The 72,089-nt window shown below is 36.2% G+C and overlaps 1 protein-coding gene and 1 long non-coding RNA gene across 2 annotated transcripts; both read left to right on the top strand.

Annotated features, from left to right (window-relative positions):
- Positions 1-12,342: 12,342 nt before the first annotated feature.
- LOC145798893 (uncharacterized) lies at positions 12,343-45,685 on the top strand. The gene is made up of 4 exons (XM_082888219.1): positions 12,343-12,579; positions 40,422-40,550; positions 40,606-40,708; positions 44,815-45,685. The coding sequence occupies exons 1-4, from the start codon at positions 12,343-12,345 to the stop codon at positions 44,943-44,945; spliced, it is 600 nt and encodes a 199-aa protein (XP_082744345.1). The 3' UTR covers positions 44,946-45,685.
- A 343-nt stretch (positions 45,686-46,028) lies between these two features.
- On the top strand, positions 46,029-46,711 carry LOC145795171 (uncharacterized). Its single transcript, XR_014335516.1, has 2 exons — positions 46,029-46,078; positions 46,160-46,711. It is a non-coding gene; the product is annotated as an uncharacterized LOC145795171 (long non-coding RNA).
- The last annotated feature ends 25,378 nt before the right edge of the window (positions 46,712-72,089 follow it).

Below are 72,089 nucleotides of genomic sequence, written 5' to 3'. Positions count from 1 at the left end.
TGCCAAACCAGAAACAAGCACCAGATACACAATGACATACACCCTTATGTTTTCTTCCACATTCAGCACAAACAGGTGCAGATCCACTATTTTGACTTGAACTGCTAGTAGATCTCGTATTCTACTTCTTGGTCATAAAAAATGAACGGCCCTTTGTGAAATTGAATCTAGATCTTTTGCCTTTCCATTCACTTGTTAGAGCTTTAGCTTGTTTCATTGCGGCCAAATTAGCTTTTGTTATCAGAGCTCAGTTGAGTACATCCACATATTTGGACAGTTTCAATGCACCAACCCGATCAACTACATCTAGGTTAAGGCCTGGAGCATTCTTTCCATTCGATTCATTCGGGTTTCAGAGGATTCAGTTGCATCATCACTTCTTGTATTTTACATTTGTTATAGGTAAACAAAGCACTAATAAACATAGGAATAATATTTTCACAGTTTCAGTACCTCAGATTCAGTTCATAATGGTTCAGATATGTTCACACACTCACACATGCAGATGTAATGCCCCTATTTCTTTTCTAGGACATCCTATAGCCCATATGGACTCATGTGTACGGTATAATACGTGCTTTGATATCACTCTGTCACAACCTAAACCCGTTCCTATAGGTTTAGCATCGTAATCGGCCAGTAATCCTGGGATTACCAAAGGCCTTTGAACAGATCAGTAAAATTAAGGGGCTAGCGGAAGCAATATCATAATATAATGTCCATAGAGCTGTGTAGACGTACATAGGACAAAAAATTTCAAACTTATATTTACATATATGATGTCAATTTATATATAGATAAACCAAAATGGGTCTTAGCACAATACATAGACAGAAAATAAAGGGTACGTTTGGTTTGGATTTGTAGAGTGATTTTGGGAAAAAAATTCTAAAAAATTTGTTTGGTTTGTAAATTTTCCAAAACAATTTCCAAAATCATTTTCTCTCTCTTACTTATCAATCAATCATTTTTCTCTCACACACATCTATTCAATTATAATAAAATATCAAATTATTCCAAACTCCAAAACTCCAAAACTACTTTCAAAATACATAACCAAACAAACCAAAAAAATTTCTAAACTCTCTCCCCAAAATAATTTTTAAAAACTACTCTTCTCCCAAAACCAAACCAAACATACCCAAAATTGTTCAGACAAAACAAAAGAAAACAAAAGTCTTAAACATGGATCACAAAACTTGATCACTTCTCAAAACGGGAACCTCCTCGGGAGGCACAGTGGTAGGCTGACACAAAATAGATCCAAGCAACAGCTCAGACCTAATCACGCGTCTGATCACCTACATACATAAATAATACAGTGAGCTGGAGCCCAGTGAATAATAAAGAGTAAGGGTTTTAATGAATGATGTCCATAACAGATTCAGAAATTAGAGTTCAGATCAGAAACAAATTCATAATCATATTCATATTCAGAGTTCATAGATAATCATACGTGGTACATCCATTAGCGTTAATAGAACAGTTGACTCATGTGCATAAGAGACGTTCATAAGGATCCATAGGCAGTTAACCCATGATCACATGGGACATACAATTGACTCATGATTACATGAGACGTATACATAGCAGATAACATATATCACATGATGCTAAAGATGTCATGAATACATTTAAGAAATCTAAACAATCATTCATCCATACAGAAAATACCATTTCAGAAAACAGATCATTTCATATCATTCAGAAAATAATTAAAGTTAAACATAGCTTTAAAAAGTTATTACTCACAGATAGCTCCAATAGCAGAATAGATGGATCAGACAGTCTATGGCGCGTGACCTATACAAACACATAGTGGATACACATTGAAACACACGCTCGGAAAACACTTAACTCATTTCTTTTATGTCTTGATGTGTTTCTAATTCTTATCCTCATTATTATGTCTTAATTAAGGCTTAGGAATGCCTAAGATGCAATGAGGATGTCAAAATGTACCTTGGAACACTCATTTAAAATTTTAAAAATAGGGCAGTTCGCTTGAGCGCAATTTCCTTTGCTCGAGCGGACCCTTTGGTCTGTAAAACTTCTGAGAGCTCTCATTTTATGCTCGAGCAAAGATCTTAGTCGCTTGAGCAGAGTCTGAAAACAAAAGGTGATCGCTCAAGCACAGATTCTGTCACTCGAGTCAAGGCTTATGTCTGTAAAAGTACTAAGAGCTTGAATTTTACGCTCAAGCCAATTTTTTGGTCACTCGAGCCAAGGTTTAAAACAAAGGATGGTTGCTCGAGCGCAACTTCTTCCACTCGAGCCAACGCCCAAACTCTGCAAAACTACTGCGAGCTTGCATTCTTCGCTCGGGCGTAACTTTTACTGCTCGAGCGAACAGTGCGAATTCTGGAATTTCCATATTGCTCTCTAAGCTTCAAAACTCAATTCCAATGCATAAAAACGCATTCTTTTGGGCCAAAACTTGAGAAAACACTTGTAAACTTATAAAACATCATGAATTAAAGATCATCTCGCAAACCCAAGGCCCAAAAACATGCTAATTGTTCAAAAGCAAACTTGAATTGTATGTATATATAACGTGCATGTAATCCTTTGAACTTAAAACCTTCCAAAGCATGATCAATTGAGGTAAAATGGTATGAAATGTGATGAATTCGTAAAACCAAACTAGAATTACCACATGTATGAAAGAATTCTTTTGAAAACAACTTCAAAACTTCATGAAATGCACATGCATACATGAATTACTTTCAAATTCATCTTTCTAAGCTCAATTCGCATGTTTTAACATTTACATTTCTTGATTTCATACATTGATGTCTTAAGTACAAGGTTTATGAGTTAAATTCTTACCTATACTTCTCAATTGGAAACTATGAAGCAATTTCTTTGAGTTCCTAAGCCAATTCCTTAATTTTCCCTTCAATCTCCTCTTTTCTCTTTGAATTACACTCATTTCCTCTCTTCTCCTCTCTTACACGTTTTTGAGCTCAAATGGCATGATAGATAAGTTCTAGAATTTGTATTGGTCTTATATAGGTCCAATTAGCTTATGCTAATAAAGTATGATTAAGTTAATTCAAGCTAACCTAATTTAATCTAATTTATTCTAATTATTTGACTCCGATTCAAATTTCAATTCAACCTACCATAAGTTCCTAAAAATTCCAAATTACACGTTGACCTAGTCAATTTTGCGTTCAGACGCCGATAAGGCCTTCAATTCGTACAATGAAACAGAAACTCAGGTAGATATTCTGACAGTGAACAGATATAAACACACATAACATATGGCACGTGCAATTAACTTAGAATTGCATCTTAATCACTCATTATGTATTCTTAATCAAAGATTATAGACTAATCATAGGTCAGGGTTGTTACAAAGTCCTTCCCTAAGTTTCATCACCTGAAAGTGTTTAACAACTATAAGCACTTGACAGAGTAAGAAATATTATACTAAGAGTATAAGGGTATAAAAATCAGCCCAGATAATTATTAGGCTAAATAGAAAATCATTTGTAGAAATTATTTTAAATAACAAACATATAATACAGAAATCATATAAGCAAAATAATCATAACCACGGTACAAAACAGAACAGAACAGAACAGAGGGTTAATGAGTATTTAAGTCCCCAAAACATGGACCTTTAGAGGGCCAGATATTTGAGTCCCTAGGCATGGGACCTTCAGAGGGTTACAAAAAGGACAACAGAACATAACAGAGGGTCAGTGGATCCATGACAAACATAAGGTCATTTAAAGTGACAACAGAATAGAACAAAAGATCACATAAAGTGACAATTCAAAGGGCCAATGGATATCAAAATCCCCCCAAGGCATGGGACTATCACAGGGTCAATGATTATGTACAAATAATTGTTCAAAAATAAATTCAAAAAATAAGTATATCCATGGGTTTCTTGTTTAAACAAATAGGGTTCATTTAACAAGTTACATACTTAAAAACTAATATAATTATAAAATAGATTTTACATAAAACAATTTATGGTAGCTCAGAATATAATAAAACCCACCTCAATATTAATTCCTAACTTTCATTTCTAATCCTGACTCACTCTCTCATATACCCCTCATTTGTTTGTTTGTTTATTTATTTGTTTTTGTTTTTTGTTTTTTGTTTTTTGTTTTTTTGTTTTTTTTTTTTCTGTGATTTCCTTACCATGCAACTCATCTATTTATGAGTGATAAAACCCTCACTATGCACCAATGTGACACCATATGGTTTCACCACATGGCACTCCATGCATCTCATATTATTTCTGAAGCAACAATTTGCATAAGTTCCCCATATTCTACTATGGCCCAAAAAAAAAGAAGTTATAATTCCATTTTTTTTCCCAAAGATTAAGTAAATATATTTTGGGGTGTCACATTCTTCCCTCCTAAATAGAAGTTTGTTCTCAAACTTGACGTACGTTGATTTTCAAAAAGATGTGGATATCAAGCTCGCATTTGACTTTTAGTTTTCCATGTAGCTCCTTCGATATGATGATTTTGCCATAAGACTTTTACAAGAGGTATAGTCTTATTCCGAAGAATCTGATCATGACGGTCAAGGATTTGTACCGATTACTTTTCATAAGAGAGATCTGGTTGAACTTGTAAGTCCTCCTGATCAATGACATGCTCTGAATCCAGCAAATATTATCGGAGCATTGAAACATGGAACACATTGTGGACATTGGACAACTCTGGTGGATGTGCAAGATGATATGCTGTAGGGCCAATCCTTTCCAGTATCTCATATGGTCCAATGTAACATGGATTCAATTTTTCTCATTTTTCCAAACCGAATGATTCCTCTTGTTGGTGTGACTTTCAAGAAAACATAATCTCCTATTTGAAATTCCAAATCTCGTCTTTGAGTATCTGCATAGCTTTTTTTACGATTCTGAGCAGTGCAGATTTGCTGTTGAATGAGTTGGATTTTGTCACTTGTCATCTACACAATTTTAGGACCCAATAACTTTCTGTCTCCAACCTCCATCTAGCATATAGGCATTTGAAATTTCCTTTCGTACAATGCTTCATACAGTGCCATCTCCATGCTTGCTTGGTAATTATTATTATAGGAGAATTCCACTAACGGTAGATGCTCGTCCCAATCACCTTTAAGGTCTAACACGTATATTCGCAACATGACTTCTAACGTCTGAATCATTCTTTCAGATTGACCATCAGTTTGCGGATGATAAGTGGTGCTAAACTTTAGTGTTTTCCAAAGGTTGCTTGTAACTTTTTCCAAAATTAAGATACGAAGCGAGGGTCTCAATCCAAAACGATTGACATCGGGGTGCCATGCAATCAAATTATCTCCTTGATATATAAAGTGGCAAATTTATTAAGCGAATACATGACTCTGATAGGCAGAAAATGTGCCGACTTCGTTAACCGATCTACTATAACCCATATCGTATCGTACTTTGAAGTTGATTGTGGTAATCCGATAACAAAATCCATGCTAATGTGTTTCCATTTCCATTTAGGAATAAGGAGTGGTTGTAGCAGCCCTGCAGGTCTCTGATGCTCTGCCTTAACTCGTTGACATTGAAAACATTTGGATACGCGGCTTGATATGTCCTTTTTCGTTCCTGACCACCAATAATGCTCTTTCAGATCATGGCACATCTTTATATTCCCAGGATGAACTGCAAATCTCGAGCTATGGGCTTCAACCAATATATTCTTTTTGATTTCTGGAATGTCAGGTACGCAAATTTGATTTCGAAACTTCAGTATCTCATTGCATATAGTGAAATTAGAATTAGGCTTACTTTCTTGCTCATCGTATCTTTTCTTCAAAAGTAGGTCCTCCTATTGACGTGTTTTAATGTCGTCAATTATCGTAGGTTCTACGATTATATTAGTAAGTAATCCATAAGTCTTGTGTGGAACCAATTCCAAATCCAGGTTTTTCAGTTCCCGTTTAAGTGGTTTCTTGTCGGTCAGAATGTAAGCCAAACTTCTAGTAGTCTTTCGACTCAACACATCTACTACCACGTTAGCCTTGCCTACGTGGTGTTGAATCTTCACATTGTAATCTTTCATAAATTCTAACCATCATCGTTGCCACATGTTTAGTTCCTTCTGTGTAAACTGATATTTAAGACTCTTATGGTCGGTGTAAATTTTGCACATTCCTCCGTAAAGGTAATGACGCAAAATTTTGAGAACAAATATTACTGCAGCTAATTCCAGAACATGAGTTGGGTAGTTCCTCTCCTGAGTCTTCAATTGATGTGAGGTGCATGCAATAACCTTCCTATCTTGCACAAGGACGCAACCCAGTCCATTATGAGAGGCATCGCTGTAGGGAGTGCAATAACCCTCCTATCTTACAAACCCATTCATTCTAGTAGGGAGTGCTAGTATAGGAATTGACACCAGCCTACTTTTTAACTCCTGCAAGCAACGTTCTCATTTGTCGGTCCACTTGAACAGAATGTTTTTTTTGGGTCAATTGAGTTAATGGTGACACAATCTTTGAGAAATCCCCGAACGAAACATTGGTAATATCTTGCCAATCCTAGGAAACTCCGAATCTCCAATACGTTAGTAGGTCGCAGCCAATCTACAATTGCTGCAATCTTTTACGGATCAACAGAGATGCCATATTTATCAATGACGTGGTCAAGGAAGTGTACACTAGCGAGCTAGAATTCACATTTCTTCAACTTAGCATAAAGTTTGTGATCACATAGCGTCTGCAGAGCTGATCTTAAGTGTTGTTCATGGTCTTCTAGTGTTTTAGAGTATATGAGGATGTCATCAGAAAACAATGATGAATTCATCGAGATGGGGTTTGAATACTCGATTCATGAGGTCCATAAAAGTCGCTGGAGAGTTCGTGATGCCAAATGGCATGACAAGGAATTCGTAGTGTCTGTAACATATTCTGAAGGCAGTCTTCTTAATGCTTCCCACTTCGACCTTCACTTGATGATAACTAGACTGCAAGTCGATCTTTGAAAATACTTCAGTGCTTTGAAGTTGATCAAATACGTCATCGATTCGCGGTAATGGGTACCGATTCTTGATAATGACTTTGTTCAATTCTCGATAATCGATATACAATCTCATTGTACCATCCTTTTTCTTCACAAACAATACCGAATCTTCCCATGGTGAGGTACTTGGTTGTATGAAACCCTTGTTAAGCAATTCTAGAAATTGTGTCTTCAACTCTTTCAATTCCACAATCGACATATGATAAGGAGTTTTCAATATTAGTTACGTATCGAGTTGAATTTCAATAGTGAATTCAATTTCTCGATCAACCAAGGTACCAAGTAAATCTTTAGGGAAAAAATCAAGAAATTCTAGGACTACAGGTATTGAATTGAGTGTTGGGTCCAATTGCTAAGAATCGATCACATAACAAATATACCCATAACAACCTTTTCTCAGAAGTCATTGGGCTAACATAGAGGATATTAAACATAGAGGGGTAGAAACTCCAGTTCCATTAAAAATAAGCTCACATTGGTTTGTGTGGAGAAGTGGTTTGGAAATACTCTCTGGATCCTGTAGGACACTCTAAGATCCTTAGCTAATCATCTGAAAAGGAATGAACACTCCGGTCGGGGGTGCCGGAATTAGCACTCCGACGGACAAGTCAGTATCTACTCTCTTGGTTACTTGTATCTTAAGTTAATATTATGTGTTCTCCCATACCTTTCTTTGGCTGATGTTCCTCTATTTATATCTTCTTTTGGGCCCCAGGGTCGGGCCCACTTTTAATCTATTGTACGTTTATTTATTCGGCTCTTGTTTGACTGATTAGTCTATTCGGCTATGTGACTGTCCAAGGTGAGGCCGAATACAAATTCTCTACTTGACTGTCCTCATACTGTTATTCGGCTTTATTGCCTCCACAATATTCAGCTCCCACAATTGCCCCCCAAACATCCTATTAATGCCAATTAGTTGGCATTTTGGTTTCGAACGGCGTGTTTGGTTTTGATTTTGAAAAGTCAGGGATAGAATGGCGGCCAACCCCATTCCAACGTATGTCAGAACACGCTTTTTAGGCATTATTACCCCTTCCCGCCTCTTCGTACACTTCCTTCATTTAATGTGATTTGAAACTATGTTGTCCCTTCGAATGAAAGGTATTTTTGAATACTCAAAGCTTCTGGTTTGCCTTTCAATATACCTCCATTTCGCGACGTCTGCAACTTCTTCTAGTTTCTCATTGTCTCTTTTGCTTCTTATAAGTTTTCTTCTCCTTCATTTCGAATCCCATTTCCTTATTTATTTCTAGTTTCGCATAATCCTTAGGCTAGCTAGGATGGCAAAACATTTGAAAGAACTCCTTTCTGCGGATAGAATTTTCGATTTCCGATGCCATTACTCCATCTCCGACGACGTCCATCTATCACTCGTGGCAGGCAGCACCACTGATATGGAGAGGACTGATGAAAGTACAATCCTCTTTTCTCTCCTGTCGATTGCTAAGGGCGGAGTCCGTTTTCCCCTTCACTCATTTTTGAGAGTCGTCCTTCGACACTGGGGTCTAATCCCTTCCCAACCCAACGTAAATTTTTTCAGAATTATAATGGGGATTATAGAGTTGAACCGACGTCTTAGGATTAACCTTGGTATACCCGCAATTCGGCATTGTTATGCCTTAGCCAAATCCGCTGGCCGGCTAGGACGCTATTTTCTCAGGGCCAAGGATATCGATCATCACTTAGTGACTATGCTTGCCAGCTCTGGCAAGCGTGTTGACGATGTAATAGTCGTTGTTCGAGACAACTGGGAATTCGACGAGGGTAAAGATCGTCTGGATCCCGTGCCAAGACGAAAAGGCAAACCAGGTGGCCGTACAGTTCATTTTTATTAATATATATTTATTCGGGTTTCTCTCTATGTACTTACCGTTTTGTTTATGCAGGCAACGATTTGAAGAAAGTTTTGGTTTCAGCCGACGACGCCGTGCTCGTGGAAATTAAAATCGCTCTGCAGTTCTTTGGCCGTCCAAGCCTTCAGAAACAAGGGATGGCGACCCACATTCTTTTGAGATACGCGCCGACTTACGCAACATTTTCAGTGGCAGACAACATTCCAATCCCGAGGGACGAGGAGCAGCTTACGGCCCTTATCTTCCCCAACTACAAAAACCTAAGGGAGGTTGGTTTGGAAGCCTCTGATTTCGAGCAAGTGGAAAAAGAAGCAGCCGAAGAGGTCGCCGAGGGGACACATCCTTTGAAGACATTTTTACAGACTTAGGAGACCTTCCTGGCGCTTATCTTGAGAATATGGCTGGTGAATCGCTTACGTAACTTGCCAGGAGGAAAAATGCCAAAAGAATGGCCGCCAGGAGGAGAACCGAGGCCCTCCAAACGGAAACTCTATCCACCGCCGTTGCTGATTCCTCTCTGCCTGTTATCGTAAAAGAATCGGCTCAGATCGAAATGGCCGAGACTCAGCAGGTAGAGCTGGGGGATCAGCAGGCTGAACAAAGAGGGAAAAAATGCCCCGCCGAGCAAGAAGCTGCCTCTGGTGAGGACCAAACCGATAAATGGCCGCATATTGAGTAATCGGACTTGGTTGTTCCGTTCACTATTCAACCAAGGATAAGGAATACATCGATTGCCTCTGATGCATCGGCTTTGAAGGACCCAGCGGTGGCTTTAAGCATGGCTGCCTTAATTTTTCTACCGGTTGACAGAGCCACATTTTGGGCAGAGCCAAATCTAATGTTAATTGCACTAGCAGGTCAATCAGCCTTAATGGTACATTACTTGCCTTTATCTGCCATCTTCCGCCTAGATATATATATATATATATATTTTTTTTTTCTTTCTCATTTTTTGTTCATTGTAACTCTATTTCCTTATTTTGTAGATGGTAGGCAGGATAGCCGAAATCGGCTGCCGTCAACATGATGCTATAGAACAGATCGGCTTCTTGAAAGTCGAAGTTGACAATGAAAAGAACAAGGCTGTGATAACCTCTCAAAGGGCCGATTCCAAGGCATCGCAAGCAGTAGAAGAACGTACGAGAGCCGACTCTGAGACCGAGCGAGTGATGAATGCCAACCAGTTAAGGCTTGCCACCGAAGAGAGGGCAAATGCGAGCGAAGATGCGCTCAACTTAGCTAAGGAGGTGATCGCCAAGCTGGAAGCCGACTTGGAAGAATCGAGGAAGGCAAAGGAAATAGCCGACTCCGAGATTTCCAAAGCGTTCCAAGCTGGGAAGGATGCCGCTTTGGAAAACTATGTGGAAAAAGTGCTTAAGTTCGAGAATTGGGGCTTCAAGCACGGCTGGCTCAAAGCCCTCACTGCTACGGATGTGACATTGGCACAGCCGATTCCATACGAGTAGGTGGACATTGAGCCGCTGGCGTCTGACCTTGAAAATTGATTAGGGGATATTTTGGTTTTTGCTAGGCATCTTAGATGCATAGTTTTCGTAGGTTTTTGTTAGTAGATTTTCATTTCTTTAAATGTAAGCTAATTTTCATGTGTAAAATGACTGCTATTTGTGCTCAATTTATAAATGAAAATTTTCTATGCTTTCCATTTTACTACATATACTATTTGTCTTTAATATATTAATGTCAATTCCTTATGCTTTTCTGTTTGCTACGTATGAGGAAATTAAACATCCAATGAAATAACCAAATCAATTAAGCATCCTCTGCCTCTTTGCAATTTAGCCGAATAAATAAGAGACATCGACAGTTAACAATTTGGAAAGGCATGAGTTCAATAAACTAACGAGTAAAATGGCACAAGGCTGATTAGATTAATAAATCTGCCCTTACCCCAGTTAGTGTAAGAACTAGGGCGCCAAATGAAACTAGCTCGTGGGGCGGCAGGTGCAGGAGTTGATCAGCACTAGGCTTGGACATTTGCCGATTATATTAATGAATCTGTTCATGGAGCGGCTGGGGCACTCAAGCTGATTATATTAATGAATCTGCCCTTGCCCCAGCTGGTGCACGAACTGGAATGCCGAATAAAATGAGCTCATGAATATTCGAGACTAATAAGTAGAATGGCTTAAAGTCCCGATGTTTGGAGCGGCTGGGCACTCAAGCTGATTAGATTAATGAATCTGTTCATGGAGCGATTAGGGCACTTAAGCCGATTAGATTAATGAATCTGCCCTTGCCCTAATTGGTACACGAACTGGAACGCCGAATAAAATGAGCTCATTGTGCGGCTGGAGCACATGAGATGATCAGTTCCATGCTTGGATACTTTGCCAATTAGATTAATAAATCTGTTCATGGAGCGGCTGGGGGACTTAAGCCGATTAAATTAAAGAATTTGCCCTTGCCCCAGCTGGTGCACGAACTGGAACGACGAATAAATTGAGTTCATTGTGCGGCTGGAGCACATGAGATGATCAGTACCATGCCTGGATACTTTGCCGATTAGATTAATAATTCTGCCCTTGACCAAGCTGGTGCATGAACTGGAATGCCGAATAAAATTAGCTCATGGAGCAGCTGGGGCACATGAGATGATCAGTACCATGCCTGGATACTTTGTCGATTAGATTAATAAATCTGTCTTTGACCCAGCTGGTGCATGAACTGGAATGCCAAATAAAATTAGCTCATGGAACGGCTGGGGCACATGAGATGATCGGCGTCAGGTTTTAAAATTTAGCATTGATGAGATCGCCTCGTGGGTGCTGCACCTGTAAGGTATAAATGGAGCGAATGGTGGGTGCGCGGAAAGGTCACTGTGGTGCTCAGAGTCAATAAATTGAGGGAGGGAAAGAGCAGTGTGGACAACTTGTGGATGGCAAGAAGGTTATTCTTTAACAGCAAAGGAGAAGGGAGGACACTTGCAGAGTTAGACGCAGAAATAAATCGAGGTGGCGAGCCAATGCGCACGGGGAGCAAGACGTCGAGGGAGCATGAAAAACTCCAGTCCCCATATCGTCGAAGTAGGTCACCCAGAAAGGAGAAATAGCAACGGGGTAGCTCCCCTCAACCACGCTCGAGAGGAGAAACAGTACAACGTCGCACCCATTGAGTTTTGTAATTTTTATGGGGAACAAACCAATGACGGAAGCGGATTCAATTGTGCACGACCCAAATGTGGCAGTCGAGTTTGCTCGACAAATTTTCCCACAAGAAGTCTAGTAGTCGGTGCTTGGTCGTCCTGACTTCGAAGTGTTTCGAGAGGGCATCCATGGAGCAGTGAAAGGGCTCTATACCGTCTATGAAATCGGCATGTGTCTTCGTACTGCGCGGCGGAAGATAGAGTAGAAGGATGAATACATTCGAAGCTTAGAAGCTCGCGCGGAGAAGGCTGAGCACGAGCTAAGAAAGGTCAAAATCGCCAAGACACAATCAGCCGGACAAGCTAACCCGATTATGGAGGAAATGGTGACCCAACGGCTTATAAGTCATGCAATTGCTGATCATGATACGGCGAGCATTTTTGCGATAGAGGCCGCAAAGGGTAGGTCTTATGAACAAGGCTTCTACGATGGCTGGAAAGTTGGGATACAGAGGACTAAGGAAAAGTTCGCCGAGGAGGTTTGCCGATGTGAAAACTGTGGGTTTAAGCACGGGTGGATCAAGGCTCTCGAGGCCGCAGAGGCTCTCTGGGTAACAGGCGTTGATTCGGCGTCACCATTATATTAGAGTTGTCATTTTCCCTTCGCGGCCTTCGAAGGCGAGAGGAGGGATGACAAGGGGGATGTCGAATAAAATTAAACATATTATATCGCTCTAACATAGATTAGGAGCGAATTAGGTATTATCGATTAATTCAATAAAACATATTATTTTACATGTTTGCATGTCATTTCAGTTTATGTTGCATGTTGTTTTAGTTTACGTTTAAACATATTATCAATCATTTTCCATCTTTCATCAACTACGTTTATGCTTGTTAATCATAACTCATGAAATGCGTGCCGAATCCGAATGCTCACTCGGCCCAAATATGCCCTGCATGGATGGGGCTCCAAATTCGGAGGCTTTTTAACGTGGCCAATCGTGCATTCTACGAAGGGCTCTCTGAATCCGGAGACTTACTCGGCCCAAACGTGTCTAGCACGGATGAGGCTCCGAATTCGGAGGCTTTTAACTTGGCCAATCATTTATCACAAAGGGCGCTCCGAATCCGGAGGCTTACTCGGCCCAAAAGTGTCATTCACTGATGGAGCTCTGTATTCGGAGGCTTTTTAACTTGGCCAATCGTGGATCACGAAGGGCGCTCCGAATCCAGAGGCTTACTCGGCCCAAAAGTGTCATTCACTGATGGGGCTTCGAATTCGGAGGCTTTTTAACTTGGCCAATCATGGATTCCACGAAAGGCGCTTCGAATCCGAAGACTTACTTGGCCCAAAAGTATCATTCACTAATGGGGCTCCGTATTCGGAGGCTTTTTAACTTGGCCAATCATTAATCACGAAGGGCGTTCCGAATCGGGAGGCTTTCTCGGCCCAAAAGTGTCATTCATTGATGGGGCTCCGTATTCGGAGGCTTTTTAATTTGACCAATTGTTAATCACGAAGGGTGCTCCAAATTCGGAGGCTTACTCGGCCCAAAAGTGTCATTCACTGATGGGGCTCCGTATTCGGAGGCTTTTTAACTTGGCCAATCATGGAGCACGAAGGGCACTCCGAATCCGGAGGCTTACTGGCCAAACAGTGTCATTCACTGATGGGGCTCCGAATTCAAAGGCTTTTTAACTTGGCCAATCGTGGATTCCACAAAGGGCGCTTTGAATCCGGAGGCTTACTCGGCCCAAAAGTGTCATTCACTGATGGGGCTCCGTATTCCGAGGCTTTTTAACTTAGCCAATCATTAATCACGAAGGGCACTCCAAATCCGGAGGCTTTCTCGGCCCAAAAGTGTCATTCACTGATGGGGCTCCGTATTCGGAGGCTTTTTAACTTGGCCAATCGTGGATTCCACGAAGGGCGCTCCAAATTCGGAGACTTACTTGGCCCAAAAGTATCATTCACTGATGGGGCTCCGTATTCGGAAGCTTTTTAACTTGGCCAATCGTTAATCACGAAGGGCGCTCCAAATTTGAAGGCTTACTTGGCCCAAAAGTGTCATTTACTGATGGGGCTCCGTATTCGGAGGCTTTTTAATTTGGCCAATCGTTAATCACGAAGGGTGCTCCGAATCCGGAGGCTTACTTGGCCCAAAAGTGTCATTCGCTGATGGGGCTCCGAATTCGGAGGCTTTTTAACTTGGCCAATCGTGGATTCCACGAAGGGCACTCTGAATCCGGAGGCTTTCATCTTCAAACTAAAATTGCACATAGTGAAATAAGTATTCTTGCATTGTAAAAGTGAAAGTTTGTGCACAACGAACATTCAAAAAAAGTTATCATGCCCCACAAGTCAGGTTAATGATAGAATTTACGCAAATGCGTGGAATTCCAAGGACGCGGTAGACTTCTCCCGGACATGTCTTTGAGCCGATATGTCCCTGTTCCCGTAATTGAATCGATCTGATAGAGGCCGTCCCAGTTAGGACCTAGTTTTTCGTCGGCCGGATTCCTGGCAACTGGGAGTACTTTCTTGAGGACCAATTCTCCCGGTGTATAACAACATAGATGAACATGTTGATTATATGACTTAGCAAGCTGTTACTGGTATCGCGCCATGGATGCAAGTGCACGATCTTGTCATTCTTCAATCAGAGTCAAATCCAGGGTAATATCATGTCATTTCGGCCCATATAAAAACTTTCGATTTCAGGGTTGGGAGGTCGATCTCTAGGGGGATGATTGCCTGGGTTCCGAAGCATAAAACAAACGGCGTTTGCCCAGTGGATTGCCTCGGAGTGGTGCAATGAGCCCATAATACACTCGACAATTCTTCAACCCATCTGCCTTTAGCTTTCTTCAGCCTCTTCTTGATGCCGTCCAAGATGGCTTTGTTGGAGGCTTCAGCTTGACCATTGTTCTGTGGATAAGCCGGGGTGGAGAAATAGGGCCGAATACCATACGTGCTGCATAGTTCTCGGTAGACTCCATAATCAAATTGGGTGTCGTTGTCTGAAATGAGTGCTCTTGGAATGCCAAATCGTGTTATGATATTCTTCCATACAAACCGCCTAACATCCGTATCTCGAATGTGTGTCAGTGCCTCCGCTTCGACCCATTTTGTGAAGTAATCTGTCGCAACTATCAAGAATCGCTTGTTCCCTAGGGCCCGAGGCAACGGCCCGATGATATCAAGCCCCCATTGAGCAAACAGCCAAGGGCTGGTGATTGAGCTCAACTCCTCAGCAGGCAAATGAGTTAAAGGGGAAAACTTCTGGCACTGTTCACATTTCATAACGTAACACTTGGCATCAGCTCTCATGGTCGGCCAGTAGTATCCCTGTGTTATAGCTCGATGAGCCAAAGAACACCCACCAGAATGGGCACCACAACTACCTTCGTGTATTTCAGTCAAGAGTTCTTCGACTTTATCCGGATGAACGCATTCTAGGTATGGACCAGAAAGGAATTTTTTGTAGAGCTTCCCCTGCGAATCTAGGTAATGTCACAGGGCTTTGTTGCAGTTTGTGCGCTTCTTTTTTATTCGTTGGGAGCTGTTCGGAAAATAGAAATGCAGTGATAGGGTCCATCCAACTTGGACCTGATTCTATGATATTGATCTAACTTGACTTTGGGAGGGCAATGCTCGGCGGGATGAATCCTACTTCAATTGTCCGTTTAATTTCTAAGTTGATGGTGGAGGCTAGGCAAGCTAGGGCGTCGGCGTGTGTGTTGTGATCTCGGGTTATTTGATTTAGTTCATGATGGTCGAATTTTTCTAGCAAAGAATTCACCATTTTCATGTAAGCTGCCATACGGTCATTTTTGGCTGCGTATTCCCCTTTCAATTAGTTGATGACTAGCTTTGAGTCGTAGAAGATAAGCAGATGCCGAGCACCAAGGAGAAGTGTATTCTATAAGCCGGTTAACAATGCTTCATATTCGGCCTCATTGTTCGATGCTTCGAAGCCCAATTTGATAACCTGCTCGATTACTGCCCCGTCGGGAGCCATGATCATTACGCCCGCCCCACTGCCACGTTGGTTGGACGATCCATCACAATACAACTGCCAATGTCCCCAACATAAATTCTTCAGTTCGGCTTAGGTTGAATTTGATCAGACTTAAAGTCAGCGAGGCCTCCAGCAAATTCGGCCACAAAGTCGGCGAGCACTTGCCCCTTGATTGAGGTCCTAGGCAGAAATTGAATATCATACTGATCGAATTCAAAAGCCCACTTTGAAATGCGCCCTGAGGCTTCTGTACTGCGAAGTACTGACCGGAGGGGGTAGTCTGTTAGTACCCCAATGGTATGCCCCTGAAAGTAATGCATCAATTTTCTTGCTGCCATGACGAGAGTAAAGACGAGTTTTTCCAACGAAAGGTAGAGTGTTTCGATGTCAACCATTGCTTTGCTTACATAATAAACTGGCCGCTGCTCCCCCAGTTCTTCCTTTAGCAATACGGCGCTGACGGCCTGGTTGGAAACTGCTAGATATAAAATGAGCAGATCACATGCCGCAGGTGTTGTCAAGAGTGGAACTGATTGGAGGTAAGCCTTCAAACCATTCAAAGTGGTTTCGCACTCAGGGGTCCATTCAAAAGCTTTACCGTGCCGAAGGGTATGAAAGAATTTTTGGTAGCGATCTGTGGAACGTCTGATAAACCTGTTGAGCACGGCGGCCATCCCCATCAGTTTTTGAATCTCTTTGACTGACTGAGGAGAGCCGAGTTCTAGAATTGTTGTGATTTGCCTCGGGTTGGCTTCGATTCCACGGTGGTTAACAATGTAGCCAAGGAATTTTCCAGATCCGATCCCAAATGCACATTTGGAAGCGTTCAGCTTCATTTTATACTTGCGCAGAATGCCGAATGTCTCTTCTAGATCGGTTAGATGAGTTCGCTCTTCTTTGGACTTGACCACCATATCGTCAATATAGACTTCCATAGTATGGCCGAGTTGCTCCTTGAACATGGCAGTGACTAGTCTTTGGTAAGTTGCATCCGCATTCTTCAGCCCGAAAGGCATAACCTTATAGCAATAGGTTCCTCTTGGGGTGAGGAATGCAGTTTTGTCTTGGTCCTCCAGATGCATGGCAATTTGGGGGCCTCTCTTTTTTGTAATGATCCCTGGAAAATGTTTTTAATTGGGGGTATTTTGTGACGTAATCGGTGGGACATCTTTCTTACACCAGTGTGAATGTTGTCATTACCGTCTAATCTCCCTCTACCTCGAAGGACCCTCAAGAACAGGCAAAACCGCCTGGGCCAGAAGCCTCGGACGACACAATTACTTCTCCGGCAGAATAAGCTTCAAGGACTACGACCAAGACGCCGTCTACAACGTCATAGACGACATCAAATACTCGACAATCCCTACCGAATTAATGAAGAATTTAGTAGGCTGCCAGAGAGATTTCCATGTATTTGTTAAGTTCCAACCAGATCTCACTATTAGAGGAGAAATTCCTTGTATTTTATTAACAAATGGGGACAGTAGTTGGTTAGATGCAATGCCCCCAAAAATGGAACTTTGAGGCAGGACCCAGATATATAGACAGCTGTAAATACGGAGATTCGGAATTTAAAATTTGAATTCCCGCCCATTACTGTTCATTCACGCGGAATTCTGTGCAACTTTGCTTTATCTCCAAGCAAAACCACCACGATCGTGACACGTGGGTGGACAAGATCCGGCCACGTCTACTCACACCACTTACACCAAATAGTGATTACTATTTGGTGTGAGTACGGATTTAATCTCCACCTTACACGTCATCATCCGTACGTCCATCGACGGATGAAATTGCCTATCGGGTACAATTTCAACAGGGGGGCACTAGTAATATTATATATAGTGCCCCCCCCCACCTGGTGTGACCTCCCTCTGTAGGCATCTAGGAAACTCATACGTTGATGATATGCCGTGGCATCTACGAGTTGGTCTATTCTGGGGAGGGGAAAACAGTCATTGGAACAAGCTTTGTTTAAGTCCGTGAAATCCACACAAACACGCCAAGTCCCATTTTTCTTCTTTATAACCACAGTATTTGACAGCCATGTAGGATAGGTCACTTCTCGGATTGCCCCAGCATCAAGCAACCAGTCAACTTCTTCAACAACTGCAGTAGTGTGTTCTGCGGCCGACCGCCGGCTTTTCTAAATGATCGGCTTACATTTAGAATCGATGTTTAAACGGTGCTGAGAAATAAATGGATCCACCCTCGGCATCTCATATGGTGACCACGCAAATACATCAAGGTTGCTAAGTAAGAAGGAAATTAGCTGCTGCCTGTCAGCTCTATTCAGGGAAGCGTCGACCATAAAGAACTTGTCAAGATTCTCGTCAATTTCAACTCGATCCAGGGCTTCAATTGCCTTTTCACTTGGGAGCCACTCAACATCGTCGAGGCTCTCTTGATCTGGCACCTTAATTGAATTCACTTCCAACTCTCTCGGTATCTTTACGGCAAGAAGATAGCATGCCTGTGCCGATTTCTGGGAACCACGAATTTGTTCAATGTCGTGTTCAGTCGGGAAGCGAAGTAGTTAATGATAGGTGCTTGGCACGGCCTGCATGGTATGCAGCCAAGTTCGTCCCATGATGAGATTATACGGCGAAGGAAGCTTGACAACCAAAAATTCCACATCCACTGATCGAGAGCCTGCTCGAACTGGCAGCGTGATTTTGCCCAACGGATATTTCGGATTAGCGTTGAAGCCGAATAGCGGATAATGAGCTGGAGACAGGTTCGACTCCATGAAGCCAAGTTTGATGAAGATCTTGTAGTACATAACTTCTGAAGTACTCCCTTAGTCAATGAGAACACGCTCAATAGTGAATCGATTTACGCGTAGTTCGATGACCAAGGGATCAATGTGGGGGAGCGTCACGCCGACCAAATCAGAGTCATCGAAAGTAATGCTCGCAACTTCATGGGGCCATTTCGCCGATGTGATTTGCTTTTGGGTGTTAGGATGTGACTGAATTGTATGTACTGCGGATGCCATCGGCAGGCTGTATATCATATGGATTACGTCGAGTGGAGGTGAATCCTGCCGTAAAGCAACTGTTTTGGCTGAGTTGTCCTTTCGGACGTGTTGCTTAAGCCGACCGTCTTGTACTAACTCCTCCAGATGATCCTTCAACGCATAATAACTATCAGTATCATGACCGTGATCCTTGTGATATTCGCATTGCCTATCCCGTCTCCTCGTGTCGGGAGGTCTGATCATTTTGGGTGGCCATTTGAAGAACAGAAGGTGTTGAACTTTAGACATAACCATGCTGATCGGCTCTAACAACTTCGTATATTTCTTATCGGCACGCCTTGTGCGCCTGCTATCCACTTGAAGTTGTTCATTAGCTCGGTGGGAACATTGGTCATTTGATCGACCCAAATCTCATCTTTTGTCTCGTTTAGCCCGATTCTGTGGTTCAAGGCTTCGCGATGGTATAGAATTTATCGGCTGAACGATTTCAGATGTGGTCGTCTTGTTGGTCTTGTGCCCGGCTTTGACCCACAGGGCGTCATCTTCCACTTTGCAGTATTCCTCGACTTTCTTCATAAACGACCAAACTGTGTTGGGGGGCCTTCTAGTCAAGGAACTACGAAGGGCACTATCAGGATGCAACCCCATTTTAAAGGCGGTGATGGCCATGGAGTCATTGCAGGCGTCATCTACGAGATTGAAGTATTCCCAATAGCGCACCGAATACGCACACAAGGTTTCCCCTGGTTGGATTTGCATTGCCCAGAGAGAATCGGCTTGTTTCGACTAGACCTCGTTGGTGATGAACCTTGCCCTGAAGGATTTTTGGAGTTAATGGAAGCTCTTGATCGATGCCGGTTCCAATTTATAATACCATCTGACGGCCAATGGTCCCAAACTGCTCAGAAATATTCTGCACATGAGGGCCTCGTCGTCTGCATGCAGCGTCATAGCTTGCTTATAATGATGGATGTGATCAGTGGGATCTAATTTTCCGTCGTTTAGGGTGAACGGTGGAGCTTTGAACTTTTTGGGTAGTACTGACCTTGCGATCCGTCACACAAAGGGGTTATGTTGATCCTCTTCGTCTGAATCATTTCTTCTTCTCTTATTCCGTGCATGCGGACTTCCTTCGGAAGAGCTAGAGACTTCTACTCGTCCCTTCTTTTTAGAGTCTGGAGACGATGAGTTTGAGTCATTGCCATTATCATGTCTCCTAATTTGAGGTCGTCAACCATCCCTTTTTAGAGGTCATCCCAGATCTTGGCGTGCGGCCTGTTGGGATTTTGCCACCTCCAAGGCCAAATCCTGTCGAAGGCGCTTATTCTCTGCTATCATGTTTTCCAACCTCTGTTCATTTTGCTTTGCCTGTTCCATAATCGCTTGCATTGTCTCTTGTGATGATGTCGAAGGTGAGTCAAAGTTTAAGGCTCTTCTTGCGGCAATATTCTCTGGCCCAAGCATGTTCCTTGGGGTGGTATCATTTCATGGCGTAAGGTCGTCAGCGACTACCGGAGGATCTTCTGTCATGCCCGCCACGGATGTGTTGGAGTATTCCCATAGACGACACCAATTGTGGAGAAGTGGTTTGGAAATACTCTCTAGATCCTGTAGGATGCTCTGAGATCCTCAGCTAATCACCTGAAAAGGAATGAACACTCTGGTCGGGGGTGCCGAAATTAGCACTCCGACGGACAAGTCAGTATCTACTCTCTTGGTTGCTTGTATCTTAAGTTAATATTACTTGTTCTCACCTTTTCTTTGGCTGATGTTTCTCTATTTATATTTTCTTTTGGGCCCCAAGGTCGGGCCCACTTTTAATCTATTGAACGTTTATTTATTTGGCTCTTGTTTGACTGATTAGTCTATTCAGCTTTGTGACTGTCCAAGGTGAGGCCGAATACAAATTCTCTCCTTGATTGTCCTCATACTGTTATTTGGCTTTATTGCCTCCACAATATTCGGCTCCCACAGTTTGGTAATTGAAGGAAGACCTTTTTGGTTGTACAATTAATAGAGTCGTGGTTGGTAGTTAGCCAATCCATTCCTAAGATTACATCAAAACTACTGATGTAGAGTGGAATCAAATCGGCATATAAAATTTCACCTTTTAGGGATATAGCATAGGACTTATAAACATTAGTACTAAGTGCAGAGCCACTAGATGGAAAAGACACAGATAAAGCATATCCTAGGGACTCAGGACTTAGTGTTAAATTGGGAGTGAAGTGTGGAGCAACAAAAGAATGAGTTGATCCAAAATCAATGAGACTATGAGATGAATGTACACATATTGAAAGTGTGACACCACGTTTTCGGTAACATCGAGGTTTCCAAGCACCAAAGCAAAATCTCTCCCTTAACGTCTCTGTTCTTTTTTCTCTATTCTGATTTTTTGGACTGATCCAGGGGTACTCGTCAAGTTTGGACAATCTCTCACCATATGACCAATCTAAGCACATTTGAAACATGTTCCCTTCACCCGGTGGCACTATTCTCGATGAGCATTTCCATAAGTTGGACAGTTAGGGATGGTGCTACCTCTGGTGATAGTAACGCCTTGGTTGGCTAAATTGGTTGGGCCACTAGATCCCGTATTCGTTCTTTTTGATGGTGCAAAATTGGACCCTCCAGCTGGTTCTCCTCAAAATTGCTTCTTTTGACCCATTCCACCATAACGTGAGATTTTGACTTCTTTCTCTGCGATGTATGCTCGATGTACCACCTCTGCATAGGTTAGTAATTTTAGAACCTCGATCTTGCTTTTGATTTCTTCATCTAATCATGCTTCGAATTTCCTCGCCTTTCGGGGCCTCTGTTGGAATAACATAAGTTGCAAATTGTGCCAGCCGTGTGAACTTGATTTCATACTCGGCTACTAACATTGTTCCTTGCTTTAAGTGTAAGAATTCCGACGCCTTTTGCTCTCGTAGCAAGTCTAGAAAATACTTTTCATAGAAGACTTCTAGAAACCTTGCCCAAGTCCTAATCTTTTCTCTTTCCAGGTTAAGAAGCCACTACTCTTGGGCATCTTCTTTAAGGGTGAAGGTGGAAAAAGTCACCTTCTGCGCTTTAGTACAGGGCAGTGTATGGCAAATTTTTCCATGTCCCTAACCTAAGCTTCTGCCAACAATGGGTTTGAATCCCTGGCGAATGTTGAAGGTTTTAGGTCTTGGAATTGCTTTATTGTACTGGGTCCTTCTCGGTTTTCTGATATGCCATTAATTACATTATTTTACAAGACTTGCAAGAAGCCAGTAACAGTTTTTTCTACTATTGTTTCTATTGATTCAGCTCCAACAGACATTGATCCGGTACTATTTTCATCATTAGCCATAACTACAGAATAAAAGTTTTAATGAACCCAATCCACAATTCCTATTCGTTCATACTAATTCTTAATCATTACACTTAATTCACACAAAACAAAATGCATACATTATTCATAGAAATATCCCCTCAACTTTTCTTTGCTTTTGGCAAAGTAGCGATTGAAGGGGGACAAAACATATCCTCTCAGCTTTTCTTTGCCTCCAATAGAGTAGTGATTGAAGAGGGACAAACATGATAATTTCTACATAAGGTGAATCCCTACAAAACACTCCCTACCCTACTTCTTAATTTTGCATGTGTCCTATGCTCCGATGTGTTTTTTTTTTTAATTTTTTTTATACCACTTTTGTCATGACCCAAACTCGGTACCTAAAGGCTAGGCATCGTGACAGGACAAAAACATAAGTCAATACCAAAATGTATCATATAAAAAACACGACAGAATAAAATAAAAAGGTACCCAAATATTTATATAATCAAAAATATATGTTGGAGCTTTTATTTATTTACATTATCGGAGCTAAAATTATGGTTACAAAGTGCTTGCGTCTACTGAAGCCCTGGTCCAACATAAGGATAAGGGAACAAGTCCCTCCCTAAGCTTCATCACCTGAAAGTGGTTAACAACTATAAGCACCTGACAGAGTGAGAAATATTATACTGAGAGTATAAGGGTATAAAAATCACCATAGATAATTATTGGGCTAAACAGAAAATCATTTGCAGAAATTATTATAAATAACAAACATATAATACATAAATCATATAAGCAAAATAATTATAATCACGGTACAGAACAGAACAGATGGTCAATGGATATTTAAGTCCCCCAGACATAGGACCTTCAAAGGGCCAGATATTTGAGTCCCCATGCATGAGACTTTTAGAGGGCCAGATATTTGAGTCCCCGGGCATAGGACCATTAGAGGGTTACAAAAGTGATAACAGAACAGAACAGAGGGTCAATGAATCCATGACAAATAGAGAGTCACTTAAGGTGACAACAGAATAGAACAGAGGGTCATATAAAGTGACAATTCAAAGGGCTAATGGATATTAAAGTCCCCCAAGGCATGGGACCGTCAGAAGGCTAATGGATATTAAAGTCCTCCCAAGGCACGGGACTATCATAGGGTCGATGATTATGTACAAATAATTGTTCAAAAACACATTTAGAAAATAATTATATCCATGGGTTTAATATTTAAACAAATCGGGTTCATTTAACAAATTACATACTTAAAAACTAATATAATTTATAAAATAGATTTTACATAAAACAGTATATGGTAGCTCAAAATATAATAAAACTCACCTCAATATTAATTCCTAACTTTCATTTTTGATCCCGACTCACCCTCTCATACACCCCTCGTTTTTTTTTTTTTTGTCCCCTATGATTTCCTTAGCATGTAACTCACTTATTTATAAGTGATAAAACTCTCACTATGCACCACTTTGTCACCATGTGGTGAAATTTGCACAAGTTCGTCATATTCTACTATGGCAAAAAAAAAAATGTTATAATTTCATTTTTTTAAAGATTAAATAAATATATTTTGGGGGGTCATACCATCACTATGACTTAATTTGATTAGTCAAAAACTTACTACATCATTTTAACACATGGCAATATTTAATTTGATCATCATGTAATCTTGATTTGAGACCAATTAGACACGTTTGAAGATTTAATTTGCTAATAATTATGGCATATTTTTGTAAGCCTTTGTAATACGTGGCAATTTGTAATTGACTGAAATTTTTCACGCATACTATACCCCTTGTAACGCCCTGATATTTTAAACCAATTTATAATTACCGTCCTTTATTAATCTCCAATTTTGAAGCATAAAGAAGAATTATAGAAAATTAATCAAAGTACAACTATTTCATAAGTCTAGCATTTATCTTTCTCATAGAAGTTACATTTTCACTTTACAACATTAGCGATAACAATAACAATACATTAAAGTTCAAGAAATAAAGGAGATACAACAAAATGCCCAAAGAGGGCTTACACCTTCCAAGGCTAGGGCTTTGATTGCATACATAAGTGGAATTTCTATCCCAAGCACATAAACTCAGTGGCTATAATCACACAACCCCAGTGGCTATAATCACACAAAACATGCAAAATAAACTTTTGTGCTCCATTAGGATCTCCACCAATTCCTAACTGAGTGGAGGTACATCGTTATAATCTGAAATATTTGTTATGATAGGAATGAACTAATGCCCAGTGGAGAATACATTTAACAGGGTATATAAACATTTGATAAAATCATGTGTAATCTCAAAATCTGTTGCTCCAAAATTTTTATTCAAACAAATCCATATGAGTATATATATATGTAGAAGAATATAAAATGTTTCCAAACCATTCCACATTCTCCGTCCTCACACGAATGGGCCAGTGGGCATCTCACACTTTTCAAATTTATCGTCCTCACACGATCGGGCATGTGGACACTTCAAACATTTCCCACATTTATCGTCCTCACATGATTGGGCACGTGGGCATCTAATTTCCCCGGACTATTTTTCATGACCCGAACGCACCCCTATGGATTAAGGTCATAACCAGCTAGTAATCAAGAGATTACCTATGGCCTCGAACCTGATTAGACATAACGCAACAGAGTAAAGGGGCCAAAATGGAAGCAACTTAAAATTTTTGTCCAATGAGCTATGCTTACATGGTATGTTCAAAACATTTCCTATATACTTGATAATAACTCACAGCACATATCAACAGTTAACATCTTGTACATCCAGGATCATTCAAACATATAGTCAGCTATACCCCAAAGAAAGCTTATACACAAACATGGTCTATTATGATCAACGGAAGTAGCGAAGGAAGAAACAAAAGATTATAAACAAAGCCTCTTGCGTGAGGCACCTGAGCTGACTTCACAAAACTTAGGTTCCTTTCTTAAACTCCACTAAGGCTGGGGTTAAACGTCCCTTTGCTCACCTACATACATATAAATAAAAGTGAGTTAATGCCTAGTGAATAATACCAAAATAAAGAGGTTAATGAATGAGATTCGTTCATAAATGAGTCATACTTATAATGTAAACATTTGAACCACTATTCTCATTCACATTAGATTTACAAATCTTAACAAAGCAAAACGACCTTGGGTCCAACACATCATATCCATATGCAAAACGACCTCAGGTCCGATTCTTATATAAAACAAAACAACCTTGCTACCATCTATACAAAACGACCTCAGGTCCAATACTCATTCATAGACTGACTTCAGGTTTATTGGATCCATGTACCAATAACCACCTGTCCTCCACATCGTATTACCAAATGACCTTGGGTCCACTATTCTTATATTCATGATTGTGCACATGTGATCGGAATCTCATCCGTACCCATATTCAAAACGACCTTTGGTCTAACCAATTCTTTATTCAAAACTACCTTTGATCCAATTCAAACATATCAAACGTATCAAACGGCCTCGGGCCCAATTTAAACATATCAAGCGTATCAAATGGCCTCAGGCCCATTCTCTTTATGTTCATATCTATGCGTATTTCATAGTCATGATCATGATCACTTTTCATTCAAACGGCCTTTGGCCCAATCAATTATGTCCGACGGCCTTTGGCCCAATCAATTATGTATAACGAATGTTTGTCCACAATTCAAATTAACAAACTTATGAACTCAAATAGGAGTAAGCAATTCGACGAATAGCATATTTCAAAATATCTTTACTAAGATATTACTCACAGTGTTCTGCTGATGGATTCGTCCTTGTGTTCGACCCTACATAAATCATAACACATATTGGGTCACAAACAATTCAATCAGTTCTTAATTTATTCATTCCTTTTAGGCCTCTTTCTTATCTTCCTGATCTATTTACAATGCTCAATGCATGCCTAAGAGTACTTAGAAGTGAAAGAGAACGGAAAACAAGCCATACAATACGCTTATAAAATTTCTGAAACAGGGCTTCCCACTCGAGCACGGTTTCTGCCGCTCGAGCGGACCCCTTTGGTCTGCAAAAGTACTGGTTGCCTTATTTTTGCGCTCGAGCCTGACTTCGGACGCTCGAGCTGAGAGTCAAAACATGCGATTGACGCTCGAGCGTGACTCTCCCTGCTCGAGCGGACATCAATGTCTGCAAAAGTTTTGGGAGCTAGCATTTCACGCTCGAGCGGCGCCTTCCCCGCTTGAGCGAACATGCCAAATTCTGGAATTTCCAGAATTGTTCTTGAAGTTCAAACTTGGCATTCAAAGGCCCAAAACTCATGTTTTTGGTTCAAAAACGTGGAAACACATTATATATCACAAGGATATAAGCAATATGAGGCCAATCGTTCAAAATCAAGTTCAAATCATTCAATTCCATGTTCATAATTTTGAGGCTCATGCATGTATGATCTTACATAGGTTCATCATCTTCAAAACATGTAGTTGAGTCCCATAACCTCATTTTTCATGGATGCATGTCTTAAATGACTTCCAATTCAACTCATTTAACATGTCTTATACACAAACATGAAGACTCATAACAAATTGTTACTTACATGTATTCATTGACTTCAAATTCATCAAAATCAACTCCATTCATGTTCTTGATTACCATTTAATTTTGAATTCACAAAATTACAAACTCAAACTCATGAATTTACTCACCTAGTAGCTCAAATCTTCCAAATTATAGTTAATTCTTGAGTTAATCTTTAAGATCACCAAGCTCCTTGGTCAATTCTCTATCTTGAGGTCCCTCTCTCTAGAGTGAAATCTCAGCCAAATTGAATTCAAGGGAAAGAATTGAGTGCATATAAGCCTATTTATAGGCTTGCCCAATCTAATTGATTAAGGTTAAGTAATTAAGCTTAATTTAATCGTTCTGAATCTAATTATTTTGACCCAAATCAATTTCTAATTAAATTTCGCCATAGGCTCTAAAAATTACACTGATCATAATGGTACATACAATTCCAGTTTCTAAAACCTCTACGGTTTTCAATTTTTAACTTATAGTAGTAAGTTGACAAATTTTCCTACAGTGAATAGATATAGTTTCAAAAACATGAATAATCACACAATTACTACTAAAAACCAAATTAAACATATAATCACAATCATAATCAAGATTAATTAGTATAACACAGGACAGGGTTATCACACTATTAGTCAAATCCCCACTCCCAAAAAGCCCAACAAACATGGTGAACATCTATTGAAGCCTATATAAAGGCCCATTCCCTCCCACTTTCTCTCTCTCTTTCTCTCTCTCTCTCTCTCTCTCTCTCTCTCTCTCTCTCGCTCTCTTTCCCTCCATCCAATCTCTCTGCAAAATTTCTATGTTAGCGAGTAGTCCTTCTTGAAAGCTCCCTTTCTCTCTCCACTGTTTCTTTCTCTTTCTTACTTTGATCTCTCTCCCTCTTTGTGCAATCTTGTGTCGGCCTTGTATTTTCTTAAATATCAAGAAGCCCAACCCATTCCTCAAACATGACAAACAGTCCTAATGCTTACTATAATATATGCGATATTCACTTTGCGAATGTCAAATCATTTATGGGTCATATAAGAAGACCAAAGCATCGTTCCTTTGTGCTATAGATTGGGGATACTTCAAAATCTGTGGAAGATTGGCTCTCTTGAGCTTTTCAAGAAGGTTTCATAGATGCACTGTCAAAATAACTATCATGGGTTTGTCGAAATCAAGTATTTCATCGATATGTTAGTCTATGTATTGAAAAGAAAGAGACGTCAATCAATCCTCTTCTTACCAAATGGATAGAAGGGACTACTACATGAAGCGAGAAATTCATAAACTTTCTTATTGAATCAAAGCTGATAAAACTTAGCGAGGACACAAAAACATTAAGTTGTTGCTATCAAAAATCTAATTACCTCATATCTTAAACTAGATTAATGATTCATCCACTGAATTTGCCCAAATGAGACTCTTCTAATGAATAGTCTCCAGCGAGTTTCCAAAAAGGGAAACTTTTATTGCGAAGAGTCTCATTTGGGCAAATTCAGGTTGAATGAATTCGTGAATTTGAATTTAGGTTGAATGAATTTTCATGTTTGTAAACTCAATTTATTTGGGTTGTACATCTTCAAAACTCTTCCAAAATATATGAAATGAAATTATTCCAAAATAAATGACATAGTCTATACTTTTATGCTTCACATAGTAATTTTTAGGATTTATTAAATAATCGGAATATGAACATATAAAGTAAATAAAATTCATATCATGGTTTAGTAAAGGCCGATCTTTTGATCGGGTGAGCGGGGGTGCTCAATTAATGACCTTGCCCTCTCATACCTAAGGTTCCGAACAGAGAGAACTTTGGTTATGACAAATAGTGGCCTTGGCACGAGTCATGGGCTTCCTAATTTTCCAAAATATTAGGTTGCGACTCTGAGATCTAATAACGCAGTCCATTTCTGGCAAAAAGTTTGCAATAAAATGGATTTTCTAAAAGTTGCCAAATCTGGACTCTCATCTATGTTTCACATTGCACTAGTGAGACTACATCAAAGAGATAAAGTGTCTGAACTGTTTAACACGCATGGGTATTCCCCGGGCATGCTACTGACATTCTACTCCCATATAACATTACCAACATGCGGAACACAACAAGGATATGATTATACAACATCATTTCCAACACGTGCCTCAGTACATTCTTTTAGTCCAACAACATGGACTCTTATTAGAATGAATAAAATTAAACTATTACAAGTTAATGCCTTAAAGGCTACACATTTCCAGGGCCTTGCCCTTACAATCAATGAGTCACCACTCAATACAAAGAAACCCGTGGCTTAAATTATAAACAAATAACCAAAGGAAACACTACATACGAGCCTCAAGCTCCAAGATCTCCCCAAGTCATCGCCTTGGTGAAGGCACACCAGTTCACCCAAAAGTGATTTCCCTCATAGGGTGAGCATAAAGCCCAGTAAAAATAAACTTAATAAGATGTATGAAGCTTAACAAGGTCATAAGATGAATGCACGTGAAATGATACGATAAAACATGTATTTTCTGTTTTTGAAATAATGAAATGTGAGATTTCCAAAACATCTTTCCAAATCAACAATATTCTTTCGAAATAATTAAGTAGTAAATATAATGAATAAATCTCCAGGGTTAGTGTTCATAATAGTAATTATACAAGTCACTATGCCATTTTTACTAGTATTACTTGGAAGGCTCGGCATCTACCGCGTGGGTTTTAGGTCTTACACTAAGGACACAGAGGTCCACTTAATTCTGTTTTAACACCTCCTCATAGCTGCACCACTGTATTTACCATTTCGATAAGTCAATATATGTATCTCAAAATAACATTACATTTTTTTCGAAATGTGAAATCTCTAGTTACAAATCCATGATATGCACAATGCGATGTATGATTTGTAAACATTTCCCTTTTCCTAATCCACATGAAGTTTCTACAGCAATCAATACAACCCTCCACCGCTTGCCAAAACAATTATCTCTAATTAAAATACAACAACAAGAATAATATTCCAAAATTGTAGCCAAACCAAAATCTCAAATGATTTATACAAAATCATGATAATTTCCAAACAACATTCACACTCCTCACGAGTCTTGTAAATCTCCACCGAAAATATACAATTTTCCCAAAACCGTTCATATCATTTCCAACGAAACCACTATTTCAAAAGTGTAAATAATACTTAGTATTTTTCCAATAATTCAAACATTTCTCAACCAAACCTCATTTCAATTAAAATCTTATAACCATTCCACTTTGTTCTTTTTCCATAAAAAAAACACCCAAAACCCTAGTTTTTTTATTAACCTTTAAAAACCCATCAAAAACCAAATGTTTTCTTCAAAAATACATAACACAACAACCACTAGGTTACTAATCCCAAATCATAACTGAAAAAAGTATTTTTCCCCAAATTTGCGCATTAATAAATATATATCCAAATCTTTTTTTTTTTTTTTTGAAAACCCATAACTAACAAAAATAACACATAACGAAGCTAAACAACATACATACCGTTAAAAAAATCCTTACCTCAACTCTGGAAGAGGAGAAAGCCCCAAAACTCAATGTTGAAGAAAACATGAATTTCTCAAATTAAAACGAAGCTCTCAATGTTACCTATCTTTTCTCCAAAGGACAAAGGTGTAGAGATCAAAGGGTGAGGGTGTATTTGAGGTTTAAAGGTGATTTTTAGAGAGAGAGAGAGAGAGAGAGAGAGATAGTAGATCTAGGGTTTTGAAATGTTTAGAGAGAGAGAGAGAAATGAAAAAATGATCCAAAAAGTAACTTTTACGGACTAATATACTCGAGCGACCAGACATAATAAGTGAGACAACTCGCTCGAGCGCACAGACACAATTGAAGACATCGCTCAAGCGCAAGAACAGTCGCTCGAGTGCACAATACATCCCAGTAGTTCAGACCTGTAGAGGTTTGCTCGAGTGCAAGAAGCGTCGCTCGAGCCCAGATATCAAACTCTCAGTAGTTTTGCAAACTGTAAAAGATTGCTTGAGCGCAAGAAGCTTCGCTCAAGTAAACGAGCAAAATTCTAGGCAAGGACTACTTTGAAAAACGAACTCCCAACCTGTTCCAAACGCAACAACGGCATCCAAATAACCAACTCAATCAAGAATAAGATGTATAAGGGTATGAACTATAAAACAAGGAATCCATATCCGAAATAATACACGGGTCAGGTCTAAGCTAGAATCGTTATAGGTGGGTTTTTTAGTTTTTCCATTTCTTCAATTGAAGGCTTGACAATAGGTGAGTAGGGTTTGGATATTTTCTTAATTATTTTCCAAGATTTATACAGGGTTTTTGGGTTTAGCCTAAATGAGCTGTTGAGTTGGGACACAACGGATTCAACAAAAGTGAATCTTTATTAAATACAAACATATACTCAAGTATAAAAAGGAAACTCTCAAGGATACCTTGCTTTGAATCACTCACACTTGAGTACTTGACTCCACTTTATAGCTTCCAAAAGGGTCACTTCCCTTTATATATAGCCATCAATCTCCTTAATGGATGGTTATTATCATTTTGATCCACATGCTATTATTAAGCCTCTAAAATATTCAAGTATACACTCATGCTTTTCACTATTTTTAGAATTTTCTAAACTATTCTAGTATATAGTAGAGTTTTCTATACTTCTCACTACAACATAAAAGCGTTTTAGAGATCAAATTTTTTGGTTCCTAAAATTGAAAATTTTGTTGCAAAAGACATTTAGGGATCAATTTCTATTGTCGTGAGGATAGTCGCTAAAAAGTTATCCCAAAAAATAAAAAATAAGACTTTTAGTGACAAAATTTTGAAAATGTTACTAATAAATATACTTTTAGGGACAAAATAATTTGGTCTCAAAAAGGTTAATTTTTTGAGATAAAAAATTTGGTCCCCGAAAAGATAATAATTCATCACTAATTTTCAATTTTCATTGCTAAAACTATAATGATAGTTTTCGCAACAAAAATATTTGGTCTCTAAAAAATAATTTTGCCACCAAATTTTGGTGTCTAAAATCTTAATTTTTTCTAGTGCCTCTAAAATACTCTAAAATCTTCTAGATTTCTCTAAATTTCTCCAAACTCCAATATTCTAGAACCTTATAAGATGTTTTAGAATCTTCTAAATTTCTCACTACAAGAAAAAGCATTTTCCGTGACTAAAAAATCCCCTTTGGTCGCTGAAAGTAGCATTTTCGGCGACTAAAAAAGCATTAGTAGCCAAAAGTGAAGACTTTTGGCGACTAAAACAATTTAGTAGCCAAATGTATAGGTATTGGCGACTAAAAATCTATTTGGTCGCCAATATATGGCTTTTACCGACTAAAAAAATTTTAGTAGCCAAAAGTAAGGACCTTTGGCTACTAAAAATAATTTAGTTGCCTAAAGTGAGGCATTTGGCGACTAAAAACATGTTTAGTAGCCAAAAGTGAGGCTTTTACCGACTACAAACATTTTAGTAGCCAAAAGTAAGGCCCTTTGGCGACTAAAAAAAATTTAGTAGCCTAAAGTGAGCTTTTCGGCGACTAAAAACATATTTAGTAGCCAAAAGTGAGCTTTTTGGCGACTTAAAAGAAGTTTAGTCGCCAAAACTGGTAATTTTAGCACGGAAAATTTATTTTTTAACGACTAAAAAATAATTAGTAGCCAAAAGTATAGAATTGGAGGCTAAAATTATGTTTAGTCGCCAAAAGTGGTCTCTTTTTTTTTTGTACTAAATAATTTATTTTTAAATAAATTATGTTTAATAAAAAATAATTATGTTTATATATATAATTTTATATTAATACGGGTTCATGTAGTATATAAATAATATATGTTGCATATATAATCATATGGTGTTATGGAGGCGTAGTGGAAAGAGTGTGTTATATAAGGTTTATGATGTGTGGAAGGTTCATGGTTCGAAAGTGCAAAGGGGTAATTTTTTCTTTTTTCACAAATAAGCTTTTGGCGACTAAAATGTTTGGTCGCCAAAAGCTTGAGTATTGGCGACTAAAAAAATAGTCGGTAAATGTATAATTTAAAAAACTATAATTGACTATTGGCGACTAAAACATTAGTCGGTAAATGTATAATTTAAAAAATATAATTGACTATTGGTCGCTAAAGACTTTCTTTTTGGCGACAAAAAGTTTTTTTAGTCGCCAATACCTTCCCCGACCGTTTTCTGGCGACCAAACCGGCGACTAAAAAATTTAGTCGGGGAAACTAAAAAACCGACTTTTGGCGACTAAAAATTTAGTCACCAAATGTGTTTTTTCTTGTAGTGTCCCTAGATCTTTCCAGAGTCTTCTAAATCTTTCTTAAGTCTTCTAGATTATTCAACATGTGTAGTTGATGGCTTTAGATAATTCTGAAAGAGCCAATGATGACTCTTAACATGAACTTCATTTCTTTTGGATAAATTGATGAATTTGGTCAGACGGGTTATTGTTCTTACAATTTTGAAATATTGCCTTTTCGGAGATAAATGATGTTGGGTTGGTCTTAACTAGATGAATATTATTTGTTTATCAAATTGAATTCACTTGCCATTATATGATTATAATTATCCTATATAGGCCCTTTTTACAATCTTTAATTGACTTCATTTATGAATAATAAAGTTTTTGTTTGGAGCATAGTACACACTAGATTTTGGATTGAAAGTAGAAGTTATGAGGATGACTAACCAATAATTTATTTTTTTGAGTATAATGATGTTCTCTTAATTCCATAAAATCCTCAAGGAAAATTCCTCACGCAAAAAGTGAAACCTTTTTTAATTCCATAAATTTCTCGTATAATTGAATATTTACTTGCAACACAACTCGAGGCCTCGTTTGGCAATTACATGTTTTAGTCAAAAAATCACTATAAGTTGTCACATCACTCTCTTTACTTTTCTGCACATCTTTTCATAAAAAGCTAAAAAGTTACTAAAATAGTTTGTTCCCATGTAGTGTATAATATTAAGAGGATGCATGAAATAATACATCTCTTCTATGTTCCTGTGAAGGAAAAATTATAAATTAGATAATTTTGAAATACCTTGTGACATTATCTATATGGCGACTCTATCAAATAAGAAATCACCATGTACATTAAATAAGTAAAGAAATGAAATAATACACTTATATAGTCTATAGTACTTTTCTATTTGTTTAATTTTATAAAAATGAGGACAAAGTAACTCCTTGCATTAAATTGCAATAAAGATCATTAAACAAATTTAGTGCTAATAAATGTTTTTAAAACTCCCAACCAAATAGATAAACATCAGTTTTCTCACCATCTAACTACATCACAATTTATTTACCCAAAAAAAAAAAAAAACCTACATCCCGACAATCCCCTAGTGACCAACATGAGAAATCACCTTCCTCATCAACCATAGCAAAACTCATTATAGTTGTTGTGATGCTCATTATGTACATTGTCATTGTTAGACAATCTTCACTGTATTTGAAAAATAAATTCTATTTGTGTACTTAACAACAAACGGAATACAAAAAAAATAAAGAAAATGAGAGAGATTGTTTGATTACAAAAATCAAACCAAAATATAAAATAAATAAATAAAAACAGATTTTTAGTTTGTTACTAAAACAAAATCAAAATCTGAAACATGAAAGTAATAAAACAGAAATAAATTAATTACTTACCAAATTATTTTCTTGGACAAATTTTTTGATCAAGTCCAGTGTTTAACATTATGTCCTTAAGACATATTCGTCCTCTCCACGGTGCTTTCAAAATGTGGACGTCTATCTCCCAGGATAAAATGATCAACAGTGAATAGTAGTGGCACTACACACTATTCACACAATGAACACACTAAGTGTTTATACTTTTTCTCACAAGGAAAATAATACTGCAAAATATAGAGAGTAATTGTAGAATTTTTTGAATGAAAATTAGAGTGAAAATCCAAATGAAGGACTGGCCTATTTATAGGTGTAATGGTGACTTTTCAATTTGAATTCAACAGGTATAGTACCTGTTTGGTTTGAATTTTAAACAGATATTAAACTGTTTTTGGGTTTGAATTTGAACAAATAAAAAAATTGTATCTGAATAGTTTCGAATCTGTTTTCCAACTGAAATTTAAATTCAAACGGTCGGAATTTATTTTCCAAAAAATAAAAAATAAATTCAAATGTTTTTTGCCCAAAAAGATAAGTATTGGACCGGACAAGCCCAACCTCACACCACGCACTTGCGCCCAGCCTAGCCCGCCCGTGTGTTTAGTTTTTGGTCTAATGGACCAATTTGCCCATAACCTCTCCCTTCTAGAAACTTGGGGTGCCACTTGGGGCCCTTCCCAAGTTACAATCTCAAGTTTTATAAACCCATAAAATTTTTCTCACCAAACCAATGTGGGACAAGCCTTTATTCGAACCTAAAGGAATTTCCACCAAAAACTCCATTTCCATGAAGCTCACTTTGGCTTCAATTTTCCATTCACCCGATAATGGTTTCGAGCAACCAAATATACCATGTGAATCAAAACGCGGCATATAACATGTTACCACTTAGACCCGTCAACTTTGGTGTATGGGTCCCACCTAAAAAATAGACCAAAGTTAAGGAAAAATTATATTTTCTAAAACCATTTCTAACAGCCATTAGATCCTCAATGGAAGAAAATATTGCACCACAATCGGCTAACGATGGCAAAGAAGCATTAGCACCTTCACCCATTGATGATTTCTTGGAAGATTTTGCCCTAGCACTAGCACCATCACCCATTGATGCGTACTTGGAAAAATGTGTTGAGAATTTTACCGATACTTGTGGTTCGCAGTGTTTGAGGGTGCTTTTGGAAATATGACGGTTACCGCTCCATGTTGCAAGAACCTTTTGCAGGTGGGAAAGCCATGCCATGATGGGCTGGTTAAGAGAATTCTTGACCTACCTTGGATTGGAAGACATGTGAGTGAGTCCCAAGTATTGTCACAGAGTGATGAGATTTGGAGCAAATGTGTTTCTGATGGGGTAGTTGTTTTCTCACCCTTCTCATCTCCAACCTCTTCCTAAGATGATTTGGGTTTGGTTGTGTTGATGTTCCATATTGAGAAAGATGGTTAAATAAGAAGTATGTAAGGTACTTTGCACTATTTGACTCTCTCTCGATGCATTGCATCTTTCTTTACCTATAATTTCATGTTTTCAATGAAATTTTTACTTTACTAGTAAAAAAAAAAGAAAAAAAAAGCATGTATACATTGAGAAATGAAATTTGTCATCCATTTATTCCACCATTTTATTTCGCCTCCAACAGATATGTATGTATTATGCAATAGATATAATATGTATACAAAGGATCTATCATATTTAAATAATATAGGAGGTAGTGAGCCATTACATATTAGAGTAGCACTATGCAGATAGAAAAATTATACATAAATTAGTACAGATTGTAATGCATGTTTTGATTTTTATTACTTTAAATTAAAAGATTCATCAAATTGATTTATATTTTTTAAAGTACCACATTGTTTTTGGTAAAAAAAATGTTGTACATAAATTATATAAGAATATCATTTTCTTTTGTATACAGTCTAAAATTTTCATAAAAATGGTGTTGTTTCTTGTAATTCTTTTATTTTCAATCAAAATACTAACTATATAATTTCATAATTTTAAAAATATCATTAATATGAAATTTTAAATATATTTTTTGTATACAAATTATTTTTCTACTTTCACGTTGCAAAACAAGGCCACCAAGGTCATCGTTGCAAATAGTGAGGTGTGTTCTGAATCTGATTCACCAAGATTCTATTTCTATTGACCACTATCAATAACCTTACAAATTTAATATAATTTTATTAAATTTCCTTTTAATATAATTAAAACGATTAAACTAGTATGGATGGTGTTAAAGACTGGAATAAGCAAAGTAATGTACATATTTCAGTGTAAAATATATGACATTATAATTTTTTTCATCTATACTACTAATGGATTACTTATGAAACAGAAGAACTACGATGTGAATTAAAAATTTGCAAAAACTCAATATAATTATGTTAATCTTATGAGACTCAATATATATTTTAATTTTTTTAAAAAAAAAATTAATGTAATTTAACTTCTAAAAATGGAAAGAATGCCTCCTTTACTAAATATAGGAAATGAATATTGAATGAAGGATAATAAGCCCTTTTTTTTCTTCTTCTCTCAATAAGCCAATATCAATGCCGACCATTCGTCGTCTTTTTTTTTTTTTTTTTTTTTAATGGATTTAATCCTGTTCCTATACTTTCAATCAGAATTGGAATTTTTAGTTTTAGGTTCCTAATATTAGGATTTATAAGCTACATGACATGTAACATTTTCATAATAGTTGAGGTCTCTCAACATTTTTAGAAAGAAATTTCTAACTCTTCACAGAGTTTTTTTTTTTTTTTTTTCCAGAGAAATTTAAGCTCTTCACATAGAAATTGACGAGTTGGAATTTCTCTATAATAAGTTGAAATTTATCTAATAATAGTATTGAGGGGCCTTAACTAATAAGAAAAATATATTGGACATCTCCTACTATCCAGAGTCAGAGAGGGGTGTTATACTAAATTTTCTCAAAAAATGTTGTGAAAATTTTGGAAGACGACTGCTCTCCGATTTGTAAATTTGGACTCGGCCACCGTCCAATTAGATTCTATTTTGATAATTTGAGTCCTTCATATTTTAAGATTCGTAGAGTAAATTATTCATACAAAAAATTATGTTGATCGTATAACAATAACCACATGTTCGAATTAGTTTCATATTAAAAAAATGAACGGTTGTACTTAAATCATACTTATGTCTATTTTTTGCATATAAAACTAATTTGAGCATGTAGTTACCATTAGGATTGGGATTCTCTCAAATTTAAATCTAAAGAAGACTGTCATATTCGGATTTGTAAAGCCCACCACGAGTTTTGTTTGATTATTTAAACTATTCATTTTGTAAGGTCTTCCGTACATATCATTCATGAAAAAAATTAGTTTGATTCGATAATTATAACCTTTTTATTTATTGTGTTTGTCTCCAAAAAAAATAGATGGTCTATTTTCAAAAACACTCTTGTCGTCTATTTTTTCAGAGACAAACGTGATTAAATGAAAATGTTATGATTATTGGATCAAGTTAATTTTTTTTCATAAATGATATGTATAGAAAATTCTGCAAAACGAACAGTTCAAATTATCGAAACAAGACATATGATGTGCCCCACAAATCTGAGCATAACGGTCATATTCAGATTTAAACTTGAAAAAGAAAGTCCAAAATTTACTGTTATCTAATCAATTTAATTTTTTACATATATAATTTACATGACGAATCTTAAAATATTAACAGTTGGAAATGCTAAATTTGGTACCAAAAATAGATCCACTAAAAGGACTGGACAATCCAATCCAGATTTACAAATTGAAAAGTTGTAATCCTCAAAATTTTGAATGCAGTTGATGGTACATCTCTAATTTTTTTTCTTCTTCATATTCTCTTTATTAAAATGAGGAGAAAGAAACTCCTTTCATTAAATAGCAAGGCCGTTAAACAAATTTAGTGCTAATAAATGTTTCTAAAACTGTAGCTAGAACCATTTTCACCACCCACCCATATGTACACACCTGTTTTCTTAACAATCCCCTAGTGACCAACACAAGGGAAATCATCATCCTCATCAACCATGGCAAAACTCAGTATAGTTTTTGTGATGCTCCTTATGTACATTGGCATTATTGCAATTGCACCTTCAATGGGAGAAACTTCACCACAATCGGCCGATGATGTGCAGATGCACCGGCAGCTTCCCCCATTGATGCTTACTTAAAAGATTATGATTTAGCAGTTTCACCCATTGATGCTTACTCGGATGAGGAAGTTGAACTCTCACCCACACCATCTCCAAGCTCTTTCTAAAGATGATCTGGGTTTGGTTGTGTTGATCATGTAACCATATAGTTATAGAGAAAGATACTTGAATAGGAAATGATATTTGTTATCCATTATTTTGTTTTATTATGTATATTCAAGCAATAAATGTGAAAATAATAGAGCCTATTATGTCATATAAAAAGTTAGAGCAATTTCTCGGACTCGACCGTGCAATTTGGTCCGCTAAACAGCCTACCATAAGGCTTCTTATAATGATTTAAATTGTTAATTTTATTGTCATTTATACATTGACCATGCATAAAAAAAGAAAAAGAAAAAAAGAAAGACAAGAAAAGAAAAGAAAAAAGAAGAAAAGATTGATTTAATAATTATAAACACATCTTGCATCACATTTATATGCAAAAAATGACAATAAGTATGAGTTTAAAACAAACCATTTATTTAGGACAAATTACACTAGCAATCCTTACATTTTGTTTATTATGTCATTTTGATTTCTATATTTTCAATTGGTTTAATTTTGGCCTTTCATTTTAGATTTTATATCAATTTGGTCCAACTGATTATATTGTTAGGATTTTTGACAAAAAATAATCACTAAGTTGGTTGAGATCTGCTCATTGAGTTGATCATGTTTATAAATTTTCTCCTAAAAGCATGACACATGTCGCTCATGAGCAATTTTTTTATAAAAAAAAAATGCTAACAATTATAATCAATTGAATCAAATTGAGACAAAATTATAAATTTATGATCAAAATTGAATAAATTAAAATTACATGAATCAAAATAACTCAATGACCCAAATATAAGGATTATTAATATAATTAAACTATTTATTTATTTACATACAATGTGATGTATAATATATTTATAATTATGATATCAATTTGATTTTTATGTCTGACCTATGTGTGCAAATTTACAAAATAAATAATTCTCATTATGAAAGTAGAGTCGTGATGAGCTCACCAGGCCAATTGCATGGTCCAATCCACCATTGTAGATGATGATTTATTTCGTTACAAAAATTAAATCTTGATTTTTTTTAGTTGTAAATTTTCCATTTTTTATGTCTTTTTTATTAAATGTATTGAGGCATTTAAATAAATATTTGAATTTAAAGTATTAAAAAAATCTAGTACTAAAAGACCTATTTTGAGAATTAGATTAAAAGCGAGCTTGTTAGCCTTTTGACTTTTTTAAGTCACATTATTTTTTTTTTATATATATTTTTTAAAAAAATTAAAAAATTAACTTTTAACTAATTTCTCAAAATAGACCAATGGACCTTTTTAACCAATGTTTGAATTTAAAGTATTAGAAAGTCTAGTAATTTTCCCATTTTTGTTTTTTGTTGTTATTTTTTAATTTATCATGCAATTAAATAATTTAAAAATAAATATATACATTCTTATAAATTGATGGGCCGGGTCGGGCCACCTACTCCCTCAATCCATGCCCTGCTTTTCTTCGTGTCCACGGAGAGAGATTAGAGAGCGAGAAAGAGAGAGAGAGAGAGAGAGAGAGAGATGGAGCATGCACCAAGGATCCTCTAGAGTTTTTTTTTCCTAAAGTTTCCTAAAGTGGTGTGTTGTATGGGTGAGATTTAATGCTAAAAAATTGATGTGACTTGTCATTAAATCTCAACCATACAACACACCACTCTAGGAAACTTTAGGAAAAAAAAACTCTAGAGGATCCTTGCTCTGGAGCATGAGGAGCTAGAGCAGGAACATGAGTGTACGGAGGAAATACCCGATGAAGGAGAGATGGATGCCGATGTCGATATGTCTAGGGCTGAAGACGACGATCTCAACTCCAAGGTCCTCTCTCTCTCTCTACTCATATGTAATTTGCCCTAATTTTGATGTTGAATAGGACTTGGAGGACATGAAGAAGAGATTCAAGGAGATTGAAGAAGAAGCAGGCGCCCTTCGCGAAATGCAATCCAAAGTTGAAAAGGAAATGGGCGCCGTTCAAGGTCCTCTCTCTCTGTTCCTGATCGATCTTTAGTTATGCTACTTTTGTATCAACAACAGAGTTGGATGAATTGTTCAATTATAGTTTTTTTGGTTCTCCGCTTTGTACTTGGTCAGTGATTAATATGAATTAGCATTAATGATGTTGAGGAAATTGAAATTGATGATGAATTGTTCAAATATGCAAAGTGTTGTTAACTTACCATTAATGTTGCTACTCCACATTTATTGGGTTTTGGAGGTATGCTCAATGTTATAAGATTCTTAGACACTGTAATTATGCCTTTATATAATAACTATTGTATAACATGTGCTAAAATCAAATTTTTAATTTTTTTTTTGCCATATTTGTTCAACATATTTTATTTTATAGTTTAAAATGTTGAATCTTACAATTCTCGATTCAATTTAATTCACGATTCTCAAAATTAGAATTTACATCTTTTATGACACTCGCAATTTGACAACTATGAGTACGTTAAGATTACATTAAAGAAAATTTTAATTCCCTCAGTAGCTTAGATCGTATAGTATATAAATTTTATATAAAAATAAGAATCGAGCTAAAAATAAAAAGGTCTTGTTATGCTTTAAAAATCTATATAAAAAATGAAGTGAATAATGATATATGAAAACCTTAAAAAGTACGTTGCATCACCAAATCTACGTTAAAAGCATGCATAAATGAGTTGAACAAAAACATGATATTGAAATGTGATAAGTCAAAAAGAGGTCTGGTTTACAATCAATACGCCTGTTGATTCTGTCAGGATTTTAAACCTTGCTAGAGAATCTTATGTATATCATTTATCTCTTTGCGTCCAGTTTGGCAAACAATATTTGTACTATACTATAAAGGGAACACCCATTTGGTGTCACCTTCCTTTTAAAGTATTGATTTCACCATTTATATTATTTCATTATTTCCAAGTTTGAGGGTAAACAATATATTTCTTCCCTCTCTCCCCTAATTTTGACAAATTTATTACAACTGCCACAACTCCCTCATATATGTAAATACTCAGTGGTATTAAAGTGACAATCATGTGCATTGTGCGTGAATCACATATTGCCAACCAAAATGGTCATCATCCCATTGAGGCACACTATAAAATATTTTCATTTGTTGAAAATTGTTTCAGCATCAAAGCTATGTTCTTGAAATCTTGAAATTTTGTCATATAAGCCTTCGAATGTTCCAAATTCATAGCTACAAAAAAAAAATAAAATCTTAAGGGATGAAAAGTAGCTTATAATATATGTTTCACATTTGGCTGCATTTACCAATTGTGGCTATATCTTTGGGTGTTAATTTCATTTTTAACTTTCCAAATTTTCTTCATCAATGCTCAAAGATGACACAAGCTATGTGATGTTTCATTCCTTATATGAGTAGGCTTCCAAGAATCAAGCTATCCATGAGTAGCTTGGGCTTTATTAGACTACGAGTTTGTTTATACCTGTTTAATAGTTAAAGAAATGAGCTTCAACCTTATTATCTTTGGGCTGGACCCACTTCTTAATGAGTTGTTCATAAGTTAACCCTAGTTTGTCTAGGTTAGGCTCTTAAGATAGATGGGGCCAACCTTAGGTGGGACCATGTTTTTTAGATGTGATTTTAATGGTTCTAGTCTTCTACTATGTGTATATTGGGGATTTGATCAAAGAAGAAAAGATGGAAATGCAAGAATACATCGAAGTTGATAGATTTATGAGATTGACTATAAATTAGAATAGAGGTAAAGATCTTAAATGAGAAACTTAGGTACAAGACCGAACAACACAAAATGGAATCGAGAAAAACAAGGAAACACCCTTTGCATATATGAAAATGAGTTATTTATCTCAAGTGAAGTGGAATCATTCTAGCATTTGATTGGCTTACAATTTATTTTCCTTCCATATATTTTCTTCTTTGATCCAATTCCCAATTTACACGTAGTGCTAGACTATAAACTTTACAATCATGTCCTAGATGCATTGGCTGAACTATTTTAAGAGGCTAACCTAGACAAAATAGGGTTAATGTGACCAACACACCTGTCAACTCCAAAATCAAATTAATTTACCTATCAAGTCCAAAATCAAATTAATTTGCGCAGCACACCTGTTAACTCCAATATCAAATTTGTGTTAACAACAAAACCTTCTATTTCTTCCTTTGGCTTCTTTACATCGACTAGAAAAATAGAAACCCTAAAGGATGAGGCAAAGAGGGCAATAGGTTTTGAAGACACACCGCTCTTTATTTTCATGGTTCAGCCGAACCTTTAAGAGTACGCTCTCTCTCTCTCTCTCTTGCTCTATTCTTTAGATCAACTTGCTTGTAATTTTTTTTTTATATTGATATTTATTTTTATTTTTTTAAATCTTAAATTAAGATAAAGGAAGAAAAATATTTGTAGCTCATTTAATCATTTGGGCATAGCTAAAGGTAAGCTTGAGTTTTGGTGGACTTCGAACTGTCAAGTTTGAGCTGGATCATATATGATCTCCTAGACCCAAGTTTGAATATTTTATTAGTTTGACAAAGCAAATATTGGACATCTCCACACTTGGCTTGATATGTTCTTCCTAAGAAGCACGTTCCCGACATGTGTTTGACACTCATCAAAATATGTCCTTTTTTTTTTTAAATAAAAAATAAAAAATCCAGACGCTCTTCGGACACTTAGAGGACACACGTGTCCATCGATTGGATACACATGAATAAGTTTAAACTAAACAACTTAAGATATAATAATAAAACAAAAACAATGTAAATTTAAAAAACTAAGTGCTATATTTTTTTATTTTTTTATTATCTTTGAATGATATATTCTTATATATGACATATAATAAATATATAAAATTATATATTTAACGCATATCCTTCACGTGTCGTGTCCTACATTTTTTGAAAATTGGCATGGCGGCGTGTCCGTGTCGTATTCGTGTCGTGTCACGTGTCCGTATCCGTATCCGTATCCGTATTCATACTTCTTAGTGTTCTTCTATAACATGAGTGATTAAGTCATTTGTGAATATGTTTCAAAGGAGGAACGTACTGGAGAGTATTATACAGTAATTTTATTAAATAGGGATTTTTTTCCTATTTATACTAGGAGGCATGTTGGCTGCATTGCCATTGTTATCCCCCCCAGTATTTAATATTTTCTAATGAAACTATAGCTGATAATCAGTGATTTCTCAAGGGACTAACTTTGTTCCACTATGGACAATATCACTTTTAATTATTGAATTTTAAAGACTTTTATAGTTGTAATCATTAGATGAGGGAACTATATATTTGTGTTTAAATATGTAATACACAAATTAGTGGTAAGAACCTTCATTTGTATCAAAGAGAGAGCTTAGGACGTTTCTTCTAACATTGGAAAAAAATTGACTGCCATCATAAATACATGCATTAATGCATTTCATATAATGCTTGTGATCTTGCTTTTTCATCAATAATCATGGAGAAACTTAATGATAGATCATTAGTTTCCCACGAGTATCAATACTCATACCAGTGTTTTCAACTGTTTGATTTAAATGTCACTCATTTGGAAGTGTACATTCTTAGGAGGTTTCTTCTAACATTGGAAAAAAATTGACTGCCATCATAAATACGTGCATTAATGCATTTCATATAATGCTTGTGATATTGCTTTTTCATCAATAGTCATGGAGAAACTTAATGATAGATCATTAGTTTCCCACGAGTATCAATACTCATACCAGTATTTTCAACTGTTTGATTTAAGTATGTCACTCATTTGGAAGTGTACATTCTTGTAGACTATTGTAGAGGGCTTGATATGATCCTTACCACTTTGATTTTCTATATTCTTGAATTTGAGGATAAAGTTGTTTGAAATGTTTGGGTTGCCCATTTATTATTATGTCAAAAGAAATTTATCTGTATGATCCTTGCCACTTTATATTCTTGAATTTGAGGATAAAGTTGTTTGATGTTTGGACTGCCCATTTATTATCATGTCAAAAGAAATTTATCCATTTCGTCCTAATACCTTCGTATCTAGATTTTTCAAGGTATGCTGTTGGTGTCAGCATTTCTATGTTAATTCATTAATCTTTACTTTTATTATGGGCATGTCTGAAGACTCTTCTAGTCCTGCTACTCAGGCTGAAAAGGAGGTGGTGGATTCACGCTCCATATATGTTGGTAATGTGAGGTTTTACAATCCTTTTTCTTGTTCCATATCATTTTTCTTTCTTTTTATGTCTTATTAATATAGTCTACAGTTTGAGTTGTCCTTGTTATTTGCATGCTTCTGGTCTACCTCTATTCAATGTGTATATATCTATATCAGTACATACCTGTTTGGAAGGATAGATACGATTGGTTATTGATTAGAAGTGGAATTTGTGCATACGAATGGATCACATGTTTTTTGTTTGAATCCGTTTAATGCCTATATTGAAATGCATCTTACCATCCTCCTATTATTTTTAGTAGAACACTCTGTTCTTTCTTTTTTGATGTTGTTAGAGAGCTTAGAATTAATAATATAGCAAATTAGCAATAACGATGATGGTGGTGGCGGTGATGGTGTGATTAGTAGCAATAAGCGAATATAGTTGACATGGAGGTGGTGCTATGAGAAAAATGTTGCTCATCATATAATTGCTATGTAATTAGTAGCAAGAAGCAAATATAGTTGACATGGAGGAATATATATTGTTTGTTTGTTTCTTTCCCCAAAAAATGATTCTTTCCACCAAAAACAAAGAGTAAATAATTTATTAATTTTTATCTCTTTATTTCAAGGAAATGACGATCTATGTAAAAAGAATTAAGTGGTTAAATTTAGTAATTTTATGCTATCAAATCCGTTTGCATTCAGTTCAAAGTGTTGTAAATGAGAGTTTTTCCCCCCTTCTTAGTCCCACTCCACTTTGCTCCAAATGCATTCCCTTCTTTGTCCTTTATTATATGTAGTTTACATTAATACCCTTTCACACAAAATACACTCCTTGAAAAAATCAAAATTTCAAGGGTATTATTATATGTAGTTTACATTAATACCCTTTCACACAAAATACACTCCTTGAAAAAATCAAAATTTCAAGGGTATTAATGTAACTATGTATAATAAAGACAAAGAAGGTAGCCTATTTGGAGTAAAGTGGAGTGGGAATAGCATCTCCCTTGTTATAAAACCTTTTAATTTTAGAGCATGCTTGTGTCCATTGATGTAATGGGGCTGTTTGACCATGTGATTGTCATGGTAGCTTGTTGCATATGTGAATAATCACACGTGATAGATTATCTTCTACATGCCTATCAATATCATTTTACTCGATGGGTTTAAGAGAATGCTCTTCTGTTGAATGAATCAGAGTTGCATGGCCGCTAGTTGAAGGTCCTTGAACTTACATTGATCCAATTAATTACTTTGCAGAGAGAGATGATTATTTAATATGCAATGGATTCTGTTCTGTAGGTTTCTTCAAAACGAACTAATATTCCAGGGATGAAACAGTATTGAGGAAGGCGTCCGAACCCATATATTGGTTTTCGAACACGAAGACCCTTCATGCCTGTTCCACCTTTCTATCCTTCATATGGATACGGGTAAGCATTAGATTTATCTAGGTGCACTCGGTTGCTTGTTAGACAAATGGAAAGTTGGCCATTAATCTAGGTGCTGTTTTGGTTGCTTGCTCGACTAATGGATAGTCGGGAAGAGGAACCTTATGATGCCAATTGCAACTTCAAGATGCCAATTGCAACTTCAATTTTCTCTTCTTTTATCCACCAACTCAAGCACCACAATAGTGCATTATTATACTGGTTTTGTTATCGCTTGGTGCTAAGAGAACTAGAGAAAGTTATGCCTATCAAATACATATTAGAAAAAAATTACAATGCTGCAATGGTTTACAAGGTATGAATTGTTTAGGTGAGGAATTCAGGCAGATTGATCCAATATAGTGTTGTCATGGATGACAAACTTTCATTCACTTGCCTCAATAACATATGAAGGATTCCGTCATATTAGGTACTAAAGATAGCCCTTTATTTGCACGAAGCAGGGAGTGATGGTATATAGAAGTTTTTTAGGTTGGAAGCGTTTATGGGAGTGTATTTATTTTATATATCCAATTATTTTTTCCTGCTTAGTTGTATATATGTGTTAAAATATAAATAAATATTAAATATTGATATCAACTACAAATTGTCTTTGTTTAGTTTAAGCAAAATATTATGTAAATAGAAAGTACTAGAATAAATAGTAGTTTTTCTTTTGTTTCTTTGAGATTTGTATGTTTGAGATGTTCTATCTCAGTTTGGAACAATTTTTTTCCTCTATGGGAGAAAGTTTTTTCCAATATAGCAGCGAGTTTGTTACGTAGGAGTGCCCAAACAAATTTCTAAGTAAGATATGTCATCCAAATAGGAATTTCTTGCAACTAATACCGTATGCATTTTGTACACACAAAGACAGACATGCAACACGGCACGAACACACTGACATGACAATTTTAAAAAAATGCAGCTCATGACACTTTAAGGGACACAAAATATAGTCTCATATATTTATTATATGTCAATGTCATATATATGTATATATGTATATGTTATTAAAAGATAACAAATAATACAATATAACAGTAATTCCTAGAGTCTAAATGAGGGATTTACAAGTATTAATGTGCCTAAGGTTTATATCATCTTTCTTTTATCATTGGATCCCAATCTATGTTATGCATTTCATGTGTCTAAGCGATAAACATATGTGTCCCCCAAATGTATAAAGCGTGTCTAAGTCTAAAAAACTAATAGAACACATTTGGACATGTGTCGGACAAATGTCAAAAAGTATCCAACGAGTGTTTGACATGGACACAGTTATTTCTTTGAAGTGTCAATACTTCTTAGCTAGTCCATTTTCCCTTAGGCTTGGCATATGAGAATTGTTTTAAGATCAACTTTAAAATTGAACTTTGTGATATTCCCTGATGCAATGGAAGGAAAGAAATTGTTTTGAGTTTTGGGAAAAAATGATATGTTAGAGCATCTCCAACAGGCTTGGAAGCTCTTTTAGCCATGTTAGCCGGGCTCCTTATTTCAGCTCTCAAACATGCTAGCCATTCCAACACTCCTTATTTCAAGTGGTTGTTCACTAGCTAAGCATAAATAAGTTTTGGCCAAATTTCACTTTATCCCCTTATGGTTTGGCCAATATGCGGATAATCCCCTTATCATTTCATAACAACCACATAACCGTTTGTAGTTTGTGGACTGAAATGTACCGTTAACTTTTCCATCAAAGTTAACGTGTTTTGACAGCCATGCGCCTGTATAGAGAGTATACCATTTTTTAAGTTAAAATAATCCTTACACCCTTTCAAATTTACAAAATATGTCATTTTGTTCTTCATTCTCTTTGTATTGTTTGTTTCTCTCATCTCTCTTCCTTCCGAGTCTTCCATTACCAATATGTCCTAATCTATAATGCCAAACAAAATTAATATGTGAATCAAGCATATAAGCAGAAATAGAAACATCTTTATTGAGACTAATAGAATACATATTGTCTTTAGCATAACCCTTCCCAACAAAGGATCCCTTCTTAGATATGATCACTTTTTGGGAATCAAATACAACTCTAAAACCATGATCATCAAGCCTCTTAACAGACACAAGACTCTTCCTAAGTCTCGGAATGTGATACACATCTTGCAAAGTAAGGACTTTGTCGGAAGAGAGGAAGTTTCACCACTCCTTTGCCGAAGATAGCACTTGTAGAAGAATTTTCCATGAAGACATCATTCTCTTTACTAACTTTACTATAGAAATGAAAACATCCTTGTAGGGAGTAACATGATAAGTTGCACCGGAATCAATCCACCAACCATCTTCCATGTTGACCATGTTGATTTCAGTAAGTTTGGCTATCATGTTTTCATTAGTGCTCATCATGTTAGTCTCATTTTTGTGTCCCTTGCAGTGGTGGCAATCTTTAGCATAATGTCCCTTTTACCACACACAAAACAAGAACCAAAACTTTTCTTTTTGACAAACTCATTTTCAGTGAAGTTGCCTTTCTTCCTCTAAAAAGTTTTTTTTCTTGTTAGGAAACTTGACAACATGTTTATTAGAGGTAGATGTCGGTTCTTCAACATTATAAACTTATTCAGTCTTTCTCGGATTTTCAAAATTATCACGTAGTATTGCTTTACTTTCTATCTGAATGTGTTGAAACAACTCATCCAAATTCAGAGACTTTTTCTTGTATTTTAAAATCCTTTGGTAATCTTTCCATGCAGATGGAAGTTTACCAATAATAATTGAAACTTGAAAAGTTTCTGAAATTGGTTCTCCAGCATCAGCACATTCAGTAGCAATGTCATTAAAATCATTAACTTGATCTATAATAGAGCGAGTATCATCCATTTTAAAATGAGAAATTTAGCTAAAACCCCTCTATTGGACCATTGTTTGATAAAAAGAACAGCCCAATTTATTTTTGCTTCATAAATCCCCCAAGGAGAAAACACATAATTGAATAAGGATAAAGTAAATATATATATATATATTTTTTCCTTTGATAACATGTTACTGTTACTGTTTACATAAATTAACATGTTATTGTTCCTGTTCACATAAATACTGTTACTGTTTACATAAATTTTGACGGTAATATATATATATATATATTTAAAGGATTTCATAGTCTATGGATCTTATTTGATAGATCCTAATGAGAGGATTCTAAAAATACTAATTTTATTAAAACCAGCATTTATATCAAAAGTTATATTATTTTAAAGTTTAATATTTTGATAATAGTGGTATGTGTTGCACTTTTCAAGAAAAACTTTTTGTGTTTGTCCTTAATGCATTAAAGTTTTATTATGATAGGATTTTAACCAAATCCCCCTTTTAAAGTCAATACATTTTGACATTAGGAAAGACCGATTACCGGCATCTTCAGTAACATACCTGTGTTGTATCGCATGCCAGAGATCCAATGATGTTGTATACTTGTGGAAAATGTTGAACAATACAATTGTCATTGCATTGAGAGTGATAAAACGGCACACATAATCATCCTCCATTCATTTCTTCTGAGCTTCTGTCAAGGCTCCTCGGATGTACTAGTACCATCAGTAGCATTTGTTCCATCAGTTGTAGGAGACACTTCTGTTTTAGGGTAGGCAACCGAAAGCACATAAGCAACCTTTGCAACAATAAGTTAGAAAAAGATTTTCATACTCAACGTTTGTAGTTAAGGCCATTGAAACATTCAAGCCTTTTAACTTCATGAATTTGTGTCTTGATCACCATCGTAGGATTCGTAATTGCTATCTTAAAATTGTTGTATGAAAAAAATAAATAAACTGTTTATAAAAGAAAAACAAATTTACTAAAGAAGAAAAGCAGAACACTCAAAGGAAGGCACATCCAGGATGTTTTCTTTAAGATAGTAATTTCCTCTCTATTATACGAAAGGTCTCTTGGAAATTATATTTTTAGGATGCAAAACAATACTAAAGTTGTATTCCTTGGTTGTTTTCTATACCAGAACCTTAACCCAGAAAACTCAGAATGAAAACAATAAAGAAAATTTGCAAGGAAAAACTCAGGCAATGTTTGGTTTAGTTTTTAAATTAATATTTGGATAAAAAAAAAATCAAAAAACGTGTTTCGTTAACAAATTTTCAAAACTCTTTTCAAAATTATTTTTTCTCTCCTCTCTCCTCTTTTTTTATTTATATTAATAAATCAATCAATCACTTTTTCTCTCTCCTTTCTCTTCTCTCATTCTCTCACATTTTATACAACAATCAATCAAATTTTATCTCATACCTATTTATTCAACTACAAAAAAAAAAAAAAAAAAAAATTACGGATCATCCCAAAATTATTTTCAAAACTCATATCCAAAAAAATTTTCAATTTTCAGAACTTTTTTCAACAACTTATTTTTCAAAATATAACTCAAAACTCAGAACTTATTTCAAAAAATGAACCAAGGAGAGCTTAGGTGTCTATGGGCTGTTAAAGAGAGTTCCTTATATGGAACTTGAATAGACACCAACCTAGGGAATTCAAAAGTTCAAACTGTTTCCCAACGTCCATAAACCAACTAGTGGTTAGGATCTCTGAATTTGAAATCTTAAAACTGATTTATTCAAACAGTGCCAAACTATCCGTTTGTTTAATATTTTTTAGGATCTTTGAATTTGAAATTTTAAAATTGATTAATTCAAATGGTCCCAAACTATCCATTTTTTTAAAATATTTTATTTATTTATTTATTTCTTTATATATATATATATATATATATCAAGAGAACTAGAAATTCCATCTCATGGATATCTTCAATGGAAGGTCTCCAATGGAAACTTGAAGGAATATAGAAAGTCCTTTATTTGTAGTAGATGAGAAGACACTTATTTGCTCAATATTTCTATGTGGGAACCAAACTAAAAATTTAAATTCCAAGTCAATGGAGGGAACGAAATATTGAATTCTGTCCAAGGGAAAGTGTAGAGATTTCTTTATATTCCAATGTGGGAATCAAGAAAGGAAACAAAACAAAACAAAAAACATGGAGATTATTATTGTTATTAGTAAATAATATATAACAACTGATATGATGGCTGGAAATTTCAAAAACATAAGTTGCAGATTAAGAGAAGTTTGGTGGCTCAAGACGTGGGTTAAAAAATATGAGAGCTTCTGGTTGTTTTTGTTGACATGAAATGGGCTAAAGTTTTCTTGATTTTGTTAGTCAAAATCTTTTGATCTTGTTGGCTATCTTTTGTAGACAAGCATGTGTGATTTACAGCCAAAAAGGGAGGTTGTTTGTCTGGCAAAACATGGAGAACATGGGAGACTTCAGCAGCAAAAGTTTGCAAAAGTAGCTCATGCCTCATGCCTCATCGGGCCCGCGAGACATAACATCGCGCCCGCGATTCACGAAGGGATGATCGTGCCCGCGAACTCAAGTCTCGTGCCCACGATATATGAATGTCGCTCCCGCGATTTCAAGCCTCCGAAATTCACACTCCCAATACTTTTTTTCTCTGCAACCCATGAAGAGAGATTGCGCCTGCAAAGCTACATACCGCACCCGTGACCTATTGGACCATGCCCGTGAATTTGTTCTCTAGCTGGTCTATTTAAAGCAAGCCCGGGTGAATTGTTTGGTACCTCTCACAAATTTTTCTAAGTGCTCTCTCCTAGCTTTTTTGAATACTTCCTATCTTGAGAGATTATTTTTATGTAGTGAGTACTATTTTTGAGAGAGATCTGTTTTGTTGAGAGTGTTTTGAGAGTGATCTTTGCAGTGTGGATTGTTTATAATACTCTCATATTTGCTTGATGGATCATTAGATCATAAATGTTTCAAGTTAATCATCAAGCTTTAAAAAGTTCTTCACACCTTTCAAAAGTGAACTTTCTTGGTGGATTTCACGATTGTACGCTTTGGTGAATTTTGGAGTTATTGGGGTCTTGACGATCCAACATCCGTAGCGGATATCCAGTGAAGAATGTGGAGATACCTGTAGATTGAACAAAGTCGTGTGCTGTGAAGTGAACTCGTGTGCCCTAGAGTTTGATGACCAGGTACGTAATTCACCTTATCTTCTTTGAGTTATGTTGGGTTTACTCTTGTTAGAGTGTGGGGTTCTAATGTAATGTCTTGTCAACTGTTGGGTTCGTTGTTTTTGAAAACTTTTTCTCTAAATTCTCATTCTTATTTATTTCAATTCCAAGTTTCACTTGTTGTGGAAGGTGCGAGGTTGGATCCGGGGTGTCATGGGTTGAGCTGGGAAATTTCCTGGTTGGGAGGCAGAACCGCACGTGCGGGGGCTTGGGCAGCACGTGTGGAGCGGGGGGCTGCACGTGCGGGAGGTGAGGCCGCACGTTCAGAGAAGAGGGGGTTGTTAATGGTGCATTCTGCTTTATATGCACAAGCAGAAGGAGGTGTGGGGGAGAGTGCCGCACGTGTAGGGGTGAGAGCCGCACATGCGGATAGGGGTGCCGCACGTACGGGAGTTCGCTGAGTCCGAAAATCTATCTTTTTCTCTCTTCTTGGGCTGAGTGTATCTCACTTTTTACACATTTCTCTCTCTCTAAAAATATCTTTTCCTCTCCCTTCTCTCTAAAACCCTCCACCAAACACCATAAACTCTTGATTTCTTGTCATCAATTGTAGTTTTGGTCCAACATCCTTCATTAAATTTGGAAAGCTAACCGAGGGCTTCGTTTTGTGCGGTGGAGATTGGATTTCAATACCGTCAAATTTAGGGGTTTCTCATCTTTTCTTCTCCAAAATTTGAGGTAGGGACTTTCTTAGAGTATTGTATATATTTTTACAAGATTTTGTTGATTTCATGGAACTCTCTCGTGGTATTGAAACTTGATTTTGATTCAAGAGTATTGATGAGTTTAAAAATGGGTTCACACCTTGTTTTCAAAAAGTTCTTGAGAGTTGAACTACATTAATAATGAAGCGTGTGTTGGAGAGCTTCTTCTTTTTCTTTTTTTTCTTTTTTTTAATAAAAAAATAAAAAATAAAAAATTGGGAATTTTGCCTAGCTTGGGAAAAACCTAGAAATTTGGAAATTTTTTTTTTTATAGAAATTGAATATTTATAATTTTGCTCTATAAAGTGTTAGAATGAATGGAGGATTGAGAAATTCTTATTGATGTATGTATATATGAAAAATCCCATGGAATGTACGAAATAGTTGTTTTGAAGTTGTTCAAAAATGTGAATATAATCGCGAAATGATTAAATGGTTGAGGATGCATGGAATGTGGGAGTGTTGCTACTCTTGAATAGATATAAATTCTTATATGTTTATGTTGTGAGATTGCATTGAAAAGGGGAATGGAAATTGTGAATCGAAATGGAGGAATTGTGTGTAAATGTTGCAAGTGGAAGACTATTATAATTGTCTTGATACATATTGCATTGGTATTTTTATTTATTTGGTTGTTAAAACTTTTTTTTGAGTTTGAGATTTGAAAATATTTACATTTAAAAAGGAATGTTGTGAAATAAAATATCATTGAAATGTTTGGGGGTAAATACCTTGATAAGTCCAGATAGGAGGTGTAGATGAAATTGATTAAGTTGGCCTGAGTGTCCAAGGTGAAAGACCGAAAATACGCTTGGAAGAGGTACCATGTGCTTTCCGATTAGCTATCGGTAAAGTGGGGGTTTTGGTAGTGCTAGTTATGCCTACTTGCAGACACCAACTTAGGGATTACCTGAGTCGTATTTACTGTCCCTTTGAACTTAATTTTAAATTGTTGAATTTTGTTGAAATTTTAAGATTTCATTGTGCATGAGGGATTTCAAAGGATGAAGATGAGACTTTTTAAAGGCGTGGCATAGCATGTACATTCCATTTCATGAGACTTGTATAAAATGTATATACTTTGTTAAGATTTTCTTACTGGGCTTATTGCTCACCCTATGGGATTTTGGTGCAGGAAAAGATGTGGTGTTTCCATCAAACTAAGTGCGTGGATATATGTGTTGAGAGCATAAGGTTCTTGTTTTGTTGTGATTGTAATTCTTTTTGCAAGCCAAGGGCTATACTTGTATGGGTTCGAACAATCATTTTGTGTAACCATGTTTAAGTCTTGGACTTTGTAGCCCTTGAGGGCATTTATTTATTTTGACTAGATATTTTACATAATATAGATTCATGTATCGAAGTCATTAAATGTATATCCACATGTGAGACTATTTTATATACACCTTATGATCGTGTATTCAAGTGTTGGAGAATTACTTATGTTATCATAAAGAGCGGTGGTTGACGTACTTTTATTGTGTATTTTCTTAGGGCTTTTCAACTTGGTGTCAGAGCTACTGAGTTTGAATACTTGGGGCTCGTGGGAAGTGGTTGTTTTGCCACAATGGGTTCATTTATCATGATTAGGAGATGTATATTTCGTGGCTATGTGATAACATATTTATATGACTAGATGGGTATGGGGTTGGACTTTTGGGATGTGATTCGCGCCTGTTAAATTTCTTGTGGTCTTATTAGAAGGATATTTGATCAATACTCGTTCTATTAAGAATTCTTAGTATTTCGTGGGACGAATTTCATCGGAAAGAGGAAGCCTTTTGATGCCAATAACCTGTGCTGGAGTTTCAATTCTCTTTGTATCAGCATATCTAGAACAAGCAATGCCCGTAATAACCACATATCAAAATTCTTACATTATTTCATTGTATCACATAACCAACAAATGCAGAAAGAAACATACCAATTTTACACAATAATTGAATTTTGGAGAAATTACCCCCAAAATAAATATAAAAAAAAAATTCTAACAAAATAAACTCAGTTTTTAATTTTGCCAATTTAAATCCTAATTTTTTTATTTATTTTCAATTTAAACCATTTGTCTATTTCTGATAAGTGAAATTGATGAAACATTGATATTTTAGTCATTAAACTAAATGAAAATGGTATTTTAGACATTTTATATATATTTACATTGATATTAATGGCTAAAATACTATTTTTCTGTCAGATTTACTTAATTAAAATAGGTAAATGGTTTAAATTAAAAGTAAATTAAAATATTAGGATTTAAATTGATAAAATTAAAAATTGAGGATTTATTTTGTTAGAAGGCTCAAAGAGTTTTTTTTTTGTGTGTGTGTAATTGTCCCTTGAATTTTAGAGGCATTTGTACATTGATCATTTAAAATGTCGAAAGAAACACACCAATTGGGTTGAATCAAAATTTTAGAAATGGGGGCGCTTCTAATCAACTTTACTAACTAGAACAAAACGAGTCCGATTTTGAGTTTATATTTTTACTCTCTATTTTACTGCGCTTCTAATCAATTTTACTAACTAGAACAAAACGAGTCCGATTTTGAGTTTATATTTTTACTCTCTATTTTACTCTTGAACCAACAAGGCACAGCACAGGGTTAGCAATGAAATTTTTTACTTTTTATTTTCCTCGATTTTCTAGGAAACCAAACAGATAGAACAGAATAAGGATGAAGCTGGGAATGTACATACTTGTCAGGAAACTGATGGTGGGTATTAGTGGAGTGGCGAGGCCTTTTGCGGGCAAGGAGGGCCTTGGCTGCTCTGAAATTCTGAGAAATTCGAACTTTTTGTTGCTCTGATAACCCTCCTGAATGCTCATTTTCCTTGCTCATCCTGAGTTGAGAGAGCTCGCAGCTGTGTGTGACCCTAGAAGAAGAATAAGGCACAGTTGTGCTTTTTCTCAGTCCAGCAATTGAGAGAGAGTTTGAACTTTGAAGCTATTTCCCTCCTACGCTACGGTTCAAATTTTACACCAAAGGGCCTGCTTGAATGCTTCGTACCCAAGGCCCTCATAAAGGGGCACTGGACCTGCTTAAACATGGGTCGATTTTGCAAATACAACAAAAAAACAAAACAATGGACATTGACCCGGAGGTCCTATTTGAACAATTCAAATTCATCTAATTTCAAAACAAAATACTATTATTAATTAGTCATATATATTTTTAATTGTTACCAATAATTATTTTAAAAAATTTAAAGTCGCTACCACATTTCAACAGTGTCAGAAAGTCACCGGAATATCATCAAAAATTTTGTTGAAGTGTTCTGAACGTCACCAAAAATTGTCAGAATGTCTAAAATGCCTTTGGACGTCAAGAACATCATCGGACACTCACCGGAATGTCCAGAACATCACCGAAAAAAAGAAGAATAAGAAGAAGAAAGAGAGAAATTAGAGCAAAAACATAGTAAAATTTAGTTACATCCTCCCCAACGCCACAAAACATGAAAAATAACTCTTTTTCATAAAGAGCATATAATTTTTAGTTCACAAATTTTAAAAAATTGAGTTTGAATTTATTGTTTATCAAACTGCACAAATTTGTAGTTTCAACTCGTTTATAATTTATTAAAACACAATTTCACGTCGTAACAATAGTGGAGATCTGAGATCAGTAGTTTCTAAAGGTTTGTAGTTTTTTCAGTTTGTCAATATTTCCTTTTTTTTTTTAATAAAGAGAAAAATAAAATACTAAAGTCATAGAGAAAAACGAAAACATATCTTCAAGACTGTAAAATTTTACAGTTTTCACCATTTGTAATTTAAACTCGAAAAATATTTTTTCAGAAGTTAAAGATTTTCTCCATTAAAACAAGAAACGAGAAGTGTATAGTAGAGAGAGAGGAAAAAAAAAACTGAGAGATCAAATGAGAGGGACAAACATAAAGAGAGTTAACCATTTTTGGTTTAGATCTGATTGAATCTATTGTAGATCTACTCAAGTATGCTCTAAATCTAAATATCCCAGTGAGTCTTGTATTGCGCTGGCCAAATCTGAGTAGATCTAGGTCAAGAATATCGTCAGAAACTTATCTTCTTCGTCGTCACTAAAGGCGAAGTAAGGAGTCAATGGTTGCTAATGAACCCCAATCGATGGTAGTCGTTGGTCGCTGGTAAGTATTTATTAGAAAAAAAAAAAAAAAAGGAAGGCTCCTTACGATTTTTGGGTTTACACAAAAAATTGTGGGACTAAGTAAAACATGTGTTCTTCTCATAGGCGTTATAGGTAATTTGCCCAAAAAAGAAGGTTTGATCCCAATAATAAATCAAACTCTAATTTTTTTTTAATTGTTTTGATATAAACCCTAACCCCTCTCTTTTTATGCTATTTAGGAGAGAGATGGTGATGATGAATTAAGCTATCATAATTACCAAGTGTGATGATAAACGGATTATGAAGGTGATTGGTAATATTTGTTTGATGGTGATTGTTTTGAATTTTTTTTAAACTTATTTTTATCTAGTTTTATTTTTATTTATTTATTTATTGTGTTAAACTCTGCTGGGGTTGTTAACAACTCCACCGTCCCAAGCCCAGGTAAAGGATCGGGGTTGTGTGTTAGGTAGCCGACAACCAACACATAAAAAAGCCACTCGAACCCCTTATGATAATGAATCCTACTTTAAATCGTTTAAATGCTAGGTCATTCCCCCTTAAGTGACGCGTTGCGCTTGCCTTCGAGTGTTTCAAAAAGTGAGCAAGGGGCGCCGTATCGATGCTTGGGTGCAGTGAAAATGGGGCAAAGGTTCCCATGTTTTTCTAGACGAGCACGGGTAAAGAAGCTAATCCAAGACTATGGGTTTAGGGTAGCCACTTGGAAATATAGGAACCTTAACTAGTAAGACGATGGAATTGGTAGATGTTATGATTAGGAGGAGAGTTAGTATAGCATGCGTACAAAAAACTAAGTGGACGGGTGAAAAAGCTAGGGAAATTGAGGATACCGGTTTTAAACTGTATTATAGTGGTAAGGATAGACGCAGGAATGGAGTAGGAATCATAGTTTCCAAGGGTCTTGTGGAAAATGTAGTGGCGGTCAATCAGAAATGGAATAAGATTATGTTAATTAAACTAGTTATTGGAGGGAATATAGTGAACGTTGTTAGCGCATACGCCCCTCAAGTATGATTAGATGATCAGACTAAGAGGGATTTTTGGGAGCGAATGGATGAGATCTTACAGAAGATACCTGTGGGAGAGAACCTAGTTATAGGTGAAGATTTTAATGGCCATGTAGGCATAGACAAACTAGGCTATGAAAGGGTGCATAGTGGATATGATTTTGGTGATAGAAATGAGGCTGGAGAGAGTATCTTAGATTTTGTGTTAGCTTCTGACCTGGTGGTGGCCAATACTATGTATAAGAAGAGGGATGAGCATTTGATAACCTATAAGAGTGGGTCAGTTAAGAGCCAAATAGATTACTTCTTAGTGAGAAAAGTGGATCACCTAAAATGCAATGATTGTAAGGTGATTCTGTGACACCCGAATTTTTACTTTAATTCAATATCGTGATTAGATCAATTACTCTTGAATAGAATATATAATAATAATAATAATAATACACCCTAAATATGTAAATAATACCATAACCAATAAAATAAAATAATTATGGTTGTAGGTGATAAAATGTAATCTAATTAGATTATTAAAACCTTGGGCCTAATGCAAATTAAATCAAAGGTTAAGAAAGAAAGAAAAAATGGTGGTTTATCACCATCCTAATATATAGGATGGTGACTAAGTTACCAGCTAGGCCACGTAATGGTCACGTGGAGGAAGGGAGAAATGGCACCTGTTAGACAGGTGGCCAAGTTTGAACAACCCACTTGATTTGAAATCAAGCAATCACCGCCTATAAATAGAGAGCAACTGAGGGATCTCGAAAATATAGAGAAAAGATACAAAAATCTAAGGAGCAACGTGCTAGTTGCTAGTAGCATAGAACAACGAGACAATCATAGAAAAGTGAAGGCTAAGGGTCAATAATAAGGTAAGTTATATTATACCTTGAGTTACTAGAACATATTTTATATATATCTTGAGTCACTATAATATATTTTACAAATATTTTGAATTACCAAAATTTATTTTATATAATTTATGTTTTATAGTTATGTTAATGTTTCAATTACGTGGATTATTTTCTGAACTTTATTTGCTTAAATTGAAACCCATGGATATGTTTGACAATGATTTTATAAACAATTATTTTCTGTAATTACCACCACGGGTGTCCCATGCTTTGGGGGGACTTAAATAACCGTTGGCCCCTGTTTGGCTACTTTGTGGTCCTCTGTTTGTCATGTATCCATTGACCCATGTTCTAATTGTCACTCCAGTGATCCCTGTCCTATTCTATTTTGTATTGTGGTTATAGTTATTTACATAATTTCTGTATTTCAGTTTATGCCACTTAAATGATTTGTTTATTCAACTTAAAATAACTATCCATGGCTGTTTTGTGCCCCTATACTCACAGTATGATATTTTTCACTCTGTTATGTGCTTATAGTTGTTACCCCTTTCAGGTGACGAGATTTAACGGGATCAAGATGGGGGATAAATCACAGTGTTTTCTTTTTTTTATACTATCTGTATTTTTTATTGGACTCTTGTAATAAAATAAAAGCCCAAATGACTATTTTTGTTTCTTTTTAATAAACTTTTGGTACCCAATTATTTTGTTTTAATTTATTTAATTTATCTGTTGCGCTACTACTATAGAAATTTTAGAATTATTTTATTTTTATCTTGTTGCGACGCCAAACCTTTGGGTACTGGGTTTGGGTCGTGACAGATTCTTGGAGAGAGCCTGGCCTCCCAATATAGAATTTTGGTACTAGATTTATGTTTTAAAGGGCAATATCAAGCTACGAAGGATGGTGGACGTCGTAAGACGAGATAATGGTACCTAAAAAGGGATTAACTAAAAATATTTAAGAATAGAATGGATAAGGAAAGTACTTAGGACTTGGAAGATGATGCTAACACTATGTGGAACTTGATGACCAATTTTATGAGGAGAATCTGAAGGGAAGTGCTTGGAGAGTCGAAAGGAATGGGACCCAGCTCTATGGAACTTGGTGGTGGAGGGAAGAGGTTCAAGCGGTAGTTAAAGAAAAAAATAGTGCTTTAAAAAGTGGCAGAATGATAGAATTGAGGAAAATCTTAAGAGTTATAGATTGGCTAATAAGGAGGTCAAGAAAGTAGAGAGAGAGGCTAAGTTGAAAGCTTATAATGACCTATACACTAGACTAGATAGTAAGGAGGAAGAGAAAAGGGTATACAAACTTGCTACGATACGGGAAATGAAAACAAGAGATTTTACTTAAGTTAAGTGCATCAAGAATGGGGATTTTAAGGTATTGGTAAATGATGAAGAGATTAAGGAGAGATGTAAGAACTATTTTGAAAAACTATTAAATAAGGAACGTAGAGGTACATCAATAGAGGAAGAAATAGCCAGTAATACGATAAACGAAGCCTATAGGTTCTATCGTAAGATTAAGAACTTTGAAGTGGAGATTGAACTTAAGAAGATGAAATCAAATAAGGCTTTAGGACTCGATGATATCCCTATTGAAGCTTGGAAGTGTGTAGGTAAAAAGGGGGTTGCTTGGTTGACTAGGTTATTTAGCAAAATTTTGTTGACTAGGAACGTGCCAAATGAGTGAAGGAAGAGTATTTTAGTGCCAATCTATAAGAATAGAGGAGATGTCCAGAATTGCAACAACTATAGAGGAATTAAGCTAATGTGTCATATAATGAAAGTGTGGGAGAGGTGATGAAATGCCGATTGTGAGATATAACAGAGGTGTCAGAGAATCAATTTAGGTTTATTTCTGTCAAGTCAACAATGGAAGCGATCTATCATTTGAGGAGAGTAATAGAAAAGTATAGAGAAAAGAAAAGAGACATTCATATAGTGTTTATCAACCTTAAGAAAGCACATGATAGAGTGCCTCGGGATATAATATGATGGGTGATAGAGAAGAAAGGGGTGACAAAGGGTTACATTGATGTGATTAGGGACATGTATGAAGGGGTGGTGACCACTATTAGATCGCTTGCTGGAGAGACAAATGAATTTCCTATCATTGTAGGGTTACACCAAGGATCTACCTTAAGATCTTATCTTTTTGTTTTAGTTATGGATGAGTTGACGAGAAATATTCTGGATAATGTGCCATGGTGTATGTTTTTTGCAGACGATATCGTGCTAGTGGATGAGACTAGAGAATGAGTTAACACAAATTTGGAGATTTGGAGAAAATCACTTGAATCTAAAGGATTCCGGATAAGCAAAACTTAGACAGAATACATGGAGTGTAAATTTAGTAACAGTAACAATGAAAGCAGAGAAGAAATGAAGATTGAGAACCAAGAACTACCCAAGAGTGAACATTTTCGTTATTTAGGATCGATTATCACAACGGCGGGGAAAATTGATGCGAATATGGCCTATAAGATTAAGGCATGATGGTATAAGTGGAGAAGTGTGTCTGGGGTACTGTGCAATAAACGAATACCCACTAGACTAAGAGGAAAGTTCTATAGAACGACTATTAGACCAGTGATGTTGTATGGGACGCAGTGTTAGGCAACCAAGAAACAACATGTAGATAAGATAAGTGTGACTGAGATAAGGATGCTAAAGTGGATGTGTGGCAAGACTAGACAAGATAGAATTAGGAATGAGTATATTCGGGAATGGATATGAGTAGCACCGATAAAAGATAAGTTAAGAGAGAATTGATTGAGATGGTTTGATTATATTTAACAGAGACCAACATAGGTAGTAGTGAAGGTATGCGATGCAGTGACGGTAGATGGAAATGTTAGGGGACCGGGTAGGCCTAGATCAACGTTGGCTAGCGTTGTAAATAGAGATATGGATTTACTCAATTTGACTAACGAAATGGCCTTTGATAGAGCCGCATAGAGAAGAAGGATTCATGTAGCCGACCCCATTTGATGGGACTTAAGGCTTGGTTTGGTTTGGTTATTTATTTATTGTGTTACAATAATGTCTTTCTGTGTAGGAGTTTTCTCCTTTTATAGAGGTTTTTTCATCCATGTGTGGAGGTTTATTTTTCTCCTTATGTGGAGGTTTATTTTTCTCCTTATGTGGAGACTTATAGCGACCCCGGTCTTTTCCCATTTGATTATTGTATCCGGACTTAGGTTCCGTAGATTCTGTCATTGTATAATTGTTGTTGTCGTCCTTTATTTTCTCATTTGGAGTTATAGGATGTGTTGGGCAGGTTTGTTTCAGGTTGGTTGGGTTGGAAACTAAGTGTTGCTGTCCAGATTTTTGGACCTTCGCTCGAGCGAGTAGTTTGTCGCTCGAGCGAGCTGTTGTTTTTGGTCCTTCGCTCGACCCAGGGTTTGGTCGATCGAGCGAGAGACTGCGTCTGGTATAGACCTGAGGGCAGTGCTTATTCGCTCGAGCGAGATTTTCTTCGCTCGAGCGAGCGAGGTGTATATTTTCGAGTTCCTTGATCGAGCGAGCATTCTGTCGCTCGAGCGTGCTCCAGGGTTGCAGACCTGAAGCATTGAATTCTTGGCTCGAGCGAGCTTTTCTTCGCTCGAGCGAGGTTTTCGTGTGTCTGGTCGCTCGAGCGACCAAGTCTTCGCTCGAGCGAGCCTGTCAGGTTTAAATAGGCAGCAGCGTGTTTCAGATCAATTTTTCTTACACTTTCAGATTCCAAAACCCTAGTTACGAGTTCTCTCTCCCTCTACACACCTTCTCTCTTAGGATTGATCCACTTAGAGTGAGTTTCTACCTTAGATCCTTTATTAAAAAGATAGAGTGAGTCGAAGGCTTCCATTTAATCTGAACATTTAGTGATTTGGAGCACATTGGAATTTGGGTATTTATCTCTGTCTTCTCTATTCGGGTTATTTTCTTCGAGGTAGGGATTTCCTACTCCATCTTATAAGTTTTGTTCTAAGTTTTAGTATTTTGATATGTTGGGGGTACTTTGGCAATTTTGGGAAAAACTCTAGTTGTATTAATAAATTAATTGGTATAATTAATTCATGGAATTGAGGAAATATGGTTAAATTCATGGAATTGGGGAATTCATTGATTAAATGGCGTAGTTGGATAATTTAAATCACTCGCCTATTGAATTGTTGATATATTTATTTTCAGTTTAGAAATAACTATTTTGGGCTATCGGTGGAGGATAGCCGTGCTTGTTGTAGACACTGCATGTGACTAGGGATAACTGAAACTAATCATTGATTAAGTCATCAATTTTGACTGCTGAATTAATACAGACATTATGTGTATTGATTGTGTGTTATATACGTTATGTGTTTTTGCATACATTGTTTTGTGTGGGAGGAGATAGGGGATGTACTCCACGGTTTAGGGGAAGATAGGGGATGGACCTCTAAACCGGATTTTGTTTGGGAGGAGATAGGGGATGGACTCCATTAGCATCACTTTTATGTGTGCTTATTTATATTGAAGTGTTTTTATTGATACATCACTAAAATGTGTATCAAACTGGAAGTATGAAGTGTTTTGATTTGAGCTTGAGTCTCATCTGTTTGTTGACATTGGAAGAATGTGAATAAGATATATATAGTTCACTGTTGTAAGTTTGGCCAGGTTCTGAGCCATGTTGATAAAGTTGGAAAGTAAAACGTGTCTTAGACAATAGTGTCATGAGACTGTAAAATGATGTAATTGATTATCTTGGTTAACCATCTATTGAATGCTATTCCTTTAATCAATGCTTATATTTGGTTTAGTATATTTCTACTGGGCTGTGGCTCACCCTTTATGGGAACATCATTTTCAGGTCCAGGTGATAAGCTACCTCCAAGGACTTAGCTTGGGAGGATTTGGATTTTGAAGACTATCTTTAGTTATTTGTTTGTATTTGATAAACATTCAAGCCTAGGGCTTTATTTGTATTTGAGTTAGAACTCATATTTTCGTGTCCAAGGGTTGGCTGGGAAAGATGTAAGCCCATAGGGCATTTAATTTGATATTACATGTAATGTTTTCTTTTTGTAATACTCTGATGAATGAGATAATGAATTGGTTTCTTTTAATATTGCATGCCAATGATATATATAATGGGTTTATTTTGAGGGCGTTACAAGACTAGTATTCTCCTTGTGTGGGGATTCTCTTTATTCTTTTTAAGATTTATTTTATATTTCAATATATTTTATTGAATAAATTATATACATGATGTGCAATATATTAAAGGCTCATGTTTTTCTATAAAGTAAAATAAAAATTCTAAGAGTGAGCATTTGTTAGTTAGTTTTAATATTAAAATAATATCAATTTTAGAATAATATCTGTAATACCCAAGTTTTAAATATGATTATTTTATTGGATAGATTAGTAATTAAATTAATTTATATGGGTCATTTATTAATATCAAAGAATTAGTTATGAGATGGCATTATATTTCCTATTACTTAGATGGGTAATTTTGTAACTTTGCGAAATTAGGTTAATAAGCCCACCTATTGTGGCTTTAAGTCTTGGAGAACAAACAAAACAGAGGCTGTGAATTGTTCCATAGGCGGCTAGGGTTTGAGAAGGTAAAAGAAAAAAGAAAAGAAAAAGAGAAGAGAGGCTTGTGCTGCAGAAAGGGTTTGGAAGAGTTGAAGGTGAAGGCAGCAAGCAAGGGTTTGGAAAAGTTTAAAATTAAAGAAAAGAAACCCAAACCAAGGAAGAGGGAGGATTCATAAGAGTGGTGGTTTTGCTTTATTCATCACTTAGGTAAGATTTATTTTATTGTATTCCTATCTATGATTTTAGTGTTAATATATCGATAGATGATTTTATGGGCATATATGATTAAATAGATATATTGATATAGTCTATGTTGGGAGTCTCAATTTTGCTCAATTTTACAGTGTATTTTGCATTCCATTTGGGTGGTTCATAGTTTGAGATTGATATGTGATGGGTTAAGTTTAATGGTGGTGTATTTGTGGGATACACGATTGACTACAAGCAATTACAAATTGTTACGTGTATATAAGCAACAATAGAATAATATGGGTTGAGAATTTCCGAAACTGTAATGGCTTTGTTTTGATGCTAAATTGTGGGAGTTCCTAATAGACTATTGGGTTAATTTATTCTATTGTTGTTACAAGAAGAGATGGATGGATGCACATAATAATTGTTTATGCGGTGTAATATTTTATTAAGTTTGTGAGATTGAGGTGGATCTTGGTAAATTGAGATTAGCTTGGAAAATATTATTTTAGCTGTTTGAAGGTAAGTAACCCTCTATCACTGTTGGTTCATTTTCATTCCTATCGAATCGTTTAAAATCATAAATATTTATTTATAGCCTTTATGTTCTCTTAAAATAAAATATGGGTCAAGTATAAAACAATATCGAATATTATTATGGAAGTTATTTGAATATTTTGTAAAACTATTCTGAAAATTGTACCAAACGTTTATTTCGAAAATATCAAATATTTTATTTAAAAGTTGTGTATTGTTTGAATTTTGAACATCACTCTAGTCTGACTATGATTTGGACCCTAGCCAATGGGGGTTATTTATTGGCACAGAAACTAGTTTCTTTTGGGGCTTTACCACCGGCCTATGTGTGGTTCTGGGCCTTGTCACGGGCTAAGTGACCGTAGTCATTAAGACTTGGGTTTTGTGAATCAAATCATTGAACCATCTGAATATCGAACCATCGATTTGAACAACGAATTACTTTGAATTATCTTGTTGGCTTTTCATTTAAAATGTATTGTACATTGTTTATTTTTAGCTATGAAAACATTTTACAAATAATTGTTCATTTATTGAACTGTAGAAAAAAAATTATATTTATTGGTTATCGATTTATTTATTTATTTTTGTATACTTGATCCAGCTAGCAGTGATGGTTGGTTATTTACTGGGCTATCTAGCTTACCCTTTTTTTTTTTTTCAGATTCTGAAGAGTAGAGCTACGCGGGATTTTTACATGTGAGAGTGCCGAGAGTAGGACTATGATTTAAGTACTTGGATTATTGTTTTGTTAATGGATTTTAATTAGTGGACTTGGTGGACAATTTCATACGATAAGAATAATCAATTTTTATGGATTTTAGCATTATGATTTTTAAGGACTTAATTGGAGTATTTTACATTGTTGGTTATGTGTTGGACTCGTAGCCTTGCATGCTCACTTAAGTGAGTGTGCGGCGTTGTCATGGAGCTTGGGGCGTGACAATTTTATGGTATCAGAGCCAGGTTGTAATTTTAAAAGTTGGTATAAAATAGTGGTGAGATTGGGTAGATGTAGTATTGGGAACGCTTATAATTTGATATAATATTAATTTTATTTACATGTTATAGGGACTTGAGAATAGAATAAGATGAGGTTTTATTATTGATGCATATAAGTTGCAATGAACCATGAGGAGACATTGGCAAATATGGCTAGGAATACACACCAGGGTTAAACGAATCGACGGACTGGTAATAATAATCGGTGAAGGAATGTGACTAATATTGGTAGTGGTTCTCAAGCAGTCGAAGAAAATCAGGGGCAAGAGTTGAAGGAACAATTACAAGAGTTACTAGACAAGGGCTTTATTAGGTCTAGTGTTTCTCCTTGTGGTGTGCCCGTTTTATTTGTGAAAAAGAAGGATGGTAGTTTTCACCTTTGCATTGATTATCAAGAGTTAAACAAGGTGACAATTCGAAATAAATATCCTTTGCCTAGGATAAATGACCTTTTTGATCAATTGCAAGGAGCACAAGTCTTTTCTAAGATTGACCTTCGTTCTAGATATCATCAGTTGAAGGTTAAGGTGGAAGATATACCTAAGACAGCCTTTCAAACTAGGTATGGGCATTATGAATTTTTAGTGATGTCGTTAGGGTTGACCAATACGCCTGCAACTTTTATGGATTTAATGAACAAAGTATTTAAACCCTTCTTAGATCAGTTTGTGGTAGTTTTTATTGATGACATTCTTGTGTACTCAAAGAGTAAAGAGCAGCACGAAGAACATCTGAGAATAGTGTTGTAGTTATTAAGGGAGAATAAATTATTTGTTAAATTAAGGAAGTGTGAATTTTGGCTGGAGAGTGTATCATTTTTGAGTCATGTGATATCTAAAGACGGGGTGTCTCTTGACCCCAAAAAAGTGAGGCGGTGGTAGAGTGGAATAGGCCTACTAGTGTCACTGAAATTCGTAGTTTCTTGGGTTTAGCAGGATATTATAGAAGGTTTATTGAGGGATTTTCCCGAATTTCTATGCCTTTGACTCGTTTAACACAAAAAAGGGTTAAATTTGAATGGTCTGATGATTGTGAGAAGAGTTTTCAGGATCTAAAGAGTCGATTAGTGTGTGCTCTAGTACTTATAGTTCCGCCCAGAGATGAAGGTTTTACCATCTATAGTGATGCATCGAAGATGGGCTTGGGTTGTGTCCTGATGCAGAACGATAAGGTAGTGGCATATGCGCCTAGGTAGTTGAAGCCATAGGAGCAGATGATTTGGAGTTGGCTACAGTGGTGTTTGCATTAAAAATCTAGAGGCACTAACTGTATAGGGTGAAATGTGAGATATTCACTGATCATAAAAGTCTGAAGTATATTTTCATTCAAAAAGAATTGAATATGAGGCAAAGGCGATGGTTGGAGCTATTAAAGGACTATGATTTGACTATCAATTATCACCCAGGAAAAGCCAATGCAGTGGCCAATGCCTTGAGTAGAAAGACGCCAAGTAATTTAGCTACCTTGATCACTAACCAAAAGAATATCTTGGAGGACTTGCGAAGGTTAAATATCGAGATTAAATGGCATAACCATGGAGTGCAGTTGGCAAACCTTTGAGTTCAACCCACATTGATTGATAGAATTAAAGATGCTCAGGGAAAAGATCCTCAGTTGCAAAAACTTAAGGCTGAAATGGAAATAGGGCTACAGATGGAATTTTGTATGCATAAAGATGGAACCTTGAGATTTGGAGAGAGGTTATGTGTGCCTAATGATTTAGAGCTCAAGAGAGAAATCCCGAGAAACGGCTCACAGTTCAGGGTATACTGTACATCCAGGGAGCACTAAAATGTATACAGACTTGAAGAGGAACTTTTGGTGGAATAATATGAAGAGGGAAATTGCTCAGTATGTTGCTCAATGTTTGGTATGTCAACAGGTGAAAGTTGAACATCAGAGACCTGCAGGTAAGTTACAACCTCTCTTATTCCCGAGTGGAAGTGGAAACATATTACCATGGATTTTGTGACGAGGTTGCCTAGGACCCAAGATGGTAACAATGCTATTTGGGTTATTGTTGATCGATTGACCAAATCCGCTTACTTTATAGCTTTTAAGGTAGGGTTCTCCTTAGAGAAGTTTGCAAAATGGTATATCAAGGAGATTGTGAAGTTGCATGGTATTCCGGTGACCATAGTGTCTGATAGAAATAGCAGATTTGTATCTATGTTTTGGAGGAGTTTGCATATAGCTTTGGGCACTAGTTTGAATTTTAGCACTGCCTTTCATCCTCAAACTGATGGACAGTTAGAGAGAACTATTCAAACCTTGGAAGACATGTTGAGGGCCTATATTAATGATCTTGGAGGTTCTTGGGATGAGCATTTAGCCTTAGTGGAATTCTCTTATAATAATAGTTATCATGCGAGCATTCAGATGGCACCATATGAGGCTTTATATGGACGAAAGTGTAGATCACCTATTTATTGGGATGATGTGGGCGAAAGGAAGTTGTTAGGGCCTGAGATTGTGCAACAAATAGTGGACAAGATCAATCTTATTAGAGAGCGACTTCGCATTGCACAGAGTAGACAGAAAAGTTATGCAGATAACAGGAGACGCGATTTGGTGTTTGGGGTTGGAGACCATATGTTCCTTAAGGTGTCTCCTATGAAAAGAGTAATGAGGTTTGGTGTTCGTGGTAAATTGAGTCCTAGATTTATTGGACCACTTGAGGTTTTAGATCAAATGGGAGAGGTAGCTTCCAGACTTGCCCTACCACCTTCACTAGTTAGAGTTCATAATGTCTTCCATGTTTCGATGTTGAGGAAGTATATACCGAATCCCAATCATGTGATTGATTATGCACCGTTGCAGAGGATTTGACCTATGAAGAACACCCTGTAAGAATTGTTGATAAGAAGGAGCAGGTTTTGAGACGTCGAGTCATCCACTACGTTACGGTTTAAATCACTCGGAAAGAGAAGCTACTTGGGAACTTGAGGATGAAATGAGACAAAAGTATCCACAACTTTTTGAGACTACAGGTATGTCAAATTTCGAGGACGAAATTTCTTTTAAGGAGGGAAGGATGTAATACCCAAGTTTTAAATATGATTATTTTATTGGATAGATTAGTAATTAAATTAATTTATATGGGTCATTTATTAATATCAAAGAATTAGTTATGAGATGGCATTATATTTCCTATTACTTAGATGGGTAATTTTGTAACTTTGCGAAATTAGGTTAATAAGCCCACCTATTGTGGCTTTAAGTCTTGGAGAACAAACAAAACAGAGGCTGTGAATTGTTCCATAGGCGGCTAGGGTTTGAGAAGGTAAAAGAAAAAAGAAAAGAAAAAGAGAAGAGAGGCTTGTGCTGCAGAAAGGGTTTGGAAGAGTTGAAGGTGAAGGCAGCAAGCAAGGGTTTGGAAAAGTTTAAAATTAAAGAAAAGAAACCCAAACCAAGGAAGAGGGAGGATTCATAAGAGTGGTGGTTTTGCTTTATTCATCACTTAGGTAAGATTTATTTTATTGTATTCCTATCTATGATTTTAGTGTTAATATATCGATAGATGATTTTATGGGCATATATGATTAAATAGATATATTGATATAGTCTATGTTGGGAGTCTCAATTTTGCTCAATTTTAGAGTGTATTTTGCATCCCATTTGGGTGGTTCATAGTTTGAGATTGATATGTGATGGATTAAGTTTAATGGTGGTGTATTTGTGGGATACACGATTGACTACAAGCAATTACAAATTGTTACGTGTATATAAGCAACAATAGAATAATATGGGTTGAGAATTTCCGAAACCGTAATGGCTTTGTTTTGATGCTAAATTGTGGGAGTTCCTAATAGACTATTGGGTTAATTTATTCTATTGTTGTTACAAGAAGAGATGGATGGATGCACATAATAATTGTTTATGCGGTGTAATATTTTATTAGGTTTGTGAGATTGAGGTGGATCTTGGTAAATTGAGATTAGCTTGGAAAATATTATTTTAGCTGTTTGAAGGTAAGTAACCCTCTATCACTGTTGGTTCATTTTCATTCCTATCGAATCGTTTAAAATCATAAATATTTATTTATAGCCTTTATGTTCTCTTAAAATAAAATATGGGTCAAGTATAAAACAATATCGAATATTATTATGGAAGTTATTTGAATATTTTGTAAAACTATTCTGAAAATTGTACCAAATGTTTATTCTGAAAATATCAAATATTTTATTTAAAAGTTGTGTATTGTTTGAATTTTGAACATCACTCTAGTCTGACTATGATTTGGACCCTAGCCAATGGGGGTTATTTATTGGCACAGAAACTAGTTTCTTTTGGGGCTTTACCACCGGCCTATGTGTGGTTCTGGGCCTTGTCACGGGCTAAGTGACCGTAGTCATTAAGACTTGGGTTTTGTGAATCAAATCATTGAACCATCTGAATATCGAACCATCGATTTGAACAACGAATTACTTTGAATTATCTTGTTGGCTTTTCATTTAAAATGTATTGTACATTGTTTATTTTTAGCTATGAAAACGTTTTACAAATAATTGTTCATTTATTGAACTGTAGAAAAAAAATTATATTTATTGGTTATCGATTTATTTATTTATTTTTGTATACTTGATCCAGCTAGCAGTGATGGTTGGTTATTTACTGGGCTATCTAGCTTACCCTTATTTTTTTTCAGATTCTGAAGAGTAGAGCTACGCGGGATTTTTACATGTGAGAGTGCCGAGAGTAGGACTATGATTTAAGTACTTGGATTATTGTTTTGTTAATGGATTTTAATTAGTGGACTTGGTGGACAATTTCATACGATAAGAATAATCAATTTTTATGGATTTTAGCATTATGATTTTTAAGGACTTAATTGGAGTATTTTACATTGTTGGTTATGTGTTGGACTCGTAGCCTTGCATGCTCACTTAAGTGAGTGTGCGGCGTTGTCACGGAGCTTGGGGCGTGACAATATCAATTCTAAAAAGTGATATAAAATTTAAGTCTATACGTCAATAGTTTGGTTAATATGTGTTAAACTATTATAAGAGTAAGATCCACTTCAATATATATTTATATTTCATCAGTCACCACAGTACATCACTCTCTCGATGTGTAACGCCCTCAAAATAATAACAATAAACCCATCAGATAAGACATGAATTTACATTTAAACTATCCGCATTCCTTTCATTCATTAGAATTCCAAGACATAAGTATTACATGTTTAATCTCATAACAAAATGCCCTACGGGCTTACAGCTTTCCAAGTTAACACTTGGTTACAACAAAGAGTTCTAACTCGTTTACACATTAAGCCCTTGGCTTGAAATTACATGTAATACATCAAAGTAAAACGACAAAACTATGCCCGCCACAAGCCTCCCAGCTATGTCCTTGGAGGTGACATGCTTCCTGTACCTGAAAATGATATTCCCATATAGGGTGAGCCACAGCCCAGTAGAAATACACTAAACCAACCATGGACAATGACTAAAACGTTAGCAATTGATAGTTGGTCAACACTGATACAATCACATAAATTACATATTTATGTCACGACTTACAAGTCCCAATTACTTTTCATTTTCCCTTTTTCAACAAATAAGCATGCTAGCTCTATTATCATTTCCACAGATATGTATAAAAACAATATCTCACATTCAGATAAGCATAAAAGCTATATCCACATTCTCAACAGATATGTACATCAACAGTATCCACAGATAAGCATACAAGCTGTATCCACACTTCACAACAGATATGTATATCAACAATATCCACAGATAAGCA

Source organism: Camellia sinensis, chromosome 1 (genome assembly GCF_055761805.1).
Source record: "Camellia sinensis isolate YWXY chromosome 1, ASM5576180v1, whole genome shotgun sequence".
Lineage (NCBI taxonomy): Eukaryota > Viridiplantae > Streptophyta > Magnoliopsida > Ericales > Theaceae > Camellia > Camellia sinensis.
This window is presented reverse-complemented; position numbering and strand designations above follow the sequence as displayed.

Coding starts and splice junctions, on each gene's coding strand:
- LOC145798893 (XM_082888219.1), top strand. CDS start 12,343: ATGGAGGAAATGGTGACCCAACGGCTTATAAGTCATGCAATTGCTGAT. Junction 12,580..40,421: donor AGGCCGCAGAGGCTCTCTGG/GTAACAGGCGTT, acceptor AAAAAACTCTAG/AGGATCCTTGCTCTGGAGCA. Junction 40,551..40,605: donor ACGACGATCTCAACTCCAAG/GTCCTCTCTCTC, acceptor GATGTTGAATAG/GACTTGGAGGACATGAAGAA.